A 55,721-nucleotide genomic window follows, 5' to 3' on the forward strand; every position below is an offset into this window, starting at 1 on the left:
AATGTTAAATTTTGTAAAATCAATATTTTGAAGCTAAATTATCTTTTTTATGTGGTGTAAGTGTTATCTCAAAATTATGTAGCAGAAGTAAGAAATATAAAAAGTTCATTTAGGTGAAATGGAAATAAAGCATATTTTCATGCAATTACATGTTGTCCTTATACTTTTTTCGCGCACTGTAGTAACATTTTAGCTCTCTTCCAGAATATCATAAAGACGGTCATCATATAGTTTACGAAGAACAACTTAAACAACAGTAATTTGGAACAGATTATGTGGGGAAATAATATAAAGCAAATAATACTTAATGCCTTAATGAAGAGGTGCAGCTGGTGACAAACAGCATTCAAGCTCTCTACTGGTGAAGTGTGAAACACTCCGGAACAGATTCTCAAAATAGCGTGCTATCCAGTCATCGCAGAACAAGAGGGCGTGCAGAAACATACACCATGCAGCCATAATCAATCCAAGGAAAGAATCATTGCTTGGCAAACGCGGAGAGCGAAGTTTGATCGTCCTTTCAAAGCACCTTGAAATATTTTAGGATTTCTCGCACTTTTTCCACAGGTAGTAAGAAGTGCGAAGTACACCCATCGATTCTTCTCCAGAGAAATAGTGTGTCCGTTGTAAGCTTCCAAATTATTCAACGTGGTTTGTAAATGTCACTTAGTTAAATTTATGATGCTTCCTTGGCATCATCAACATAAAGACGAGCATGTGCTGATGAAGACAAGTAATCAAAAAATTGGCTCAGATAGAGAACAAAAAGGGTAATATTGAGGAGATTTCCTTGTGGAACTCCCACGGCTTGAATAAAATGATTAAAGAAAAAATCTCCTACACGAACTCAAAGTTCGATGGGATAAAAATTTTTTTGTAAAAACATGGGTAAGTTTCCCTTGAAACCAAAATTAAAAAATATAGAAAATATACAATTGCAACATATGCTTATGGCAGCATATGACCATGCACGGTCATATGCTTTCTCACTGTCGGAAAATATAAAGACAAGGTGGTTTCTCCAAATAAATTCTTTGCGTATTTGGGTTTCTAGCAAATTGAAGTTATTATAAGTTGATCTGCCCCTGCGGTAAAACCACTATGCAAAGGAGAAATGCATCCTTGTTTTTCCAATTCGTAAGTTAATCAAACATTGACTCTGCGCAGAAATATCCTACAAAGACCTTTGTAAGAGCAATTAGCCTATAATCCAGAGAATTTGATTTTTTTTTTTTTTTTTGGCCAGATTTTAAGATTCAAACAATAGCTTCATGCCATAGTGAAGCGTATTTCTTTTAGTTTGTTATTGAATAAATTATTTAACTGTGGATAATAGCCTACCATATCATATATATATTTACTTTTTGTCATCAAAATGCATTCGATGGTATTATATTACTGAAATAGTTGTATCTTAAACAATACTCCCCTTAACAATAACACAATTTTTTTTTTTTTCCGAATGACAATTGCGTGTTTTCTTATTTCGCTCCTGCTCAGATTTTTACCAACAACTGATAGAAATGACACAGTGGACAAATGCAAAAATATTGAATTAAAAAAAAAATCACAATAAATTTTTAATTCAAACTTCGAGGTGCACAGAATCATCAGTAAGACTATATGTATACTGAATGTCATGGCACTAAATGTGACATATTTGATACTTCTCTTCACATATGTACGCTATTTTATAAAATATAATTTAAATATCAATATTTAAATATAATTTAACTCATAAAACTTTTTTCGATTATTAAATTATAATTTCAATATCATTTTAAAATATTGATTTTTATGTCATAATTTAAAAAAGAATCAAACACCTTAACTAAAAGCAATAATCCAAATATAGAAATAATTTTTTCGTGTATAATTCTTATCCTTAGTACATGTTCAAGCATTTTAGTAATAAGTTCTTGAATATGTTTTGAAATGAGATCAATGGGAAAAAGCCTGAAATTGTTTTCTAGTTAAAATAGGACTGTGCCGATTGTTGCTTATCGGGACGGGAAAAAATTGATTTTTGAATACAAATTTATAAAGAAAAAAAAATCAGTTCTTGGATATTATAACGATGAATCATGAACTACGATGGATTTTGTTACAGTGAATCGATACGCACACTTCATTTTTATTTTCGATACTTAACAGGTGTTTATTTAGAATTTTTATCATTGGTGATTTTGCATTCATTTCACATTTCGGAAACGGAAATAAGTGTGTATAAGATTCAAAATTGAAGAAAAATCTTTTTTTTTTTCTCCCTTTTGCAGGAATACTTCAAGAATAGTTGAAAAAAATAATACAACAATGATAATGAAGGGAATTGAATGTTTGCATGAGAAATTAATTATTTTAAGATAGAGAATTTTTAGTAGTTTTTCTCTTATTATACAATTTTTATTTTGATTTCTGATGACTAAACTAAAAGTTTCCAGCAACTGACTGCTAATTAAATATAGTAAAAGAGTTACTTAGATTTATTTCCCGAAATATTTACAATTCAAACGATTATTTTTATATCCTATTGATTTAAAACCTATGAAATGTCTTCCCAAGATAAAGGCAAGCTTAAAGTTTTGAATAATTTTTATTACTTTTATAAATTAGGCTAAAAAGTAAGATAAATAACTGAACTCAAAATGTATCTCCTCTTCAATGGATGCTAAATATTATTTAATTTTAAACACCAGTTATGGCATTTATACTGTTTCTTTTAAATTAATAATAAGTCAATACTTGTGTACCACAAAGTGCAGCACAAGGCTTACAGAAGTAAGTGGAAACAACTACATACATAGATAAAAATATGTACATATAAAAATAAGGATAAAAACAACAGGAAAAAATAAACAACAAAACTAATTAAAAAATTTAAAGAATGAGAAAAAAGCCATTTTGTGGTCGACCAAAACATGAAGCGGAGGTGGAAACTTAAAACTACAGGCATCGAGATCTACAATAAAATCTCTTCTCCCTTCAGTAAGTTTGGAGCAATCAAAAAGCAAGTGCTCGACATTTTGAACTCCACCCACGCTGCAAGAGCACAGATCAGTGTTCGATAATCCAAATTTCTTGAGTTAGTAATTGAAATTACCGTGTCCAGTAAGAAATTTTGTTAAGTGAAAATCACTGAAAAAAGGCTTGTTATTCAATCTTTGAGTAATTGTGGAGGAAAATAATTTAGTTAAAGAGGCAGTTGATGAATTCTGGTACAGCTCATTCCATAAGAGAATGGTCTTTTTGGGATTCTCATTACGAATGTGAGATTTGGGGATGCTCACAGGATCAATGATGTTTAGCTTTGTAGCTTGCATTGCAAGCCAATCGGCTCTTTCATTCCCAAAAATGCCAGAATGGCCTCGGACATGAGAAAAACAGACACTAATTCCTCTTGCTTTAAGCTCGTAAAGATTGATTTGAAAATTCACTACAATTTTGTTGCAGGAAGAAATATTACTAAACAAAAATAAGGATGAAAGGGAATCAGTACAAATAAGGAATCTGGATGACAGAGTACAGTGGTTTGCGATCCATTTGTGCGAGTTACTGAGGCACAGCAATTCTGCTTGGAACACATTACACTCATCAGAAATTCTAAACATAAAGTGTTCTATTTCGGCTGCGTCTTGAAACACAAGAAAAGCAAGTCCAACACGGTGGTGGTGTTTACTACCATCAGTAAAACACACTACAGGAAAATTGCTAAGAACATTGTCCTTATAATCGATAATTTCGATAGGAACACGTTCAGCAGGATGTTGAAGATTGGAAAAAAAAAACCACTGGAATCTTGGGTAATTTTTACAACACTATCTTTGAAAGTGTTAAAAGAAAATATTAACATCTTTAAAAAAATTAGCGTCTTTAAATTTGTGATTTAAAACAGATTTATTTCACAAAGTATCGAATATTATTATAATTTTTAAAAATATTATTTTGCTTAATTTTTTCATTACAAATTCGTATAAATCTAAATTTGTAACACATTTCAAAAATTTACATAAATATGTTGTTACTTGCTCGTATACAAAATATTGTAATTGCCAAAAAAATATGAACTCGAGTTTTAGACTTCACGTTCTAGACCTCCCAGAGTTCGAAAAACACATTTTTGAAAAATGTCTGTCTGCCTTTCTCTGACAAAGGTAACTCAAAAACGTTGTGAGCTATACGGATGGAATTTGTATACAGTCTTTATACAAAATTTATAAATTTCTGTGGAGCAAAATTCGTTCAGAAGAGGTCTGTATGTCTGAATATTTAAAAAAACGTTAATATGATAACTACAAAACGAAAACAGCTAAGTAGATAAAATTCGGGACATTCATTTAACATCTATAGTGTATACACATATCAAATTTTGAGACAAATCCAACAAGGAGTCGACCGTCTCTCTTTCTGCGCTTTCAGAAATATGCAAATGCGGTAACTCAGAAACTCAATGACTTATTTATACCAAATTGGGTATGGGATTATGTGACTACAAGTGTAGTTCTATGTCAAATTTTTGGTTTGATTGGTTGAAGAAAACATGTCTAAAACTCAAATCCTATTTTCGAATACTATAAACAGTAGGCCTGGACTTAATCGCCAGAAAAAACTCACCAAGGATGACATGATAGATTCAATAAAGATGCTAAACTCATGCCAAAGGTTAATATTTCGTAACTATTGTACGCCAATGCAATGCAAGACATTCTCTCGGATAATACCTCTATTAGAGAATATGTATGAAAATTTCGAGGAGATAATTCCTGCTAGCTTTTGTAAAGCACTGAAAGTAAATTTATAATGAATGTTGCTTTAAAAGGACTCCTGTCTTCTCAATTTTTTTCCAGAGATATTTTAAACATTTCAAGAAATTCTTAATCTAATATAAGACCATAAATTATTTTTATAGTTTAAATAGGCATTTTTAACTTTTGTATTATTGCTCTAGCCAAGGGAATGAAGGTACCAGTATAATAAAAATCTTATTAAATAATCATTTATATCAATAATCTTGTTAAAAAAGAACCTTTAATAAGAAATATAATTATTGTATCTCATTGCAAGATCACAGATTATTAGCAAGTAAATATAACTGAGATCTAAAGACTTATTCTATGATTTCCATGGAAAAAAAAAATATTTACTCAAAATTAATTATCACATTCTCTATTCAAAATGTAAAAGCAATAATACAAAATTGAAATTTTCAATACTGCATTGGAGTCGGAAATTTAGTATTTGTGCGAATTTATGAACAGTAATATATAAACTGCATTTCATGGAACAATATAACAGCAAAAAATACCAATATTCTCAAATTTGTCTTGGCATTGTAAACAGAATATTATTTTGACACATGATTTAAAAAAATAAAAAGACATATGTCAGGATTAAAAGTGAACGAATTTAATTTTTGAAACATGAATCAATTGCATTCAAGGTATATTAAACTGAAAATATCAGATGAAAGTGAATGAAAACAAATAAATTCACAAAATAAACAAAGAATTTTATTACAATATTTAAGCTATTTTTAACAACCAAGGCTTCAATGAATCAGTCACTCCATCTTCTAATGCACTGCATTCAACAAAATCAACTTTAACAGCTTTTAAATCAGAAAACTGGAAGTCTTTACCCTTGTTGCCAACAAACACTCTATCTCCAGATGCAGAGATAGATTCAAGGCGACCAGCTTGGGTCACTCGCAAAGTATTCCTGAAAGTAGAAAACTTCAATTAGATAATTAAATAAATAGAAGCAAAATAATAAAAATTATTTTTATTGAAGCTTAGAATTAAAATGTATACATAAATATATGCAAATAAAACACACAAACTTTTGAAGAATTTTTAATTACACTCAATATAAAAGTAGAAGTGCTAAAAAATGTTGAATTTTTGATTTGTGTTAAACAGGTTAAAGGTATTAGCAGATAAACTTTAGTTCTTGTACCTATGAAATTGCATTGCTTTTTACCTATTTAGAATGCTTAGAGGAATACCTTTTTCACAAAGTCTGATTTGGCATAAAAATTATGGTAAAAATACCACAAATTCAACTGTAATTTACAACCTTTTCAGAAACCTAGACAGTCATATAAGGTAAAAGTAATGAAAGAAGGATTATACAATATTTTTTCTATTCTTTCTGTCAGAATCTTTTGGAGATTTTATATGCCAGGATCCGCTTTAATACAAATTAAGAATAAACATTCCAGTACTAATATTATTTAGAAAACTAATAGAGTGAAATTTTAATGTGGAAAAAAGAGGTTAATAATAGCTCTTACCTCTTACATTGAAAAAATTAAATAAAATTTTCAAACAAAATAAGCATTACTTAAAATAGTCAAATACATATATTAATTACCATTTGAGTGAAAGAATACGTGTTATGGATTACCAAATAGACTTCTGTCATACTCACACATGAGAAAAAAATTTAGAAAATGTGTGGGCCAGATGCAAATAGCTTCACTACAAATTTAAAAAAAAAAAAAAAAAAAAAAAAAAGTATAATAATTTAAACTATTGCATCATTGATATATCTCAAATGAATCTATTTTAATAAATTTCTAGAAATGAAATAATAGTTAAATTTATCACATTAGCATCAAACAATTTTTTTATATCTTTTTTTTTTTGTCTCAATAGAATTTTAGAATAATTAATTTCAAACAAAGTCTTTATTTATTATTTTTTTTTTTGGTCTTCAAAATTTTAAAATAATATAAACTAATGCTCTTACTAAACATATTAATAGTCTTTTTATGAATTGACTTGATTGATTAAATTTTTATCATAAGATGACTTTGTGTAAATTAAAGTCATTTTTAAAAATAAAAATCTATTGTCTTTCAACAGTGTTATGAAGTGTTTAAAAAACACAAATTATTAATTACTTTGCAGAGAAATTTAATACATGGAATAGTAAATGTGTTTTTATAAGTAAAAATTAATTATCCATCTCTAAGCATGGCATAAAATTATACATCATAAAATGAAGGAACTAGTTAAATTTTTTAATGTGAAATTGATTATATAATCTGTAATTCAGAAATAACTTGTAACCAGAAGCATATTTTCTATCAATTAAAGGCATACAGTATAATGTATATCAATAATATAAAGTAGAATCAAATCTAGATACTGTAAAAAAGTCGATTATATATAAAGATACTTCAATGTTTGAATTACAAAGGGATACAGAATGAGCAATAACACCTTTAGAAAAAGACTCTTTAAAATATATGCTACAGAAAAGAATTATATAAAAAAAATCACTTTTATTCTGTTTATATATCATTTGTCATTATTTTTATATCATATTTTAGAAATAATGCATTATATTTTAGGATAATTGATATTCTTTTATATTTTGTGAATAGTATATTCTTTTTGAATTGTTATTATCAGATGAGTTTTGTATTCATTTTGTTTTATTTTTTAACAAGCCCCTTGTGCATTTTTATATGCATTATTCTGTTTTTCGTGTGTATATATTCCCATAGATATCAGTATGGTTCATCTATCCTATTAGTTTATGCACATTTGTAATTCAAATTGATACTTATGTCCACGCCAATCCAAATGATTGGGAGATCTCAATGAGAGAGTGGTTTTCTGTTTGGTAAATCAGGCATACAATTATATATGCGATATTAATTTTATCAGTAATATGACATTAAGAAAAATTTTACACACTAAGCTGGAAATATTAAATTGATTCTAGAAACACAAGTGAATCTGAATAAATGTAAGCTTTGAAAATTTTAAAATGAAAAATCAAGTACTCACAGTTCTTTCTCTAACTGAGATTGAATAACTTTCGCACTTTTAGAAACGGCATGATCTGCAAGATAAATTAGTACATTTATAATAAGCAAAGGATTAATTTCTTATATTCAGAAATATATCAGAATGATAAATTTTTCATGAAACACAAAGATTTAGTAAAGTTACAACTCTACAAAAAAAAAAAAAAAAAAAAAAACTTACAAACTATCTCTTACAAACTATTTCATACACGTTATTGCAAATTTTAATTCATTATAACTAAGGACTGCAAAAAAAAAATAAAACTATCAGCATGTGAAACAAAACATAAAAATCAACATGTAAATTAACAGGTAACCTATTTTATTAAAGGAAATTTTTGAAAACTAATTAAGTATCTATATGTTATTACAAATAACAAGATTTAATTGATTTTTTTTTGTACACATAAATATTCTGATCTCACAATAAAATGATTCTTTTTTCTATAATATTTTCTAATAAAGCTTTCATGTTCAGATAAAGTACAATTATTTAGATAAAACAAAAACAATAATATTTTTTGTCAAAAGAAATCCTTTACTTGCATATTTTGTGAATATTTCATTATGAATTAAAACTCGGAGAATAATATTGTTGAAAAGACAACTTTGATTGACTTGCAACAGGAATTCATGAAAGTAACATCCTTTAAGTTAATAGATCAACCTTTTATTTTAAAATATGGTAGAACATCTTTATTGGCTATTGCTGCAGATGCCTCATCAAGATATTGCTCAGCCAGGTTTCTCGCACAGACTGCTTAAGAACTGCCATTTCTACGAACCATAATTTTCCAGAAAAATGACATTGTTTGATCGTATTTAAAATCCTGCATCTTGTAATTACCAGTATTCTTCACATGGTGAAATATACATGAGTATTACAACATGTGCAATCAACCATTCTATGGCATGAGCATATGTGTCTTGATATATAAGGTGGATATTTTGATCATTAATTTTAAAACTATTTGCGCAGAATAAATTTAGCTGTCAATCAACCGACCGCTGTCATCATAAAAATACCTCTGTTATTTGGGTGTTCCAGAGTTAAAGATTTGTTTTTGTTTTTGAAAGGTTTTTTTTTTTTTTTCCACCATTGAAGTTTTGTTTGTTTTCTATTTCTTCATAATGTGTTAATTTCCTAAATTTTGAAGATATGCTATGTACAGCACTTATCTTGATATCTAAAGGAAGGTAGCCATAAAGAATCTATAATAATTCATTTGAAACTATTGAATAAACTTTTCTAATTACTCACAAGGCTGTTCTTATAACTGAAGTATTTCATTTTTTATTTTAATGTAGGTGGTAAACAATATTTTGATTCAGTGCTTTATATTTTTTCTATCACTATTAAATATGTTTCTTTGATGATTTTGTATTTAATTTTAGCATTGTCAGTGAACTATATTTAGACTCTGTACGTTATTACTTTTCCTATCCCAATTAAATATGTTTGACAATTTCTGGCTCCAGATCCTTTGTAGCTCAGGTCTTCTTCTTTCTTTATCCTTGATTTTATTTATTTTGATTAGTACATTATCAAGATGAAGTATGAAAGAAAGATGTTTATTAAAGATTAATCTAAAATAATTAAAATTTTTGTTGTATGAAATTCTAAAACAAATATGTTAAATATCTTGGATTAGTCTTTGACAAGAGCTTTTCTTTCTTACCTTACTTTAATAACCTACTGAAGGAATATTGAATTTGACAGTATCTGCAAATAAATTTTTATTCATTTGGACAATGTCTACAAATAGATTTTATTAACAGATACAGTACTTGCAAACAATCATACCTAAATTTTATTTAATCTTATAGTAAAACAAAGGATTCATAATATTCTGGATGCCAATATACAATGGTTAAATCAAATTACAAATTCTTTCATTTGAAAGTATCAAAAAGATAGAAAGTAAGCAAATGAAGCACAAATTATTTTGTGATTCTGTGAAAAGTGAAACCTTTCTGTGAAAAGTATTCCAAATTTGTTATCCATTTTTTTCCATAAATTATCGAAATAACAAGGTTGTTTTTTTTAATAAATTGCAAATTAATAAAAGTAATTTTTACAGCAATTTCAATGAAAATAAATGCTAAATATATTTGTTTGTACAATTTCTTATGGGATAACATGGTTCAATATATATATATATATATATATTCAAAGAAGCAAAAAAATTACCTTGTTTATTGCAAGTTATCAAGAATGGAACCTTATTTGCATGAATCACTGGTTCTTGCAATAATCTGAACAAGAATCTGAAAAAATATCAGATAATTTTAATACAAAAACATAATTAATACATTGAAAGATCCTCATGTTTTTTAATAAACAAATTCCTTTCATATATATATAAAGATAAATATTTTTTTAAAAAATGATCCTGATCTTATTTCACTTTTCAGTTGCAGCAGAGACTTTAAAATTTATTAATCCATCTAAAGTAACATCTTTGAAATCCAATCAGAGATTGTGATAAAATTAATAACCATAACACAAGGAGTGTCTAAAAGTAAATTCCCCTTCTTTTTCTTTTGACACAGCTCTTCCAGCACCAGCACTGCACTTTGTCTTTCCACCGACAGTCGATCATTGCTTTCATTTTGTTGAGATTACTAAAAATGATATAGAAATTTGATGAACCTACTGGCCTATAATTCATTTCTTGAATGCAAAGTGTGTGAAATCTGCTGAATTGCAGAAATTTAAGATGAGAGTGCAACAACAAACAGCATGGTTAGAAAAATCAATGCAGGACAAACGAACGTGTATCTGTTATAATCTGTTGTCAAAACGATGCAAGCCGATGGAAAAGTTAGAGTGAACAAATACTTCCTGGTAAATTTAAACAATTTTCAAGAATAACTTTGCGCAAAATTGCTAGCCACCAGTTAGGTTATTATAGATTATACACTGTGAGATATCAAAAATGTTTATACGCATTCATATAAACAAAGGGAATCTCATCTGTCTCTCCCCTCACATTGATGAGAGAGAAGTATTTTTAAACTAAAAATGATTGGTCATGATAGTTGGTTCATCGTGCAGTTGCAGAATCAAAACAACCATTAATACAGTGGAGACTCTGGAAAAGTCAAAATTCAAAACACTTATGGCAACCAAAAAAAATCATATTCACCATGTTTTGGGATATGAAATGGATTGTGCTAGTTGAATTCCTTTCAAGATATGAAATCGTAAATTACATGTGATACCATGAGACTGAAAAAATCTTCGCAATGTGTAATTCAAAAGCAAAAAAGTGAAATGCTTGGCTTCATGACAATGCTCAGTCTCACACAGCTAGTATCAATCAAAGACAAAATACAGTATATTTGATCATTCTTCCTTAGAACCCCAACATGGCATCATCTGAATATCATTAGCTCTTGAAATTTTATATGAATTTGAAGATTAATAAACTGAAAGTGATGCTGACATACAAAAATAAAGTGAAGTAAGTTTGTTATCATTGGTCAGAACTTCCTTCAAGAAAATTATTGGTAAGTTGGTGATGTACTATGACAAGTGTCTTGGCATCGATGGAAACTACACACAGAAATAATTCTAAAAATTATCTTTCAAATCAAAATCAAAATAACTTGAAAATACATTTATGAACTTTCTTTCTACAAAAGGGGACTTACTTTCTGAACCCAGCTCATGTATTATAATATTTTTAAATATTTGAGGTATTTCAGATATTAGATTTGCTAAAGGAGGAAGTTGCAAGACTTTTTTTTAAAAATAGTTGAATCTGTTTTAAGAATACTGATTAAGTATAAACTAAGACAATTTTAAAGTTTTCAAATACAGCATATGTTTATATATTCAGAGCTAAAAGTTACAAAATATTTTTAAAACCAAAGGATTGAAATTTATCAATTCAAATCAATTAGTAGAAATTTTCACTTACCCAGCAACATCACGAATTTCTTTTTGAAAATTAAAACTGTCTACAACAAATATAATTCCTCTAAAAATAGAAGAAAGCATTAAAAATTTGTTATGATTTTACATTCCAAAAAACAGACAATTCATTCAATGATTGAACAACAAAAGGGCATGTTTATTAATACTTAAAATATTTATTTTAATTTTCACACTTTTCAACATTTAAGCTAACTATAATGTCACAAATATTACCTTAAATCTTAGGAATATGTATAAAAAAATTGCAATTTAAAACAATTATTAAGTAATTGCTTATTAGAATAACTAATGAAATAAACTGCAATTATATTAAGTAAAAAACCATAACATTATTGTTATCCAATAAAAATTACAAAAATATTAAAATACATTTGTTTTTATTTTTTTAATTTTATTTAACAAATAATTCCATGTCATCAAACCCCACTATAGAGAAAGTTGATACAGTATACATATATGTATAAAATTGGTAATAATTTTTGATTTTCATCATCGAATCACATGAAAATATTTACGAATTTTTAATAATTACAGTAAGTTTTAAAGTGTGTTTCTTAAAAATATTTGTAATAGATTTTTTAAAAGAAATATTGCAACAACTAACCTCAACATCCCAACACCAGAAAATAAATATATATGAAAGAAGAAAACTGACTAAAATATATTTCAGTTGCTTCTTCAGACTAACAGTGAAGAGTCTGACAAAACAATTATTACCAAAGTTTTCATGCAACTTTATATGAGATAATATAATGCGCTGTAAATAATTTAAATAGCTCTAGTGCTATCACTCTAGCTGTATATCATGATTCCAATTTTTATGATAGTTATAAAAATTTATTACACGAAGTTATAATTATGTAAATACAATTCTCTTCAGAATGTCTATAAACTAACTTTCCCTAAGGCATCTGTGGTTAAAATAAGGAATAGAATGAATGAATGAAATTAGACTGATCTATATAGAAAAAAAGAGGAGCAAGTGGAAAAGGGTTGAGTTTCTGTGACTACACAGTTGTTTCGCTTTTGGTGCTGTGGTTAAAATTAATTCTTGCAATGTTCAGAAATCGATATATATATATATATATATATATTTTTAAAAAACAGAATTTAAAATTCCTTGTATATATTCTGTTTCTTTTTTTTTTAGATGATTTTTACAGTTTCCTTGTTTTTCAGATGATTTTTAAATTCCCTGTATTTTCCCGGTTCTTCCGCATCCATGGCAACCTTGTGTTAATATAAATTATAAAGTTACAAATAATCAAACCAAGATGAAACACAGCCAGTATTCTAAATAAATGAGCAGGCAGCAAATATTTAGAACAGTTTTCAAATGTAAATTTATTTGAAAATCACTCTTTAAGGTAATTAAGAAGAGCATATTAATGTTATTAGAAAAATACCTTGTTAATCCTAAAAACTGCTCAATGTACTTATCTCTCAATCTGTCATTTCCAGGAATATCTACAAGAGTGACTGTTCTCTGTAAAAGAAATTTATTCTTAATTCAAAATATTTTGATTAAAAGCTAATAAAATAATAGTAACTTTACATTTTTTGTCATAAAAAAGTGTTGGGCAGATAGAGTATCTTAAATTATGAGTCATGACTTTGCACGAGGGCAGGAAATTAAGGCACATTGCAGTATTAAGAATAATGATCTTTTAATAAATTAGTCAGTTTAGTTTCATGATTCAATGTATTTTTTTTAACTTATCATATAAATGATTCATTCTAGGTTTTGTCATGCGAATCACTCATTACGGGAGGCACATGAAGCAATATATGATCATAAGGGATTTATAGTTTTAAATTACAATTAAAATCAGAAACCACATTTTATACATTAATAGAAAATTAAGTTTTTATTATTCTTATTTCGTTATTTTGCCATATTCGCTATTCATTAAATGATTAGCCAATCTTGCATTTTTTCCTATATACAATTTGTTCCTGATATTTTTGTAATTATTCCAAGTTTTATTTTAGATGCCCTAAAAGGGAAAAGCAGGACTGATATTTCAACAATGCAACATAGCAACATTTGCTTTAACATTCATTATTTAATAGATCCGTAATACTAAATTTTTAGATCTTGAAGGTATACGATATTCATCAACATCAGCCTGTTCTCTGTCACTTCACTTCACTTATACCATTAGATACTTGTTCTCTCTCTGAGATAGTCGCCATTCTGCTATTGATTTCAGCCTTCTTGGTTAACTTAGTTTGTTATTATTCTCTAAAAGGCAAGGAAATATTTGTTTTTGCAGTGATAGCAAATTACAGAGCAATTGATGTAAGATTCCCAACAGCTGTGAACCAAACTCAACACTTTTGCATGGTATTTTAGAGAAAGGAGCTGCTTCTCTAAAGAATGTTGATTGGATACAACCCATGTTTCCACCTCAAAATGTAGGTGGTTTTCCTACACAGTTGCTATACAAAGCAGCAAAGACACTTAATTGGAATTATTATTTATTTTTTCATTTATTTTAAAAGAAGGAAAAAAATTCAAAGAATCCAACATTTCACTGCTGATTTACTCCCAAACAGGAATTTTAAAAAATACCATTCAGGCATATAGTTTCATTAGTGGAGTTAATAATACTCGAAAAATTGACAATCTGAAGAGAGCGAATATGGTATAGTAAACTTTAATGAATGAAACAATAAAATACTGTTCTCTTTGTGTGAAACAATGCTCACATTTACAGCAAAATACAAAGCACCATCTGCCACAGCTCTTCTAAACTACAAGAAATTTTTTCAGAAATAGTGAAAGCTGTTATTATTGTGTAAATATATGGTACTTCATTTCCAGAGAATTTCTGGTTATTAGAGTATCAGCATCCTCTTCAGCTAGCTTCACAAGAATTAAAAAAAAAAAAAACTTTATATGCAGCATATTTATGAGCCATTGTATACTCCTATCATTATATATGAATTTCTCCTGGGCCCCTTCAAACATATCAATTTTTTGGTACTGTTGTTTTTATGTTTATTTCTTGGATATGTTCTACTGATTTTCTACATTTTCATTATGTTTTTAAGGTAAACACCATAAACTAATACAGCCCCTTCACTGACTTCTTTCTGACTTGTGTCAGATTTCACGATGTAACAGGAATCCACCATCAACCACAAGTTATGCTGAATTGAAATTGACATCAGTCACAGTAGATAGCAAGTAATAATATACCAACTTGTGTGTCTTGGGCAAGTTTGCTTTGATTACTCCTCATCAAAAAATGGAAAATACCATGCAAAAAAGTATTAAAATGCTTCCTCACTATTTTAAAGCTTGCATACTAACTATTAATCTAATACTAACTGTATGTGTTATATCATTTAGATACAAGTATTGATATTAATTTTTAATACTTCGACAAATATGTGAGGTGAAATTACTATACAATTAGTTTTTTTTTATTATTATTTATTTTGCTTAATCAAATCATTTTTTTCAAAAGTTGTTTTTTAAGATGTCATACATTATTTAAGATTAAAAATTTAACATGGGAGATATCTTTTTATTATGTGTTTATAAATTAATAGGCTGTTTAAATTCATGTAATATTTTTTAAAAATCCAGTTTAAATTATATGATTAAAACTAACTTAAGAAACCACTTTTTAAAAAAATTATTGGAAGATGGGAGAAGGAGGGAAAAGAGAAAAAAATCTAAGCAAAGAAAAAAAAAATTACATATAAAAAAAAAAGAGCAAAATGAAAAGCAATATGAACTAAAATAAAAAAGGACAAACCTTTTTATCGACACGATATATAGCAATATTTTCTTTCATTGATGTATAAGTAATAACATTCTTAGATGAAACAAGCTGAAAAAAATTAATAAAGCATAAATCAAAACACAAGATTATTGATTTAAAGAGCAAGCATATATTATAAATATATATTATGTAATACATAATATAAAACAGAATTCTTTAATGTAAATGCACATTAAATGATTTAATGAATTTCAATCAGACTGATTAATGTTATTAATTGTTCATACTTTCAAACTAATATTTAAATGCTCTAAAAAAACAGAAGGAAAGGACAGAAAATGTCCTAATCCTATTTTAAACAGTCAAAGTAAACTCTCAATATGAAATTTAATCTAAAGCTGAGCAGAATGTAAACAGTGTGGGATACAGCAACAAAGGCTGCTATCCCCTGGGTGGTGAGATGTCACGGTTAGTGAATATCAAAATATTTGAGAGCTTGAATAAAGATTAGGGATTGCAATACCAGACCAAAATTTCAATACCGGTATTCGGTATTTTTTAAATCTTAATACCGGGATACCGGTTTTAATTCCAGTATTAGAAATTTTAGAAAAAGAAAGAAAACACAGGTGTTTCTTTGTTTTATTTGCCAGTTTTGTTAGAGAGTGTAAATATCACAAAAATAATTTGTAACTTATAAATTATAACAGTATATAATCACAAAAAAGTAAAAAAACATCTTATTTATTTAAATTACAAAAAAAGCATAAATATAACTATTCAGTCTGTGGTACTATGACAAATTTTTGAAATCTGATCTTAAAAAACATAATGCATGAATTCTACTGTCATTAAGCCTGAAAAGTAATTTGTGTAAAAATTACCAGCTGCCAAAAACACGCTTTCGGCATCTACGCCAGTTGGTGGTACTGTTAGCAATACGTGATATACTTTTTCCAAGTATTTACCTCTAAATCCCTCATCTTCAAATAAATTGATTTCTCGTCGGATGGTTTTGGATATAGCTGATTTCTGTATTGTATTTTGGTTCATTGAAATTTTCTTATTTATCGCTAATTCTAATTTTTGTTCAAGAGACAATTCCTTTTCACTATCGACAATAGTGACATAATAATCTTCAATAATTGAACCGAATTCTACTGAATGTGGATAGGTTTGTGGGTAAAAAATTTATTTTTCATTTTCATTTTTAAAATCATTATAATTATGTAAATACCATAAGAACATTTTCTATTTCGGTGTGCCTTTCTTCTATGCGATTTTTCAATGTAATATATAATTCTTCAGATAGTGATGTGTGCTATTCTTTCAGTGACTGCAACATGAAATTTATTGTGGTATTAGCTGTTAATAAATTAGAATCTCTCCAACATAATGCCTCAATATTCAGTTTTGTTGGAAGTAGAGCTGATATAGTTCTGGATATTAAGTCGAATTCATTATCTGAAAAATTAATTTACAGGTTTAAGTCGATTATTGCTTTTTGGATTGGATTTCTCAATTTCAGAAATCTTTCCATCATTAGGAGTAAACTGTTCCAACATGTTTTAGAATCTAATATTAAAATATATTCTGTTTTACAACAGTTAGTATATAATTTAGTAATATATCCTTTTTATAGGGGAACGTTTAAATATCTTAACAATTTTTCGAACTTTATAAATTATAGGAAGCAATTCTTGATAGGTTAATATTTCATCCTCATTAGCAATATCTTCTTCAACAATTACATTGTCATTATCTTCCTTGTCAATATCACTCTCACTTACTCTTTTCAAAGTTGGAATCCGAAAATTTTATATCCACAGTATTTGGATTCTTCTGTTCTTTATTTTTTTTTGATATAATATATCAATTACTCCTAATTGAATTCCATGTGCAAAACACAACTGCTGATTTGCACCAATCAACTTTCCAACTTTTGTCATAATTGTTGCTCCATTAGTCGTTATGGATACAATATTTTCTTTCAGGGATAATCCATGTTTTGCTAATTTAGATTTAACAATGAATTAAGCCATTAATTAGTTAATTAATTTTGCCCGTTATGGTGACTTAAAAACAAAAGCGTATACTATTTTGCTATGTTCGCGATCCCTGGACATATTGTGGAGACAATTTTTAAAATTTGTAGTAAATACCGAAAAACCGGTATTTAAACTTGTGAATACCGGTATTACAAAATTGCACAAACGGCTCAAAATACCGGTATTCGGTATCCCGGTATTGCAATCCCTAATAAAGATACTTGCTTGTGATATCATGAGACAAAAGAAAAGTGACGGACCAGTGATAAAAGATTTTATGAATTCCTATTTTCCCATCATAGTTTTGGAACATATAGTGATTAAATGTTTTTTATACATCATTGGAAAAAAATTTCATTGATGCCAATTCCATTTCCACACAGCAATTTCCCGAATCTTAATCATTTTTTAAAACTCTATATCAACACAATTTGAAACAATTCTTTTAGTATTATTGAAATATCAAATCTACTTCACAGCATAATGACATCCATTTACAAATGTTAAAATAAAGTTATTTTCTTTGGAGATTTTCACTTCAGATTTTATTTTGTACATTATAACCCTTAAACGAATTAGCTACTATCTCAATGCTTCTCAACATAAACCACAATTATGTTCAATAATTTCAGCATCTCTCTCTCCCTTATTTCACTTTAAGGTTGTTATTCCATTGAGTCGACCATTTCCTCCTCTCCTAACCAAATCTCCCATGCAGTTTATAACAATGTTATTAAAGAAATATTAAACAGCAATTTAAATAACAATTTATGACAGAATAATGAAAATTTTTACATTAGCTCAGAAAATAAATTATCATATAAATAACTCATCACACAGAATACTAGGTGAATATATTTTTCATTGAAAGGATTAAAAATATCATATTTAATTAGATCAAAAATATTTATGCACCCAAGATAAAATAAATACAGATTATTGCATACAGATTTAAATGACTTGTCACTTATATTTACATGTGTACTTTTAACTATAAGAAGCAATTTTCCTTCCCATAGTAAAATTTTTAAATCAATACCTTGGTAATAAATTCAATTAATTTCAAAAGTGATATTTTTCAGGATTTAAAGCATGAAATTTCACTACAAGCAGCTTCTCAAAATAAAATTTGCCAGTTAAATAAAGAAGAATATTTCTACATGTACTCTATTATTAAATGATTAATGAATTATAATTATATTGCATCATTCGCTCAAATTTAATTCATATACCATTTTAACATATTTTGCAATTTATTCAGTATACAAACTAATATCAATTAATATTTTTTTTCCTTAGAAAATTGTTATAAATTAACAAAATCAATAAATTAAATTCTCTAAGAATGAATCATTAAAACTTATTCAACAAAATAATTTAAACATGTTTTAAAAAAGGAATTAAAGGCTACTTACTCGTGAAAACAGCAATGTTTTTCCTGCATCAGATAAGCCAGTCACAAGAACATTGCGTCGACTAACACTTTTTCTTCTCAATATCAGAAAAATTACTGAAAAAAAAAACGATATACATGAATGTCAACATTGTAAACTTTATATATATATATATATATGGATTGGTTTCAATCAAGCATGTTAACTGATTATATAGGACAAGATTGTCAAATGCAAATGTTAGTATCGGCTAAATAAAACTTTTGACTTCTCAACTTTACTGAATTCAACTGATTATCAAATATCAATTACTTCGTTGATATAATGTGACTAGTAATCGATCACTGGCAAATAAAGTGGTTCATTATTAAGAATTATATATAGTTATTTTTTAACCAAGCTACAATATTTGAACTGAAAAACTTATTGCATACTGTTACTAGATCACAAAGTTCCTACTGCCTGAGAGTTGGATACCCTTATCCAAATAACTCTTATTCTATGCACAAGTGCAGGAAAGCCTAAACTTTTTACTTTCTAACCAGAATGCCCTAAAATCTGAGCATGCAATCTATGATGCAGCTGAAGAAAAGAGGATCTTGGAGGAAAATACAAAAATAAAATAGAAAAAAAATTAATTATTAAAAAAATTAACATTAAGAATTTAGAAAACACAAATTTTTCTATTTTGCTTCTGGTGTTATTCCTCCCCCCCCCCTTTAAATCTTGATAAATTTACCGGTAATTTTTTATTTGAATTTCTATATCACTGAATAAATTCTGTAGTATAAAGAGAAAATACCATTTCAATTCATTGAAATAATTTAATTTCTACATGATGCCCATAACAGACATATTGTTTTCTTGACAAAATGATTAAATAATGTCGATATAAGAATGTGTTTAAAGTAGATGCTAAAATGAATTTCATATTTTAAATACGCTAAATCATAATAATCATATTTTAAATAAACTAGGTACAATTAAGTTTACAATGAGATAATTCATTAATTTTATTACTCAGAGATGTTATTTATATGAAATAAGGGATTACATAATAATTTCGGGAAAAATCAAAAAACGAGAAATGTCCGCTTAAACCGGGACGGGAAGTTGGGTCTGTTTATACAATTAATTAATAACTTGCCTTTTTTATTTAAAATAACTATTTTTATTTGGTTTATCTAACAATAAAACTAATTAAACATTATTCAATATGAGCTATCGATTTAACAGTAAAATACGAAGGATTAAATTCAAAGTCGAAACAATTTTTCATTCCGAAAAACCGTCAAGATTCAGAACTGTCCCGGCTAATTTTAGACAAGTTTGAGTGCAATATTTACACGAGTGAAATATTGTAATAATAAAGCCTTACAATTAGAGTAATTAACAAAATGTACATGAAAATATTAAATTCAAACAGCCTTAGCATTGTAATTTAAATTACAATACAAGCAATTCAAAACAATATCGAACTCTTTAAGAAATGACATTAATAAAATAACAATACATGATGTTCATCTACTTCTGTTTTCATTCAAGTCTATAAGTAAAATAACAAACCCATAGTAATCAACACTGCTGCAATAGCAACAACAATTCCATAAAAATTGGCATCATAGTCAATAGTCCCAATATATTGTTTAATAGGATCCATATGTTTTTATCAAAGTTAAATCGGAATTAAAATATGACCTAAAAATGTGCTCAACGCGTAAAGCTGCAGACAACCGGTTGCTAGGTGCCTTCACATCAGTTGATTTCAAACTTGGAGTTTCAAAAACTTCTTTCAATAATAGTCTACAAAAAAGAAAAATATATCAATAAGCTTTTATTTTATTGGATATTTTTCTGTATTAATAAAATTCCTTAAAATTTCGTTTCTAGCTTGCTCATATATTTTATACGTCTAAGTAATTGAATAAGTAATAAACAAATGAACTGAAATAAAGTAAGAAAGTAAAAACTTCTATTTCGACTTCCACTGTTTTTACTATTCTTCTCTGTAGTGTATTTTTTATAAAACTGAAATAATTTGGAAATAGTTCATTGAACATATTTTTTACCATGTGGTATGAAATATTGCCAACATTAGCTGTTTTCGGTACATTCTTAGCGATACCTTGTTATGCCCCATGGGTTGTTAATATGGCTGTCCGTGGAAAGGTCAGGAAAATTATGTTTTTATTTTTTGGAAACTAAAAACTTATATATGAATACGCATTTTATTTGTCAATTTTGGCATTTTAAACAAACAGTGATATTTGATAATACATGAGATTCGCATATAAGATAATGAGCCCTGCAGTTGCAAAATTTTCAATAACATTGTATTTTTAAAAAATATACAGTGGCTCAAAAAATTGAGAGTACACCTTACTTTTATTTGATAAATCCGACTTTCAATATAAATAGTACATTACCGAGAAGTGCAAACATGTTTTTATTTTTACACATCACAAATGGTATAATTTTGAGTAAAAATAAAGAAAAATCAACGAAAAACATCTAAATTGAAAAATTTCAGAAGCATTTTAAATAAACATACTCATATTTTTTGCCTCAAAAAATTGAGAGTACACCAATAAAATTTTTGCAATATCTCGCATAGAAACAAAGTGTCACTGTTATGTTGCATGCCTTTTGGCTCCTATAATGGCCTCTAAACGTCATGGTACCGATTAAACCACTTTTTGGAGGTATCTGAATATATTTTATCCCATTTTTCTTTCAACACTTGTTTTAAATAGGTCTTGCTTTTAATTTTGTGTTTTGGAGCCACTTTTTCGAGTATGGCCTACGAATATTTGATGGCATTGATGTCGGGATACTGAGGTAGTGTGTGTAACTGCTGTTTACAATGAAAAAGACACCACATTTTGACGTTGGGAGCATTCTGTTTGGGGTCGTTGTCCTACTGAAAAATGAAATTCCCATCTAAACCCAAATTTTTAGTACTTTTCTTTAGATTGCTGCGAAAAATATCCAAGTAAACCATATGATTTATAATGCCATCTATAAGAATTAAATTTCCTACCCTGGGTGAAGCCATGCAACCTGAATTCATGACTTAGTCACCACCATGTTTACCTGTAGGATGTAAATTTTTTGGATCCAAAGCAATATTAGGCTTTCTCCATACAGTATGATGGATGTCACTGCCAGAAATGTTCAGTTTTCTTTCATTACTAAATATGACTTTCTTTCAAAAGTAATTGGTCTTTAATTAATGAGTTTTTGCACAGTTTAAATGCTTTATCTGAATTTGCAAGATGATGAACGGTTTCTCTCTAACAATGCGACTTTTATATCCATCTTGTCTAATGGCATTTCGCACAGTTGCAGTACTTAACTTTTGCCTATGATTTGAGAAGTTTCTGCTGCAAGTTGGAAGAACCATATGATCGCAGCAAACTAAAGGAAAGTGTTATAAATTTGCATTTAGACGGAAATTCCCTTTTCCAGCAGGACAAGACCCCAAACAGAATGCATGTAACGTCAAAATATGGTGTCTTTTTAATTGTAAACAGAAGTTACACACACTTCCACAGTACACCGATATCAATGCCCTCAAATATTTGTGAGCCATACTCGAAAATGTGGCTCAAAAAAACAAAATTAAAAGCAAAACCTATTTAAAACAAGTGTTGCAAGAAGAATGAGATAAAATATATTCAGATACCGCCAAAAAGTGGTCGAATCGGCACCATGACGTTTAAAGGCCATTATAGGACCCAAAAGGCATGCAACATAACAGTGACACTTTGTTTCTATGCGAGATATTGCAAAAATTTCATTGGTGTACTCTCAATTTTTTGAGGCAAAAATATGAGTATGTTTATTTAAATTCTTCTGAAATTTTTCAATTTAGATGTTTTTTTATTGATTTTTCTTTATTTTTACTCTAAATTAAACCATTTGTTATGGGTAAAAATAAAAACATGTTTGCTCTTCTCGGTCATATGTTATTTATATTGAAAGTTGGATTTATCAAATAAAAGTAAGGTGTACTCTCAATTTTTTGAGCCACTGTATGTAAATATGAATTCGCTTGTGTCTTAGATTTCTTGTTTTGTTTTAAATTATGCGCAACAATTGAAATGCTGTGATAAAATCGGGGGAATATGAGTTCTAGAAAATAGTTTTAATATATATTTCTTTCTTTAATTATAAGCAATGTTGGATATTCATATACCTATATAATATGTCATTGAAAATTGATTTCTGCCTGTTAGCTGTTCATTATATTTTTAATAAAAAAAGTTTATATGAAAAAAACTTTTTTCCAGCCTGTTCACAGAACAGCTATGGACCCTGAAGATAGAAAATTAACAATGAGGGATGAAAGACTTACAGGCCATATGTATAAAATGAATGTAAGTTAAATCCAACACAAATTTAATAAATTGTTCAAAATTTCCCATCAAATTATTGTTTACATGAAATTAAATTTTGGTTGTCTTTTCTATTATTATGAGTTTACTCTTGGAAAAAAAAAAAGGCAGAATGGCTTAAACAGAATAGATTAGCCTTATCTTTATGGCTTTAGAGTTATTCATCTTGTAGAATCTTGGAATTTCAGTCAAAAAACATGTTTAACTCTTTTCATACAGACAGTAGAAGTACTGAATTATCCTCATGTTTCAAAACTGAAATGTGATTGCCTTTCACACAGGATATGGTTGTTGGCCCAAAACAGCTTCATTGATACCTTCCCTCATAAGGTGATGATCAAGGTTAGATTCTTATCTCTTCATATTGGAATCTCTACTGCTGGATCAGGGGTGTGCCTGTGAGGGACAATTACTTCCCAACTTTTCTGAATGTAGTAAATACAGTCGTTTTACACATAAAAGATTTGCAAGCAGTCTTTGTTTATATTGTGAGAAGTTTCTAAGATAGAAAACTTTATACTGTATGAAGTTTAGAATTATTCTCATTGTAGCATTTTTCTATTGTGCCTTTAATAATTACTTCTTCATTGGAGGAAAAAAAAATCATAAAATAAAGACAACATAGTTATATATATATATATAATAATAATATTCAGCTCATTCGAATCATTCAGTTTGAACTGATTAGACACACCTTAGCCCCGTTCTTTGCCTTCATTTTGTGCTTTCAATGTCAATCAAACTACATTTATTTTTAGTTTGAAATATATTTCATTCTATGCTCTTCTGAATTATATTGCCAAGTATATGAAATTGTCTCGGTCACAGATACCCAGTTTATAACTCATGAAGCCATAGTTACTAAATCAACACTAAGAATCATACTATTCTGATCTTGCCTAATCAAAAGTAAAGCTTTATATTCTTGCCACAATAATATAAATTAACTATTTAAATCTTAAGATTAAATAAAAATAAAATTAATGCATATGGAATTCATAATATTTGCAAGTTAAATATATATATATATATTAATTTTAAAATCTTATAAAGTGCTGAAATGGATTTTTATGATAAAGTAAGGAATTAATATATTTTTAGAATAAAAATCTCATGGCTGTTATTAAAACTGAACATTACAATATGCATGCTTTGCTTAAAAATATCTGCTTAACACTAAGAAATTTTAAAATTAAAAAAAATTGTAAAATACTGCAATACTTTTATGAAGGGGAAAAAAAAGAAATTATTTCTCTTAAAATTCCATTTTTTTTAAGAAACAATACAAATGTATTCATATAATTTAAATCTCCAATTCTCAAAAATGAATGAAACAAATTACAATAAATATAATTCGATTTTCTTTATGTATATGACTCATTAAATTTAAAATGTATCATTCCAATTCCTGGCAAATTTTATTTTTCAAGTTTTACTCACGCTTCAGATTATTTATGCTCTTTTCATCCATCCTGTGATATTGTTGACTAATTATTGTGGTCATTAGCTATTATTTACATTGATTTAAACCTTTTAATTCTGATATAGAGTATATATCAGTTTTCTGAAAATTAATTATTTTTATTGTATTTCAATGTTTGAGAAATAGTAATAATTAGCACAATATTTCAATTAAAAAAAAAACTTTAACATGTGTAGCTGCTACCATTTAAAAAAACGTCATGTTCATATAAAAATCTAACTAGCCAAAAATATTCACTTAAATATCTTTCAATAAATGATTAAACAAATTGTATAATTCATTTCGCTTTGACTTTTTTCTTAAGGATTTGTATGATGATAAAATTTTCTCACACCAAATCATTAGCTGTAAGAGAAAAAAAAAAAAAGTTTTATATTTTAATCCTGTGAATGTTATTTATTTTTGACAACTAAGATATTCTTCGATTATCAAAATTGATTGATAATTCTTAAGTTATTATCAATTTTACCTAAAATCACAAATTTGGTTAGATTACAGGTAGTTCAATCCTCCAGCATGAACCTCTTTTCTCCCTAACTTTGAAGGCAGCAATCAGGGGACAAATTTGTTTGTTGAGTTAAAGAAAGTGAAGGCTAGAGAATTTAGTTTAGCTGTCTTTCAGGAGTTTTAGATACTTCTGAAAAAGAGCTTCTCGTAAGGAGCGATATTGAAATCTTGATCGAGTCAGCCGTCTTTCATAACTAGAAGGTTATAACACAGTTTTGCTAAAGATATATTGGAAATATAGGAATTGTATATATAGCCTCTATTATCACTGATAAAGCTGTAACTTCTCGTTCAGATTTTATAATTGTTTTCTTATGAAGAAACTCTCAATTCTAAACCATGATAATTCTTTTTTTTTCTTTTTTTTTTTTTAAGGAAAAAAAAATAGAGATTAAGTGTATACAAACTGGCTTGCATCATTTCTCTTAACACTTGAGATATTTTTTATTAATGTGTAATCTTATAAACCTCAAAAAACTGATTATAAAAATTGGTCTTTATGACAGTTTTACATTTGAAGTACCATTGAAACTTCCAAATCTATTCTATGGAATGCTTGATTTTTGTAAAATAAGAAAAGAATTTAAACTAGTGATAAGATTAGTTGAATTTTACTTTTAAATTAATGTGCTTTTGTTATTAAATTTTTTGTTTTCTTTACTTTCATTAATTTTATCAATGATTGTTTCTAAAGACATGAAAGTAAATTGATGTATTATATTAAGTTATTTTGAAAATTTTCTATCTTATTAAGATGAACTTTTTGCTTGTTATTTGTTAATTTTGATTTTACTTTTAACAAAATTTATCAGCTGAAATTATATGTAATGACTTTAGGTTTTGTAGCAGTGTCAAGTTCTCCATTTGTGAGAGACATTTCATTGACTTGTTTGTATTAATTCAAAAACTACTTTTTTTTCAACCATTAGTTCTCTAGAATTAATGACAGTAAAAAACTTCATTTAAATATTTTAAGTTTACTTGTGGATTAACTATATGCCAGTAATCAATTGCCTTAAAAATTGCCAAAGATACCTTATTAGATGCAACATATGATTAAGCCTAAAGATCACCATTGGCATGTAATTAAACTAAAAGTTGACCATTGGCAAGCAGTTAAGTGTAATTGTGTCTTAATGGCTTCTTCCTTGGTAAAATATTTTCAAATTTTGATAGACATTTAAATCATTATTTTAAAAGCCCTTATTGCTCTCTACATCATGCTATGAATTTCCCTAATTTTGTCTATATCTAAATATATCGCAGGATAGAACAATAATATTTTTTTATTAATGGGTGCACATTAGAAAATTTTCATCATTGCTTGATTCTAAATTTAAATCTTAATTGTAAGTACAGCTAAATTCTAAAAATTTTATTAAAAACACACATTTCCAATTAATACAAAAAAACTATGCCAAATTTTGAATATCTCAATCATTAATAATTAGAAAAAAATAAACCAAGATAAAAATATTAGCAGTAGCAATGAAAATGATTTGAGTTTGACTTCAGCAGTAAAATATATTGTTATTGAATACACTTTAATCATTTTTTAATTAAAAAAAGCTTCGGTGCATATTCCCATTCTTCAAAGCATATATTCTCCAAGTTTTGTAACTGTATAACACTGATACATATACATGTTCATTTTTATTGGTTGTAGAGGTGATGGTTTGAAACCATTTATGAAATGAAATAATTCCATAAAGAATGAGTTTTCTATTTTACTGTGCTGCTTAAACTGATGTTAAAGTATTAAGATGTGCGAGAAATCAAGTAACAAAATCTGATTGTAATTTGCTCATTAAGTGCTGGAAAATTGGAAATAAAGGCCCAGCTATACTTTGAATTGTTTATAATTGTATTGTTTCATTAATATAATGTCATAAACTTTGATATTTTTCTATTATAATTTATATTTATGATACATCTTTGATATTTCCAGGGTCTTGAAAGCATCCCAGATCCAAAATAAGCTTTGACAAGAAGATTAATGTGTAGAAAAAATGAAAAAAGTATGAATAAATAATGTTCATGCTTTTTGAACATTATTTATTATAATCTTATGTAAATCAATTTTTTTAAAATATATAAAATAAATAATTTAAAAATAGTATGTAGCATGCACTTTTCCTATGACTGTAGATTATATACATTTTTTTAATATGAAATTACAATTTTCTGAAAAGGACAAAGGAATTACTGAAACTGAAGAATTTGTAAAAAAAGAGCAAAAATAAAATATATCTATGACATTGAAAGGATTATTAAAGATTATCTAAACATGTTAATATTGCTATTGTAATTGTTTCCTTAAAAATACAAATGTGGCATATTTTATGGGAGAAATAAAATTAATTTTAAACTTAGCTGAAAACAATTTCGCTTCTTGAATATTTTTAGTTGTTTTTTTAGGATCACAGTGGCTTCTTCAGGACCTGATTTGAAACTCAATTCCATTGAAAATCCATTATGTATGTGGATTTGTTGTATATTAAATTTGACATTGAGGATCAAACATAATACTCGTCAAAGTGTGATTTAGGAGTTTAACCCCATACAGATAAATATTTTTCTTAAATATAAAACTATTATGTAACTGAAAATCTGTTATATGCATATTTTAATAAAGAATGACCAATTTAAACAATTGTATTATAATTAATTCAATTTGTAACTTTTGAAATAACAGCGGCTTACAATGTTTGCACTTCTGTGCATAAATTCCATAAAGTAGTTTGTACTTGCTTTAAACATAAATATATGCTACATTTAAAACTTTTTTTTTTTTTTAACTCCATTACAGTCTAGTTTTTTGTAATATTTACTGTTGTCTAAAAAAATTGGCCAACATGTCGTCTTACATATTTTGTAAGGAGTATTGTGTTTAGTCTCATTTTTTTCTTGTAATTGTGATAATAACATTTGTTTAGAATACTGATTGCCCGACAGTTTTTTGTGTGTGTGTGTGTGTGTGATATCTCTGTTGAAAATTCAGTACTAAATTCATCACTACTCCCAATAATATTTATACATCATCAGACAAATATTAATAGAGGATCTTCATTAGACTCTGAATCTTATCAAGCACCTTTTGGATTTATCATTTATACTGTGTCTTAATTCCTTTTTTATCCATATTTTAGGTATATGATTTATAAATTTGAAATTAGAAAAAAAAAAGTACAAATATTATCCTAAATATATTGAAATCTGCCATATTAGTCCACAGTAATATGGTAAAATCACAAAAGTGTATCCTATATAAATACAATAAAACCTCATTCAATAAGCACCTCTCATAATGATTGAAACAAAATATAAAAAAGCGACTTGTGTAATAATGAGCAGCCAGGAAACACTATGAAGTCACATTTAGAGTGATTCATATCAGTCTTTGTTAAGCATTTATTTATTTGAAGAGGGAACTCTTGTATTATATGCAAGAAGTTTTGGTCTGATTTGAGCAAGTATCCATGGAACCTTGATGATATTTTGTCTCTGGCTGAAATTATGAACCTACAGGCGCACACAGTCCTAACTACCGAACAGCTTATGGAGATACATTCTATGTCAAAGTAAAAAGCTATGGTGAAGATTTGATTTGGAACAAAAAGTAATAGATGAACAACCTTCCAGTGAAATGAGAAATTATTATGGAAAATGTAAGTTGAGAAGCATCACCACCCTGCTAGGGCAGTAACTATGCTTCCTAAAATTTTAACTATAATCCTGCTACATTTTGCCAAAATCTGAAGCGTAATTGATGACAAATGTTTTTAGAAAATTTAATTGTAAAAAGAGACATTATAAATAATAAATTATTTTAAATCTTGATTGTTTTTTCAGATTGGAATGCATTGTCCCATTTTATATGGAAAAAAACTGCTTTCTTTAATGAATGTTCACATTAGGAGTAAAATTTGGGAATGAATTATGTTCATTAAGTGAGATTTAAATTACTTGCTGCATTTGGTTTATGCAACCAAACAATCTTTATCATACATAACCTAATGTTAAATTAGCAAATATGTTAGTCTTAAAATTGAATTAGATATTCTTATTTCTTTATACATTTGTCAATAATTTCATCATATTCTTTCCTAATAACTATGGTTTTTTATCCTATGTGCTTTTGTAAAAAAAAATAAACGCATCTATTCAAATACATGAATAAGCTTTAGTCTTCTGGAGATAAATGAGCAGATGGCAGTGTGCATGGTGTCATCGTAACTCCTAAGAAAATTTTTAGTGGTTCTAACATAAAGACTTTAAAAAAAACTTTATATATATATAGGTTTTTTTATTTTAAAGATTAAAAAAAAGCTTTAATGAGAAAACTTATGAGATTGAAAGAGTAAGATAGTATAAATTCTAAAAAGAAACAAATTTTTGTTTATACATTTAATAAAATTAACACAATTTTTATATTTTAAATTTATTTTCTTATTCATTCTCTTAAAGTTATTAATGTGATAGTGTTTTCTCCCCTTAATAAAATTAACTGCATTGCAATAAATTAATTACAGATTTGCTGGGAAAGTATTCCAATAAGCTATTTTATTACAAACTTACAAAAAAACAAACAAATTGAAGCTTAATTAACTTCAATATTTCTGAAAAATATTCAACTATTACAGTGGTATTTTATATTTATACCGCATAATATTAGTTGATTTCCTTGCAATACATAATTTTATAATCAAAAATAGAACATTAATATTGGTTCCCCCCCCCCACATACACACTTCTAAAAGTACTTTTAAGATAAAATTGGACTACTCATCCTAGATATGTTATTTGTTTACACCTAAGTCTGTCTTTGTCATTCATTTTCATTATAATTCACAGTCTTTTTTTTTTCATTAGAATAATAAAATTATCACTTAATTATTTTTTATAGATGCAGTGTCATTTTCATATTTGATTTTTCACTGCATAATTTCTGTCTCTGCAAGAAGAAATTCCTTCACTCATTATTAAATATATTTTTTGATAACAAATGAAGATCTTTTGTCTATCAAAGAAAAAATATGTTTTAACAATAAATTGGGTAATCCTTCAAATGAAATGCAGTAAAACAAATCATGACTTTATATTTGAACCAATTTATGCTTTGATCCCAATTAAAATCTAAAATAAATTTCAAATCCATAAATTTACAAAGGAACTTATGTGCGCCTTCTAAATTTTCTTAATTTGCAGATAGCAAGAATAAGAAATATAATATAGTACAAATTAAATCATGTACTCCTCAATCTGCTTATGATTGAATTTTTAAAAAAATTATTTATCGGTTCTTGTACATCGTGGAGTAATGGACTCGAAAGAGGAGAAATATCTTTGTTCCATTTCTGGTACATGGCATGCATGCCCAAAAGATGATGCCTATGGCGATATTTTATTGAATATTTTTTCTAAAAAGCATTGCATTTCATAGATAACAACGAATAATTGTAATAACATTGAAAAAGTATGTTTTTGCTGCTTGACGTCATATGGGCCAAAGTCTAATGAAAATGGTAAAATGACCAGATTAAAGAAAAAAAAGACAGTTATAGTTTTTGCAGGCATACATATGGTTTATGGATATTGTATTTACATCTAGACATTTGCCTCAAAAACATTACAATGCAAAGAATTCAGATTATTTACAACAGACAATGTGTATCATACCAATTTTTTGCATATCCTAATATCCTTTGAATGATGTTTCCAAAGTAGTTTTGAATTTTTCCAACTCTTTTACTGAAAAAGGATGGCTTAGAATTTTCTAAGCCATCTATTGCATTTTCTATAGAAGTCAGATCAAGAGAAAAGTCTAGCAACTTCATTTAATAAATATCCTCATGATTTAGATAATTCTCTACAGCAGTATCATTGCAACCATATGAGTTATGATCCATTAATAATCTCATCTGTAAAAAATACAGCCAAGTCATCCTCTGCACACTGGCTATAAAGATAAGACCATTGCCATAAGAACTATGATAAGCTTTCTTAAAGGGACACACAAACATATAATTTTCTAATGAACACTTTGGAAAAAAATTTCCAGGATATGCAAATCCCTGTGACTGCATAAAATTGATTTGCCATTTGATCAATTGTACAGTACCCACACCTTTTGTCTGTTAGAACGACATATCAATCACTTTGGGCTGTTGTTAGTTGAAGTTATTTTTATATTACTGTCCATTTATTTGCAGTCCTGTCTTAAGTTTGGAAATAAATGGTGTTAAATTACTAGCAAAATTTGTTGCCCGTTTTACATCATTCCAACTAGCTATTATGTGTAAAATAATCTGAATGATATTTACATGACATGATTGTACTTTCCAGCTTCCAATATTTACAAATGTCATGTCTAACATTCAGTATTACATGTGTGTATTATCTGCAAAATGGTTTCTTTAGTATTGTAAAATGATAAGCAGTACTCAAAATTCAACACAGCATCACACATATTTCTAAGCAAATTTCCACAATTGGTTATATTAGATTTTGCAGTTGACTAAATAGTTACTGTAGATCCATGATATATATTTTTTATTCGATGTAATCAATTTATATAATTATATGCCTGGCCATTAAACACAGATATTTGGTAAATATCAAAAAGAAATGAGAAATATGTGTAAAATACATTAAAATTACATTCATTTATATTTCCACAGTATTTGAAAAAGTAACCTAAAAATTCAAATCACATTTTACATAATAGGTTAATCTGAATAAAGATTGTATGAATAAAATATATTTGAAAAGATACCAGTAATAATTATTTTATGCAGAATATTTCATGCTAATTTTGATTTCTTTGCCAATTTTTGAGAGGGAATATAACCTTTTTTTGAGAGAAACTTAATTTATTAAGCCACCATCACAAGATATTTAATACAGAATAAGTTTACACAAAATAACTTTTAATGATATGCTTTAAAATATATAAATTTTGCAAATACGACATTTGAACAATAAACAATCATACAAGCATTGTATCTTTACAGCTGTAATCAAAAGTAATAGAATTGCAAAGAATATCCAGTAAAATTCATTCCATTTCTGTAACATCTTAATTCTAAAATCTGTGCCAATGTACATACATAGAAATTGACTTTTTTTTAAAATTAATACATTTAATATGTGATATTAATTTAATATCACATACAGAATTCATACATGTATTATATGTACACATAGAATAGTCTAAATATGAGATTTGTTAGTTATGTAAAAAAAAAAAAAGGAACTGTCAAGAAAATTTATTCTTAACACTGTTTTAAAGCATAAATTTTACAACAATAGTAAAAATATTTATATATAGAAAGAATTTAAAATAAAACACACAATTTCTTTTTTATTATTATTAAAGAGTACCATTAAATAATGAAACCATATTAAATTTTCTATTTCTTATTTTATTTACATGATGTTCACTAATAACAAATATTCATTACAAAGTCTGCATGGCATAAAATTATATTGTTTTTCTTACATAGAATTGTGCATACAATGTCTATGAAATAAAAAGCTTATGCAAAAAAAAAGTCCAAGCAAATAAAGAATTTTAGCATTTAAAAATTTAATTAGATAATTAAAATTTCTTTTCATTGCTTTAAAAACAATACATCTGTTAAAATGCAAGCAGAAATTCCAAAAGTACACATCAAAAGTCCCCACCCCTTCGACTTGCATAGTAATATTGAAATATTTTGAAAATAAGGGACTGTTGACAAAAAGAGAATGGTTCAAACAAAGTAAAGAATTTTATAAACTGTCAGCAGGTATTCAATAAACCATTTGTAAGAGATTTTCAAACTTAAATGCTTTACATTTATTTTTATAAGGTTTCATTTTACATAACTTTTTATGTTTATAAAGATGGAGTTTTTTCCTCAATTTTTCACTGACTTCTTAATACACTAGAATTTTGAAAGTTTTCACTTTTGTATGTTCTAGATAACAATAAAAAAAATCAACAGAACTTTATTAGCAGATGATATATTCATTTAATTATATTTTGATTAGGAAATAATTTCTTTAAAATACTGATAAAAAATGTTTGTAAAAACTGATTTTGTTATCTTTTAGTAAAAAGAAATATTGTACAGCCAGACTAATAATATTCAAATACATTTTACAAAAGATATTTATAACAGAAATAATCTTTGATAATATATAGTAGAATCCCAAATATTTGGGTTCTTTTGGATAGAGAAAACAGAAACCTAACAGAAAAAAATAATCCCTAAATATTATTTGCCATCACTAGTACATATATGAATATTCAAACATTATAATAATTGTGCAGACATATTTTTGAAAATTACTATATAACTCACTGAGAATCATTCAGAAAAACAAGAATACTAAAAATAATTTGATACGGAATAATCAATAATAATTACATATAAAAGCTGCAAAATAATAAAATTTGAGTTACATTTACAGCTTGTTAGTTTTGTATTTATAAAGCTCTTGTACATAAGATGTAGCACATTAAAAACGTTTTATACAAATACCAAAGTGGGTTGCGTTAGTGTTTTTTTTTACGATGCTTAGTGGTCTCAGTAGATATTCCTGATGCCTCTCCAATTACTATTTGTCCTTCTTGGATTTCTTGACTTGATACATTTGGAACATCTTTCAGTTTATCTTTGGCATCAAAGTAAAACATTAAATCTCGAACCTGTTCTTGAAGATCTGTGATTTCCTGGAATATTTTTTCAAAAAAAACCCTTTGTTTAAATGAATAAAGCATCTTTATAACACTTCAAGCAATTTTATTAAAATATTTTAAATTTCCAAGTCAAACAAATAGATAGCAAAATGCACTTAATATCATTTTATTTCCACAGCAAATCTTCAATAATGATCATAAACTAAATAAAGTTAACAATATTTTGATGTGTGTGCCCTATTTTAGTTAATGTTTCTGTCAAGTTAATGTTTTAATTAAAGTTCTAATGTCAAAACATTTCAAATGCATTAGTAAAACATTCCTCATTTGTCTTCAAATCAATCCAATAAATAAATATATTAAATGCATTTTAGCTTTTCTAAAATCTTTCACATCATAAATTTGTTATGAAAATATAGAATATTCAGTCATATATAAAAGCAGTGGACAGTTAATAAAATATAGTCATTACAGGCTAATACCATTATAATGCACAATTAGCTTAATTATCACCTTTTCAATGTGAATAAAATTAATCTATTTGCAAAAATAACCAATGACCTTTATGTAATTCCCTGTTCATATTAAACCCATCTTTAAAGTGATTGTCTAAAAAATTATGAAAGTATTTTTTATCAGTTGCATGAAGTAATATCACTTCAAAATTATATCATTCAAATGAATTTTGAGGTCAGTTTTAAAATTTGCCTCAAGCTAATCCATTCTTGAATTTGTCAAGATTTTTAACAGAAATACAATGCATGTCATTTAATATGTCTGTACTTAATGTTATCTTTTGTTTATTTTTATCAAAATCCTCCAATTCCTAGCCAACATATTCAGGTGTAGAAATATATACATATTACATATTAATTTAATTTATAAGATTTGGTGTAGAGAATTGATCAATCCTTCATTTTCAATTCTGATTTGAATTAAAGTGGTCTAAATTAGTTTAAAGGATAGCTATGCTGTGAGGGTAAGTTAAAATCTGAACAATTGTAAATCATTGCTATTGATTAAATAATGAGAGAAAAATGGATTAAACAATAAAACTGATTTGAATGTTAGAGATAAAATTGAAATTCTTAATATGCTTGAAAATTTATTAAAAAAGAAAAACACAATGCTATGGCACAGACAAAAAAATTTCACAGCCTTCTATTTATAAAATTTTGAAAAGTCATTAGGTGTTTGTGAGGAAAACCAAGCAATGTATGCTAATAATTCTACCAGGGATGGATGTTTGAAAAAACTTTCAAACTCTTGATATTTTGAAACTCGGCACATATTCAACAAATTTTAAAAAGCAATTCAAGTCTGAACAATATATATGTGAATTGCTAAGGAATTTTTAAAAATTTTTTTGGAAATAAATTATAGATAATTCTGAATTAAGAGTTTTTATTCTTTTTCCCTTGGTAAAATTACAGCTGATTTTAACCAATTCGGTTTATTGTTAATGTTATTAAAATTCTTAAGTCCCGAAATGATCACATTAAAAGGCAAATATTGTTTATATCAAATATGATAACCTAATATTCATGTAAGATAATGCAAAACAAAATATTAATTCACATTATTTAGGAAACTAAATAAAGAAAAAAAATAATTCTGCTATATTTTTTCAACATTTGATTTTTTCTCCCTTTGAAAATTTGGGATATACAAATCAAAATTTGGAAGCAGATTATCAACGATTTCACAATAATCAGATTATTTCCATTTAAATGTAATTTCAAATGCATCAAAATTTTTCTTTATAAATATCATTTTCTGGTGATTTTTATACATTCAGTTATATTTAGTTTGAGTTGATGAAATAATGTTTTTGGAAAATCTTATCTACATCCAAAAGACTATCACTCACTACTGAATACATTAGGTTATTATCAGCGTAATTTCCAAGTCCCAAAGTAAGTCAAATCCCTTGATTCTTGGGTGTATGGATCACTTGTTGAGTAAAAATATATTTAGAGGCCAACCAACTAAATATACAAGTAAATATGTACATATATATCAGTAATTAGTAATGCCTCCTATAAAAGGATTATATTATTTACAAAGTAAAAAAATATATATATTGTTATTACTTAATTATCACAATCAAAATTCAAAAACATGCACTCTAAATTCAAAATAAAAAATAATATATACTCATTGGGATTTTTGACATTATTTACTCCCTATGAGAGAATCATTATCTGATTAAAATGATAGCTTCAGGCTCAAGTCACTTTCTACATTCAGCTTATTTCTTTTATTTTAAAAAAATTAAAGTTGAAAGCATACATTTACATAGATGGCGAATTTCCTTCAAATGTATCAGTGCACATTTGGCAGTTTTTGGTAACTGTTCTCAAACTTTCATCTAGCAAGCAGTCAATATTATTGTTCTAAAAAAATATTTTAGAACCTGTTCACATTATAATTTAATTAGCGAGTTTCTGTCATTAGATGGTATATTCACTTCTTTATGCAGTTTTCTTCAAAAGGATTTCTGATACATTGGGATGGATTTGTCCTAAATTTTCAGAAAGCAGCATCTAAAGCAAATATGAAAAGGCCATTCTGCAGTCCACAGGTTGGAAACTGCTAGTACAGCCCAAAATGAAATATTAAGGTTTGAAAATATATCAGTTTTTCAGTCATCCTTTACAATTTTTTTAATTGAATAAATTTGTCATATTATTTCTTTCTAACTATAAGAAAATAATGGAATAAAAGATATGGTGATTTGCAAGTACATCATAAAAACTTGCCATACATTATAATAGTTATGAAATATGTCCCAAGAAAAATACAAAGTAGAAATGTCTTGCATACATTTCAAAGGGGAAAAAAAATGCAGATGCTTAAACATTGTACACTAATAGATAAACATAAAAACATCATAAATGATATTCTAAAGTACCTTATCTTTCGTTTCTCTCACTTCTTTTAAGGCTTTATCAGCAATACTCAATTTTTGCTGCCACAAAGCTTGATTTTGCCTAAGGCACTTGTTTATCTATGCAAGAAAATAAAATAAAAACCTATTATTACAATCTTTTACTCTACATATTTAACATTTCAATTTGACAGGAAAAAAAACATTTTAATGCATTCCATGAATAAAAATAATTTTTATTTTCAAAATTTATGAAATTTTAACTAGGCTTAAAATTTATATTTTAAAATCCTTATATGTTTAAAACTTTTCTAAAAATATTATTCTTTTTAATAAAAAGAAAATAGAATTTAATTGTTCCTGCAATTCACAATGTCATTAAAATGTATATAAAGAAAATTTGAAAACACAGTGGCAGGAGAAAATGACTCAACTTCAGAATTTTTTATTAGATAATTTACATTAAAATAATGAAATAATGTTAAAAAATACCTCTTTTTCATCTTTCAGTTCCATTGCAATTCTATTCACTTTTGATGTTAACTATAAAAAATAAAATAAAAATAGATATATAAAGTAACAGTTCCAAATAAGAAACTAGGCAGTTTAATCAGTAACTTTCTGCAAATAATAATAATAATTGCTTAAAAAAACATTTATTCTACAAAATAATAAATAAAAATTTTCTTATAAAGTAATATTTATATTAACTTTCACCACTGTAAACCAAAAGCAAGTCAAGCCTTTAACTTCTCAAAATAAAATTTTAGAAGTTAAAAGGATACAAACCTGAGATATTTTTTTATCCATGCTTTGTTTTTCTTTAGTAACTCTGTTTAATTTCTCTTCCAGTTGTTTCCTTTCATCTACTGCATGTTTTGTTTTTTCTTTCATTTCCTCCAACTAAAACATAAAAAAAATATCTTATTTACAAATAAATTTCTTATTGCCTAGTTTATGTTTATGAAATGTTTATGGAATATTATTATTCAAGAAAGTTATAAAGAAAAATGAATATAAGAAGAATATATTAAACATAACATAATGAAACATAAGATGAAATGAAGTAAAAAATATAACAATGTTATAAAGTTAGATCTCTTAAAGAAAAATGAAAAATATTGGTCAAACATGAAAAGCTATAATAATAATAAATACAATCAATTATAATGAGCACTTTTAAAAATTTAATCAAGTCACAATCTGGTAATATAAATTGCTAAGATTTTTTTCAATGTATACATAAGAAGTATAGGTGAATATAAGGTATTAATATACTTCTCAATAAATAAATAATTTAATTATATATGACACAATGTTTTAAACCTTTATTCCTAATTGGATTAGAATACTGAAATTTAATCAATTTTAGCTTAGTATTCATTTTATTTTTTTAAAAAATGGGACATACATTTAACTACAATTTTTGTATGTTACAGGAATGAATATTTGACAGATATAAATTTCATTACGACTAACATTAAAAATTTACCCAACTATAAAAAAATATTTTAAATTATCATGCTTTTATCTTCCTGGAAGTCACAAGATTTTTAATTTTTTATTCAGAGTTAATTTGGAATGACGATTTTCTCCCTTTGCCAGTTTTGTAAAAAAAGGCACTGAAATAGTTTGTTTCACCAATCAATGCTTAAAACTGGGTCCTGAACAAGGCTTGGATCCTACGCAAAAATCATACAATGACTAAAATGATTAAATATAAATTCATCTTTCTTAAAATAGATTAACTAAAAACTGAGGAGAAACAAGGAAACAAAAATTAGAGATAAAATAAATCATTATAAATTATAACAGCATCCTTTATTACTTGGAAAAAATATGTGAAATATGCAGTTTTCACATGAGCTATAAATTTTAGTAGAAAAAATAATTTCTCAAAAGGAACCGATTCAGAAAAAGATAAAACTGAATATCAAGTATCTTGTTTAATAAAATTTTTTTGAATAATGCAATGTAAATGTATATAGAAGGAATTATTATAATATGTAAATGAATTCTCATAGTCATAAAGAATGCTTCAAGTTCTTGTTTCGTGTCTTAAAAAGCAGCAGTTTATTAATTAAGTCAAAAGAAATGTTACAGACAAGTGTATAAGAGATTTTGAAATAAAAATCATCAAATATAATCATTTCTTTTATAATCAAAGCAACCGGTTCTGGAAACATATTAATGCACTTAGATATATCATAGATTTAATTAAAAAAGTTTGAGGTAACAAAATATAAATTTGTCTGAATCCCTGACCATTTAACTAAATTGATAAAGAACAAAATATAAGGGGATCTGTTTATATTTTTATGTATTTGGGTTCTGAATCGGCCTTCAACCAAACACTGATTAACTTACACTTTTTATTCAAATAAAATTCATCTAGAATTACTATCAACTAAGTAATTTGGACATAAAGATAAAATCTTTGTAGTTAATAGCAAACATGATGATTGGATAAAAAAAATTAGAGCAATTCTAGAAAAAATTCTAAAAGTTTTGCAAAAAATAATTTTGCAAAATGACCTTACAAGTTAAATTTATTTAACAAACTAACACAAATATTTTTTAAAAAATTCATTTGAAATATTTTTATGCATTTAAAATTATTTTACAAAATATAAACTAGTTTAATTAAATCACAAAAACAGGAACGGTTGGCAAAAAATTTAAGAAATTTCAAAGTCAATTAAGAAAATGTAACACATACTTGCTTCAAAGCTTCAGTTTCAATTCGAGTTAAGCGATCCTCAAAATAATGTCTTTGAGCTTCTAATTGGCTGGTCAATAAATATGTATACTAAGTGGAAAAAAAAAAAAAAAAAAAAAACAGTTATTACTTCATGATGGACTGCTAAAATGTGAATAAAAGTATTGACATCTATTTTAGTTTTGTAAACTTGAAAAATTCTAAGTCTGAATTATATTAATAACAGAAAAATACATTTAAAACAAAAGAAATATACCAACAGAATGTTTGTTTCATATTAAGCATAAAACTTACTTCAAGTTGCATAGAATCCATTTTTTCTTCGTTTTCAACCTTTGTTTTAAATGAGAAAAATAAAATTATTTTCCATCATTAAATAATTAAATGAAAATTAAGACATAAAATTTCTTCATTATTAATTATTAATCTCAAAATTAAGTGAATATAACAAAACTAGCTGCCTTTGCAACCAGCTTGTTTGCCAAGATTATTAACTTTTTAAGCTATTAAATATAATTTTGGAATGTAATTTTTAAAATATCACCATTATTTAATAAGACTGAAAAACATGAATTTAATTGAATGAGTCAAAACAAATTATAACATATACAATTAAAAAGTGTATATATTACAAAATAAAAGTGTATGTAAAAAACCTTCTAAAAAAAAGTTTAAAAAAAAAAACATTGGCAAAAGCATGTTACTGATTTTGATGGATGAATTTGAATTTCATACACTAAAAATTGTTACTAATTGCATATTACATTAAAAAATTTATTAAAAATAAAAACAAAGTGCAGAAATGAAAGTGATGTAATTAAAATGGTAATTTTATGAATTTCAAGATGATACAAAAATTATTTTTACTAACTTTGGATGATTATTTTTACTAACTTTATATCATCAATTACCATAAGCATGTCTTAGCAATTACCCATCTGGAAATGGTTAAATTTATTTTTGCACCCATTTAAACTTTGTTTGATAACTATTTCTTCATTTCTTTTACATCTTTTTTTTCCTTTGAGTGATTAGAATTTTTAGTGAATCTTATTCACAGCATTTCTACTAATATTTTTAACTTCATAAATTAGAAAAACATGGAATTCAGTACACTATAACACCTTTAATGAAGAAGTTTGAAATTTTCATAGAGTAATTTGATTACATTTAACTTTTGCCATTTGCCTATATGTAATAAGGGTGATTTCTGTACCACATATGTTAGACATATTATATATATATATATATATATATATATATATATATATATATATATATATATATATATATATATATATATATATAACACTGGAATTATTATTATTATGAAATTTCAGTAACAAAATTATTTAATAACATTTAAAACATTTTTCTTTAAATTTATAGTGGGAAGAAATTTGATTTTGTAGGATTTCTTACCATTTGATTTTGAATTGCAATATCCTTCAATACAACAATAGTTGAAAGAAAATTAACAGCACAAAATTAGTAAATTTTGTATTTTTACCCTTATAAGCTAATAAGATAGCACCGTACTTAAGATACTAAACTTACCCAAACAGGTTCCAATTCAACAGGTTTTCCATCAGTTTTATTTTGAACCAAACGATGTACATAATTATCACCAGCATAATCCCATACACGATTATTGCCAAGCTGCATTGCATATGTATGCTGTGTTTCTAAATAATGACTATTGAAGAAAATAAAAACACATTTCTGAATAGAAAAATTTATGGATCATCCAAGATAAATTATTTTTCTGTAATTTTAATAAATATTTAAAATAGCTTAGAGGTGCATTTTACAAGCTATTTTCATCCTCAGTTTATAATTCTTGTTATCATGCCTAGAATTTTAGTTATTGAATTTTCAATAAATTCCAGTGGATTTAATAACATATCAAAGAGGAAGACAGATGGTAGTTTTGATTTCCCCACCTGTTTCAAATAGAACATTTCTGAACAACAATTACATTTTGATAGGAAAATAATATAAAAATAAAGAATGGACACATAAAACAATGATATATAAATTAGTTTATCACAAAATGTAAAAATATCATAATTTTTTAACTGAAATAAATATCATTACAAAACTTTATAACAACAAAGAAATTATAAGCCTTAATTATCATAACTTTCTAATTGAAATAAATAAATAAATATAATTACAAATATTTACAGCAACAAAAAAATTAGTACTTCTGATTATACATTTCAATATGAATTCTTTTTTTGAGTCAACAAACAATCTAAATCTGAATTTTGGCCATTTTCAACATATTAAAAACTATCATTAATTCATGAAATAAGGTATTCCAATGCATGAAAATATTTGGACCTACAGAATTCAAAGGGATCAGCTACGGAGCCTATATTGCCTATTCATCTCTTTGTTCAAACATAATGTCAATCAAATTTAACTGAATACATTGATCAACATTCAGAATACTTTTGCACAAAATGGAATCAATCAAAGAGTTTCTACAAATGCCACCCCAAATATTTATCGAAAATTACCACTGATTATGAATTTCTTGTATGAAGAATAGATTTATACAATTCAAAAAGTGATAGTTTTGAAGATAAATGCTTCTATTTTAACTAAAATAACATTTGTCCAACCAAATTATATTTCTTAGAAAAGGAGAATTGTATTTTACATAAATTATGGCCCAATTGCAAAATCATATCTTTGTCCCAGTAACAGTTGTATCAATACATGGAATCCACAAATACCATACAGATGATGATTATTACGTTGAAATATTCATCTTCATTAGTTTTCTTTACTTATATCTCTACTTACCTTAAATATTGAATTCACTGCTTCTGTGATTTGTGTAGATTTGATTCGAAGGTATTTACTTAGATTCAAGGGGCAAAAATTGTAAAGTTTCATAACATTTTTTGACCATTTTCAAACTAATCACATAACTGAGAAACAAAATTTTAAATTTCATTCAATATCTAAATTGAAAAATAAGTTATTAAAAGCTGATTAACAGGAAATGTAACTCATAAATGACAGATTTTAGATCTGAAACCATTCGTTTACAAGCTATCTAAATCAATTTTCTGTGAAATTGTTAAAATCACTAAAAGCTACACATGCACATTCAAATGCTTCCTGATTGTTAATCAATGAAAGAAAATATTTAAAAATAACAGAAAACAAGCATAATAATTTATCAACTAAAGATTCAAAATATACAATATTTTAAATTTTCTCAGAAATATTTGTATAAATGTGTTTTCTAATCAGTTTTTCTATGAAAGTCATGGTCTTTCAAAAAAGATAAAAAGTTAAATTCAACTATACTACAATTAGAACAGAGTAAAATAAACTAAAATTTATTAATACTTACTGATATGCATGGCCATCCACATAACGTCCACACCCAATATTTCCACATATTAAACAAATCCACAAACTCTAAAACAAAATTTTATAAAAACTAAACATTGCAGCTCTTTTAAATTGATTCATAATCACACTTAAGATAAAATAAAAATTATAATTCGACCATCAAAAAAGAAATATCATCATAAGTCTAGAAGATAACTGTAAATATATTACTTCTTGTGAGCCACATGTAACACATCTATTATCAGGCATCAGTTCAGGTGTTTGAGAATAACGACATACAGGACAACTAAAAATAAATTATTGAACTTCAGTTTCATAACTAACATTATCCCAAAGAAGGAAAAAAATTTATAATGAAAAAATTTCATACAAAAGCAAAATAAACTTTTTAAGTGAGAAAAAATGGTGAAAAAATTTTTTAAAATTGAAATTTTACCTAGTATCTCCCCATTTTGCCAAACAACTACCATGAAATGAATGATTGCAAAGAATAGTCAAAATACCTTCAACAGATTCATCCTAAAAGGAAGTTAATAGTTCAGAAAACTGTTAAGAATTATTTTTTAAAATTAATACTAAATAATCAAAACATTTTAAAGCATATTTTACTACTTGTTTGATTGCAAATAGATTGCAGCTTCCAATAATCCACAAAACTATTTTCATTTATGGTAATTCATAAAAATGGCATGTAATTCATAAAACTAGATTAGAGCATTTTTTTATTTCCCTTTATCATTAATTTTCATTATAATTCTTCAATATGGTTCTCTGTATAAATGTATACCTAAAGTCACATTTTTTTTTTAAGGCTTTAAGTCCCACATTTTTTTTAAACCAAAAAATCAATTCCTTAATTTACTTTTCTGGTTAAATGTGTATTTAAGGCCATGAAAAAAATTCAGCTATAAGTAGAGCTTCAGAAATTTTTTTCAACTGAAAAAAGGGATTGTTAGGAAGAAAAATTTGAGAAAGCTCCAAGCGAATGCTGAAACACACCCTTACTAATTCAAAGTAATTCAAACTAGTAGCATCAATTAATTTATACCACTGGCAATAGTGTACACCAGAATTATGAAGCTTCAATAAAAATAATTTTAAAAAAATGATTTACACACAAAAAATTTTTATTTTTTTTTAAATAATGAAATACACTAACAAGATCATAAAAACAAAAATCAATTGCCTATTAAGTTATAATAAGTCCCCTACTCTAAATAAAAATAATGCTTAAGTTTTTGTGTACATATTTGTGTCCTTTTCCAGCTATATCTGAATTACCTGCAATTGCAAGAATTGTTAAAATGAAGAAAAAATAATGATGTAGTTTGCTTTTAAAATAAAGTAATAATGGAAAATGGAAATTAAAGCAACTTGCCTTTCTATTTTACATCAAAATTACAATCATAAGTATAGCTGTAGTAAAGTATAAATCTGTCATTCAGAATTTTCAAAAAAAAATTTAAGACAACAAATAAAACTGCTACTTCTCTAAAAAAAATGATATACTATATTCAGGACAGAAATAACACAAGCATAATTCTGTATTGTGTTGTAAATGACAAATATGAGAATCTGTAACTTACTGATTAAGAAGTATTTTTAATTAATATTTCAATTTACATTAACAAGGTGATTAATCAAATTTGAAACAATGATATTAAACAAATTTTATTGTTTTATTTTTCTATTATTTTAAGCTTTAAAATTGTTTCATTTGAAAGACATTAGTAAAATTTAGCTGTATTGACCAAATTGTAATGTTAATTAATTCTTTAAAGCATTTAAGATTCCTCATTCAAGTTAATATAGTGAAAAAAAATATGTTGGCTGCACATACTTGCCTTTAAAGCTGAAATCAATCCTAGAATTTTCCTACATTTTCTATAAAAATTCTAATAATGTAATTTTTAAAAATAAAATAAAATGTGTTTAACAATAAATTAAAATTTTAACAAGCAAAGTAAATAATCATTGTTGGCTCAATCAATTGAATGATAATCTTTGATTTAAAAAGAATCTTTTCTGTTAATAGAGTTTTCTATTTCTTGTTATCAAGATAAAGATTATCAAATTCACAAAAATTTTAACTAAATAGACCAAGGATATACTTCTTGTTTCTTGCTAATTTGGTACTAAATGAACTTTCTAATTGGAAAACAAAAACATTTTCCACTTATCAAAAATTATAAAAAAATGAAGTATTGCAAAGTTCAAAAGTATCATGAAATTTAAGCAAATAGAATGGATGGATTGTAGGAGGAAATTTGTGCCTGACTGACATTCTGATATCAAATAGCAAAAATTAAGCAGAAATTAAGCATTAAACAAAAATTCTGAGCAAAATTACAGAAAAGCAATAAACAGTATAACGTAAATATATAGGTTCATTTATAAGAAATCAGGTTTATAAAAATTCACAGCATTTGTTCATTTTTTAATGATAAAAAATTATTTAAAAAATTTATCAATACTTATTTTAATCACATTTTCCAGCATTACTGATCAGAAACTGGGCATAATTTTTTTTAATAAAGTTGTAAAATAAAATTACCTATACAGTATTTTCATGAAGTTATAACTGAAGAAATTTGACATATTCAATAACCATGACACATTATAAAAATTTCTTATTATCTTGATTAACAAATGAAATATGGAAATGTTTCTAAAAGCTAAAAATACAAAAGTATCTTACCATTCTTTCTAAACAAACAGGGCAAGTAGGAAGCTCTGTAAGCCCTGGTAAAGGTAAACAAACTTCCTGCCCAAACGATAAATTAAAAGAGAAATAAATAAAAATGAATTATAATTGATTAAAAAACATGATATAAAGTTACTTTTTAATAACAGATCTAATTTGAAACCAATCAATCACAAATTGTCAATAAATATTTCTTAAGACAAATGAATTTCTAAAAGGAAGTCAAGATACCTCAGATTCCTTAATAGTCTCAACTTTTGCTACAAAAGCAAGATGGCAAACTTCTGGCTCAATAGAGTTAAATCGTGTTCCATTGAAATTTTTGTAAAATATATCAGCACCTAGCTACAAATAAAATGAAATTAAAAAAAATTCAATAAAAAATCCAGTATATTATTTGATACAAAAATTATTGAACTAAGTGAGGTTGCTGCTAATTTTCTTGTATCATGAAAGGTAAATACTAAATTACTACTAATATACTAAATTCAATTATAATAAATTTTAAACCAAATTTACAAATAGATTTTTAAATAAAAGAACTGATAAATAAAATCAATATTGATATATACATAAAACCTTCATTCACATAAAAGTCAAATTTAATCAGCATTTCAGCTAATCAACATTTATATATATATATATATATATATATATATATATATATATATATATATATATATATATATATATATTGTAAAGATACTTCCAAAATTTAAAATGTAAAAATGAATACATCCTTGAAGAACATTAGTAAAAATTTATTTCTTTGTATTCAAGCATTCAATGATATTCACCATAAAGTTGGAATTAAATCTTTAGAAAATGACAACATTACATAAAACAGTAGTATTTCAATGAAGTTAACACATGATTTCAATTACATGCAGAATAAATAAATACAAATAAAATATGCATACTTGATTCCTAAATTTCAGAAGAACCATATATTGATTAGGCTTATTATCCTTAATAATCCTCATATTTTCAATATCATCACTGAAAAAAAATGATTTTTTTTATAAAATATGCTTGACAATAACTTTTTCTTCATAAATTTTAGATTAATAATTTGAATTTTCTCAAGTATATTCAATGTTCTCATTTTACAGTTTCTGATGTAAATGCATATAAAATCTTGTAAGCTTTAATGCTGGAAAACTGGAAAAATTTCATAATAAACAAAAATATGTTTGTTTAGTCTATAATCTATAAACTCAAAAAGTTTTAGAATTCCCATAATTTACTTATACAAAATAAAAGCATACACTTTTCGTATTTTAAAATCAACATCCTAAAATTGTACCTCAGTCCATCACAAACAAATAACATCTTTTTCAAAATAACATAATATAAACCATTCACTGATAGATTCAACTTCTCTCAGAAATTCAATCATAAACAGTTTGCATTGATCAGAAAATGAATTAGTAACATACACACCCTGCTGCAACTTCATCATCAGAAACATCTGACAAATTAGTGTCACCTATATCTTCCTCTTCCCTTCCTTCCACCTTTTAGCTATAATCATAACCACTGTCACTTTTACATTCCATTTTAATGATATAATATGATAAAAAATACTTCAGATAAAGTGAATGCAATTCTGAGACAAAAGAAATAAAATACTCTTGCATGTGTGTGCATATAAAATTCCAACTGCTCATATCTTTTAATATGATCAAGGACATATGATTAAAATTGATTGAAAAGTCTAACCTAACCAGATATTACCTCAAAGAAGGGAAAAAACTATTACAAAATGAAATAATTCAAATATGAATAATATATGATATACGAGTCAAAAATATAAGAAGTTGTGTACAATAACATCACAATATATACAGAACACAACATGGAGATCAGGAGTTTTTGAAACTGATAAAAGCTATGATTTTTACAAATACCAGTATTTGAAACTCAATCTATCCACAAGGAACCAGAAATACTTAATAGATATGAAAATCTGTAATACATTTCAAAATGTTTTACATAAATAATAATAATAATAATAACTGCCAAACAAACATAGATTCACTTATAAAAGTGTAGAAAATGGATACATAACAGCAAGTAATTAAAAACAAAGCAAATATGATATTCATCATAAGACTTTTGTTATCGAAATCAAGAAACGATTTTAACAAAAGATAAATATTGAGTTTAACAGGAAGTTTCTGGATTCAGAACTAAAATAAACTTCACAAAGAAAATTAAAGATTTAACATTTTATACCTAAAAATAAAAATATATGTCTTCAAACTATTTAGTGAAATATTTTAAATTGAAACAATTTTGTAAATTAGATAGAAACCTGGGACTTTATCACAGGCAGACATTCAGAAGACTAATAAACTAAAATACATTCTACTAAAAGACAAGTTGTTCTAAAAAATATATAGGAAAATATTCATAATCAAAATGGTCATAGATATTTCAACTTACTAGACTGGAGCAACAAATTGAAGCAAATCATGTGATGTCATTGCTGCTGGAACAGCTAAAATACAAAGCATTTCACTCCTTTCAGCTTCTTCTGCAAGAGTTGTACGGTGACTGAAATAAAATTTTTAAATATTACTATGGAATTAAAATATTTATAAAATTAAAAAAATTAAGTAAAAATAAATAGTAAAACTTTTAAAAAGAAAAATTCTGCATTCTCTTAATTCTCTTAAAAATTCCCACCATTCATTTTTAATTAATTCATTTTAATGCTACATTGTAGATTATTTGCATCACTACTATTTTTGTATTTTTCAATTAACTTTAAAAAGAATAAATCTGCAACTGCAAAATTATTTACTAACTGGATTTCAGACTTGAAGAAAGAAAACTTTAAAAAAAAAAAAAAATCTTAAGAAAAGAATGAATATTTTTTCATTAACTTTAGATACAAATAAAATTAGAAATCATTTTTTTTTTCAAAAAATTCAGCATTTCTTGCATATATTTATATAGATTTAAATTCCTTCTACTGAAAAATAGAAAGTAGGTAAAAACTTTCATTGATATAATAGGAGAATAACATTTTTTCGCGTAGCAATATGAATTTGAATAAGGATTTACAGTCAGATACAAAAATAGTAATGAAATCATTTTATAAATAATCATTAATATCTAGATGTTAAGAGAAAGTGGATACATTTGGTGTTTCCATTCCAACAGACATAAATTGTAGTATTAAAAATTATACATAATTAAATAAAGTAAAAATGAAATATTAAAAAAATTAGAAATTTTAATAGCAAAATTAATATATAATTATTAATAATAATAATAATTTTAATTTTAGTAAAATTAATTGTAATCAGTATTAGTACTGTATTTTTAATTGTAATAATTTGAATTGTATTTAAGAAAATGATACTTAAAAAATTAGAATCATACTTGAGAATATTATGCAATTTCTAACAAATGATAATGTATTAAACAGATGCGATTCTGTTAGGGAGATATATAGACAGAACCAAAACCATAAAATAGTAAGAAAAAAAGATCTTAAAGTTAGTCTCGGATATCAAGGAACAATTTTCCAAGTGTCAAATTTGTGGTGCAGAAATTCTTACCAATCCATCATTAAATTCAATAAGAGAAAAGCAGGCCTTCCCCCACCCCACCCCCAATCTGTCAAGTAGCATCATGCAGCGATCAAATTTTCAGTATCTTAAGAATAATTGCCCCCCATTTTTGTACATCCTTTGCCAACTGATTTATCTTCCATATTCTTTTTATCAATTTTATTGCTTTTTTTTTAAACATTATTTTCATTGCTTATTGAACTCGCAATGAAAAAAAAGTTATTGAATAAAATTAAAAATGAAAAAACAGGATTACAAGGGAAGAGTGTCGCTCTAATAGAGAAGAGCATTCGTAAATATCAAATTGTGATATTCCTAAAAATAGCACAATTGTATTTTTTTTAAATTAATTTTTGCACATGGTAAAGAGGAAAAAATTCACAAGAATTTTGTACTTCTCAAAGTATTAGGTTAAAATACTAATCAGAAAGAAAAAAAATCTAAAGAAAATGTATCTTTTGGAATAAAAATTAATATAGGATACTGTTTTACAGAAAAAAATTTAAAAAAAGAACACTAAACATAAAGCAAAGAAATCTAAATTTTATAAGGAAATAATTTACTTTTCTTTATATAAATGAAGCAGTCCTTTAGTGACTTCTACAAAATGATTTCCAGATGAAAAATTAATTGGGCCAGGATGGAGTAATCGATTCCTTTTCTCTGGATCAGAATTTGCACATTCCAGCAAGCTCGAACTGTCTTTTGGGGCACCATCTTCAGTGACTACTTCAACAGGAAGAATGTTAGTAGATTCTTCAGAAGAAATAGCATTTTCATTCTGTTTTGAAGAAATATTTTTTTCCTTACTTACAGCTTCACCATTATTTTTAGATTTTAGCTTTTCTTTCTGACCTGTATCATTCTTTGATATTTTTTTTGAAGGATTGGTATTCGATTTCTTTTCATTTGCTTTGCTTTTTGCAGCCTTTGCTGATGATACACTGGGCTTTTGATGTGATAAAGACTTTGATGCCTCACTTGTTTTTGAAGTTTTATCTTTAAAATTATCTGCCACAGTCTCTTCAGAAATAGAAGAATCTAAAGAATAAATATCTATGTTGAAGAGAATAAAAAAATTTCAAACAGAAAATATGTACAAAAAAGAAAAAAATTTAAGTCAATTTGTCTGTCAGTAAGTCGTAACTGATTGTGGAAATTAATCAATCAGTATTATTAGACAAAAAATTTTATATTACAATTTTTCTACTAAAAATTTATAGATCTTAGTATATAATTTTAAAAGCCAATTTTATAATTAGTTATACAACAAATATAAACAGATCTATTTTCAAAATTTTTTATTAATAAGAAATACTGTTTAGAACTCCTTAATGCACATTTAATTATAGAATGAAAATAAAAGTAAATGGCTGTTTGCAACATTACATCCAATTGTTGTTAAAATTTCTTCCAGTACTTAAAACAGAACAAAAAAGCAAACATTTGAGCTCAATTAACTTTGACAACGACATCATTCACATGCATCCAAATCAACCTGCTGTAATTGGATTTAACTCTTGCAATAAATTTTAAAATATTTCATTAAAAAAGAAATATTACTATTTATTATAATTAACAGGATTATAAATTATGGTTTTATAAACAAAAGTACCCACTATGCATTGTGATTTTTTTAATAGTTTTTTAAAGAATGACATTTTTAGCTATAAAATAAATAAAACATAATAATGATAACATTTTTAAAGAATAGCAAATACACAAAATATATTTAAAATAATATCTAAATATTATTAGATACCTTTAAAATAAGTATAACTAAAGACTATAAAATTAGTCTTAAATTTTTAAAAAATTCAAAAATTGACTTCCTATTTTAGTAAAAATAACTTCCTTAATTTCTTTAAAGAAAATAATATGAAGAAAATGAAAGAAGAATATAACACCATAGCTTTGGTCTTAGAGAAGATAAAGTATGAATGTCAAGAGAAAATTTGTATGGACTTAAAAAGGTTATTTCCTCCTTGATCAGCAAAGTGTCTCCACCAAATATCAGTGTAAAAACAAAACATGACCTGGGTTAGAAAAAAGTAGTCAAAGAAAGAAAACATGGATGTTTGAGAAAAGAATATCCCTTAGATGATGGAAAATCATCTTTTCGCTACTGCACAATTAGGCCTAAAGAAGCAATTTGTAAAGGCTCTTGATAAGAATGATCATGCTCAGTATATACAGGACAGAAAATGCCGCAGTTGAGTACAGAACAAATTAAAGCATGAATATTTGATGGCGCACAAATAAGACAACTCATTAATGATCATGCTATGTAAATTTGATGAATGAGGCAGAAAAGCCTGGATCTCATTTATTGTAATTGTCATAAATTTTCTGGGCAAATATAAAATTATGTTGAGCTGGGTTCGAGATGTTTAACAATTTCAAATCCCTTCGGTACAAAATGAGCATTAAAGTGCACTACTTACACAACCATTCAGACCATTTTCCTGAAAATTTAGAAGACATTAGCATTAAAAAAGTGGAAGATTTCCCCAAAATATAAAAACTATGGAGGACAATTAGCAAAGATAATGGGATAAGCAGAAAAGCAGACTATTGTTAGAATTTAAGAAAGAACTATTCTAAAATACATTTCAGAACATCATGGAAAAGAAGCTTTTGAAGTATTTAGTTGCAATATTCTTTGAATTCTAAACATTGAAATAAGGTTGTTTCTTTATTTCATCCATGGATTTAACTTAAAATAGTGCAAATTATATTTCACTGAAATGTTTGAAATTTGAGTTCCTAGGCACAAACTAATTCCATATTTGAACTTAATGCATCAAATTCTGATAAAATCACTTCTAAATACAAATGCTCCAAAACAAACATAAGCTGGAAAATACCATAGTTATTTTAACTCATTTCATTTCTTTGCTATTGAGTTGATATTCACAATATTTAAAAACTTTAAAATCTACAAACCATTAATTATTATTCATCAATAAATAAAATTTAGTTTTCAGCAGTTTATTTTTAATCTGATACAACCAATAAATTTTAAAAGAGCAAAAAAAAAAAAAAAAAAAAAAAAATTGTTTAATGCAACTGATATTTACATTTTAATTGAAATACAATTACAGGCAAGATGATTTTATGGTACTTATAAATTAATGTTGAAGGATTGGCAATAATTTTGGCATCTTAAATTTTCTTTATCTTTAACATCAATAATTTTGACATCTTTTAATAAAAACAGATTAAACAAATGCTTGTTTTTTTCTCATAAGTTAGAGGCACACTCATAAGTTAGTAAAGCCAATTTAGTTTTGATGCTATATTTCGCATTTTGAATTTTTCACCATTAATTAATAAGCACCAATTTTTTACACTAGAACACTTTACGTAAAAGTATCTTTACACTAAAGAAATTATATGTATACATATAAATATGTTTTCATTTATATACATGTAGTATTTTATCAAATATAAGCTTTAAAATATTTTTACTTTCTAATGGATGATATTTATAACATGATATCTATAAACTTTACTTAATTCAATATACTACAAATTTTCTAACATATATTAAAGTATAAAGAATAATTTTCGTGAATGTTTGGCAATAATAATTTAATAAATTAATTTTTATAATAGAAATAGAAATATTTTCATCCTAAGCCAAGTACAACTAAGAAATATGTTTGAAAAACTATACAAGAGGCTCATGCTCACAACAGCATTTTCAACAAAACAAGCAAGCTATAATAAAAAATAAAAAAAATTGAAATTTAAGAATGAGATTTCTTTAATATATTAACTGATACAATGACCTTTTTACACATAAAATATTTTTTTCATAAACAACTCTTAAAAATGAATACAATATAAAATAATTTAATATTAAAATCCTTTCAAAGAAATCTCACTAAAAGAAAATGATATTATTCAAATTATAAATAATTGTAATATGGCTTACTTGAATTTGTGATAGTTTCTATAGTAATCTCTTCAAGTACTCGAGAACCACGACATTTTTCTATGGAGTATTTACGTCCATTTTCTTCTAAATTTAAAGTGCTTTCCTCTGAATCATTTGGTTTGCTTTTACTGATTTCAGTAGCCATAATCCTCTTTTTTCTAGTTGCTAGAGTATATATAATTTTGAATTTAAGAATAAAAAGCCATTTAATTAGCAAGTGCCTTTTATCAAAATAGAACTTAAACATGATAAATAACTACATTTATTAACTCTTGATTATGTTTAGCTTATATGAATATCCATTAATATGTTATACTAGCTAACAAATTATGCAAAAATAGAAGAATTAAAAAGTCAACAAATTTCATCCATTGACCATTTGTTTATTTATATTTAACTAGCAGAAATAGTTAAATCATTTTACATCTGATGCAGTAAATTTTCTACCCTCTTTTTTTCCCATCAGATATATATTATTGCACCTAATGCAGAACTACTAAATTTCATTTATAATTTATATACTATATATATATATCAATAAAACTGAGTTAATAGTATAATTTTATTATAAGCACAACATAATCTCTCATTCATTACTTTTTTCCTTTAATAACCGCAATGCATTTTGTGGATATAAAATATATTGTATGTTCATCAGATTTTTATACATTTCTCTTTATAATATTTAGTGCTAATGAAAATCCAAATGAGTATTCTGCAAAAAAATTCCATATTAATGTGCATCCAATAGACATTTTGATTAATGGTGGATTAATTTAAAAAGGAAAGTGCGAAAATTAATTTGATAACATTTTTTCATTCTTTTATCTCATAAAAAAAAGAAGAGATCTAGTAACTCCATAATTAAAGTAGAAAAAAAAATCAGGAAATGAAGATGATAGATAAAAAAAATATTTAATTATAAGCAAAAAAAATTCTTACTAAATCATCCTAATCAGGTAAAATTTATAAGGTTTGCTTATGCATATGCAACAAATTACAACGAAACCACAATATTTATATTAAATTAAATGTTTTGAAGCCATATATAGCTCATTATTAAAGTTTTTGATGTCGACTTACTATTTACTTTTTTTTACATACAAAGCACCAATAAATCTCATTCAAATACTCGTTGTTTCCGTTTCTAATTAATATGGATATAAAATTTTATATAAAAATATAATAACAAGTGATTGAATTCTCACCCAAAAAATACAAATGAGGTAATAAAGGATATTCCGATGCTATTTCTATTCTGAGAGCAATTAATGAAACGGACATAATATCAGCATAATTTTTGTTACAACTAAAAACTAAACACTCTATTTTCCTTCGTTTGTCGTTAGCAATGTGTTGAGAAAATCTGCCGCTTACGAAAGTAGTACGCACATCACAGAAGAAAGGTAGACAAGTTCTTCCAGTTCACTGAAACTGAAACTGAAATCACTTTCGACAAATGCAAAAATATTCTCATATTGCGCCAAAGATGATTATTTTTCAGAGAGAAAAAGTACTTATGCGCCAAATCTTACACACCATTTACGTATTTTAGCCAAAGAATGGCAATCCTAACACGCCATTAATGATGGGACAGATCCGTTCACTTTGCGATTCTAGAACCAAAAATCCGTTCGGAGGTCCGTATTCGAAACTAGAATTATTACTCAAAATTATTTTAATAATAAGGTTTTTAATATTAAGATTTAAATAAATAATCTATGAATAATTTAACAAAACTTATTAATAATATAATTTTTATAAAATTAATTGCATTAATATTTTTAATTAATTTCATTTGTTAATTTTTAATTCAAATTAATAAAAATAATATTAATTAACAGTTTTCTTATAAATAATATATATTCTATTCTTCCTGTACTTCTTATTATGAAATTTTTATGTTGTTATTTGTTTTACGTTCCAAGAAGTCATCAGACAATTTTGAATTTCATTACATGGTTTGGAATGCAGTCTTTCTATAAATTTGTTTCTATTGGGCGTGCACGTTAAATCCGTCGGGGCCAAACGTCCTCTCCCTGATATGGTGTGGAAGTTTGGAAACGGGGGCGCCAGCTCAGGTGTCATCCTCGTCATATGACCATGGTTCAAAATTACGAGGACTGTCCCAAAATAGCCCTAGTGTTGCTTTTAAAAAAAGGGACTAACTATTTTCTTTGGCCCGTTTGTACGCTGAGCTTCAAACCTGTAATCAAAGTGCCATTACTCACTACTATCATACTTTATAAAATATCGTATGCATCATCAAGGAATCTTAAACCCTTATAATTTGAAATTATTGATCAAATGTCCAAAAGTTTTAATCTATTAATAATTCCCTTGGTAAAATCTTATTTTCATTGACTTGTTTATCAAATTAACTGTTATTAAAATTTAAACAAAACCTAGATTTAGTTTAATATATTTTAAAGGCCCTGGCCATAAGTGTAAAGAGCTTGGTTGGGCTGCTGTTTCCCCTCTGCCCCTCTCAATAT

The 55,721-nt window shown here is 26.3% G+C and overlaps 2 protein-coding genes and 1 long non-coding RNA gene across 3 annotated transcripts; 1 reads left to right on the plus strand and 2 right to left on the minus strand.

Moving 5' to 3' along the window:
• Positions 1-5,485: 5,485 nt before the first annotated feature.
• Positions 5,486-20,696, minus strand: LOC129972131 (signal recognition particle receptor subunit beta-like). Its single transcript, XM_056086138.1, has 8 exons — positions 20,505-20,696; positions 18,960-19,054; positions 15,530-15,604; positions 13,166-13,245; positions 11,743-11,802; positions 10,008-10,084; positions 7,797-7,851; positions 5,486-5,715 (listed from the first exon to the last, which is right to left on the minus strand). Exons 1-8 carry the CDS (start codon positions 20,596-20,598, stop codon positions 5,520-5,522), a joined length of 732 nt encoding a protein of 243 aa, XP_055942113.1. The 5' UTR covers positions 20,599-20,696; the 3' UTR covers positions 5,486-5,519.
• A 204-nt stretch (positions 20,697-20,900) lies between these two features.
• LOC129971044 (uncharacterized) lies at positions 20,901-27,441 on the plus strand. The gene is made up of 3 exons (XR_008784747.1): positions 20,901-21,107; positions 23,231-23,317; positions 27,274-27,441. It is a non-coding gene; the product is annotated as an uncharacterized LOC129971044 (long non-coding RNA).
• A 5,120-nt stretch (positions 27,442-32,561) lies between these two features.
• On the minus strand, positions 32,562-54,801 carry LOC129971631 (BRCA1-associated protein-like). Its single transcript, XM_056085579.1, has 17 exons — positions 54,435-54,801; positions 53,224-53,391; positions 49,847-50,324; positions 48,148-48,258; positions 46,620-46,698; positions 45,931-46,044; positions 45,694-45,759; positions 43,432-43,514; positions 43,206-43,281; positions 42,994-43,061; positions 41,178-41,316; positions 39,915-39,953; positions 39,621-39,710; positions 37,691-37,804; positions 37,394-37,444; positions 36,926-37,021; positions 32,562-34,044 (listed from the first exon to the last, which is right to left on the minus strand). Exons 1-17 carry the CDS (start codon positions 54,508-54,510, stop codon positions 33,868-33,870), a joined length of 2,025 nt encoding a protein of 674 aa, XP_055941554.1. The 5' UTR covers positions 54,511-54,801; the 3' UTR covers positions 32,562-33,867.
• Positions 54,802-55,721: the final 920 nt, after the last annotated feature.

The sequence above is a fragment of the Argiope bruennichi genome, chromosome 6 (assembly GCF_947563725.1).
Source record: "Argiope bruennichi chromosome 6, qqArgBrue1.1, whole genome shotgun sequence".
Lineage (NCBI taxonomy): Eukaryota > Metazoa > Arthropoda > Arachnida > Araneae > Araneidae > Argiope > Argiope bruennichi.

What these genes read in the sequence shown, in the direction of transcription:
- LOC129971631 (XM_056085579.1), bottom strand. Translation starts at nt 54,510, where the DNA reads ATGTCCGTTTCATTAATTGCTCTCAGAATAGAAATAGCATCGGAATAT. An exon ending in AAACTGAAGCTTTGAAGCAA is followed by an intron (nt 37,805 to 39,620) that starts GTATGTGTTACA and finishes TTTATGTTTTAG; the next exon opens with TTGGAGGAAATGAAAGAAAA. An exon ending in TGAGAGAAACGAAAGATAAG is followed by an intron (nt 34,045 to 36,925) that starts GTACTTTAGAAT and finishes AAAATATTCCAG; the next exon opens with GAAATCACAGATCTTCAAGA.
- LOC129972131 (XM_056086138.1), bottom strand. Translation starts at nt 20,598, where the DNA reads ATGGATCCTATTAAACAATATATTGGGACTATTGACTATGATGCCAAT. An exon ending in GAAATTCGTGATGTTGCTGG is followed by an intron (nt 10,085 to 11,742) that starts GTAAGTGAAAAT and finishes ATATTTTTTCAG; the next exon opens with ATTCTTGTTCAGATTATTGC. An exon ending in TCTCAGTTAGAGAAAGAACT is followed by an intron (nt 5,716 to 7,796) that starts GTGAGTACTTGA and finishes TTCTACTTTCAG; the next exon opens with GAATACTTTGCGAGTGACCC.